General features: G+C 42.9%; 4 protein-coding genes and 1 pseudogene across 4 annotated transcripts; 3 read left to right on the forward strand and 2 right to left on the reverse strand.

The window, feature by feature from the left end:
* The first annotated feature begins 2,143 nt into the window (after positions 1–2,143).
* LOC135505521 (phosphoacetylglucosamine mutase-like) lies at positions 2,144–10,185 on the forward strand (annotated as a pseudogene).
* A 2,123-nt stretch (positions 10,186–12,308) lies between these two features.
* LOC135505551 (glial fibrillary acidic protein-like) lies at positions 12,309–16,328 on the reverse strand. Its single transcript, XM_064924619.1, has 12 exons — positions 16,022–16,328; positions 15,535–15,700; positions 15,241–15,390; positions 15,000–15,119; positions 14,729–14,824; positions 14,147–14,281; positions 13,933–14,043; positions 13,723–13,833; positions 13,426–13,550; positions 13,100–13,156; positions 12,876–13,064; positions 12,309–12,684 (listed from the first exon to the last, which is right to left on the reverse strand). Exons 1-12 carry the CDS (start codon positions 16,225–16,227, stop codon positions 12,594–12,596), a joined length of 1,557 nt encoding a protein of 518 aa, XP_064780691.1. The 5' UTR covers positions 16,228–16,328; the 3' UTR covers positions 12,309–12,593.
* A 5,656-nt stretch (positions 16,329–21,984) lies between these two features.
* On the forward strand, positions 21,985–32,085 carry LOC135505880 (cyclin-C-like). Its single transcript, XM_064925085.1, has 12 exons — positions 21,985–22,140; positions 22,554–22,660; positions 27,393–27,477; positions 27,921–27,990; positions 28,166–28,217; positions 28,369–28,424; positions 29,374–29,409; positions 29,509–29,600; positions 29,685–29,752; positions 29,853–29,932; positions 30,022–30,140; positions 30,250–32,085. The coding sequence occupies exons 1-12, from the start codon at positions 22,109–22,111 to the stop codon at positions 30,302–30,304; spliced, it is 852 nt and encodes a 283-aa protein (XP_064781157.1). The 5' UTR covers positions 21,985–22,108; the 3' UTR covers positions 30,305–32,085.
* A 458-nt stretch (positions 32,086–32,543) lies between these two features.
* LOC135505881 (failed axon connections homolog) lies at positions 32,544–39,908 on the forward strand. Its single transcript, XM_064925086.1, has 6 exons — positions 32,544–33,257; positions 35,381–35,516; positions 35,717–35,913; positions 36,162–36,379; positions 36,749–36,865; positions 39,609–39,908. The coding sequence occupies exons 1-6, from the start codon at positions 32,998–33,000 to the stop codon at positions 39,893–39,895; spliced, it is 1,215 nt and encodes a 404-aa protein (XP_064781158.1). The 5' UTR covers positions 32,544–32,997; the 3' UTR covers positions 39,896–39,908.
* An 8,189-nt stretch (positions 39,909–48,097) lies between these two features.
* Positions 48,098–52,223, reverse strand: LOC135505883 (POU domain, class 3, transcription factor 2-like). Its single transcript, XM_064925088.1, has one exon. The coding sequence runs from the start codon at positions 52,111–52,113 to the stop codon at positions 50,983–50,985; it is 1,131 nt and encodes a 376-aa protein (XP_064781160.1). The 5' UTR covers positions 52,114–52,223; the 3' UTR covers positions 48,098–50,982.
* Positions 52,224–71,926: the final 19,703 nt, after the last annotated feature.

A 71,926-nucleotide genomic window follows, 5' to 3' on the forward strand; every position in this document is an offset into this window, starting at 1 on the left:
CCTCTTCAAGGAATACCTAGGATAGGATAAAGCAATCCTTCTCACCCCCCCCTTAAATGATTCAGATGCACTATTGTAAAGTGGCTGTTCCACTGGTGTCAGAAGGTGAATTCACCAATTTGTAAGTCGCTCTGGATAAGAGCGTCTGCTAAATGACTTAAATGTAAATGTAAATGTTTGTTAATTATTTTATTTCAGTTTACTATATTGTTCTTTCATGATTCATTTTAGTTTACAACACCCGTTGCTGACAATGTATAACACTGTAAGTGCTGTTATTGTGAAGTGGAAACCTCTAGGAGCAACAACGGCTCAGCCACGAAGTGGTAGGCCACCAATAGGATGGTGTAACCTTAATTGGGGAGGACGGGTTTGTGGTAATGGTTGCAGCGGAATCATTGAATGGTATCAAAAGCATCAAACACATGGTTTCTGTCCCGGGTGCAACACTCACTACCAAGTTCCAAACTGCCTCTGGAAGCAAAGTCATCACAATAACTGTTCATCAGGAGCTTCATGAAATGGGTTTCCATGGCCGAGCATCTGCACACAACCTTAAGATCACCATGAACAATGCCAAGTGTTGGCTGGAGTGATGTAAAGCTCGCCACCATTGGACTCTGGAGCAGTGGAACCACAGTCTCTGGAGTGATGAATCACGCTTCAACATCTGGCAGTCCGATGGAGGAGTCTGTGTTTGGCTGATGCCAGGAGAACTCTACCTGTCCCAATGCATAGTGCCAACTGTAAAGTTTGATGGAGGAGGAATAATGGTCTGGGGCTGTTTTTCATGGTTCAGGCTCCTTACTTCCAGTGAAGGGAATATTAACTCTCCAGCATACAATGACATATAGATGATTCTGTGCTTCCAACTTTGTGGCAACAGTTGGGGCAGGCCCTTTTCTGTTTCAGCATGATAATGCCCTTGTGTACAAAGCGAGGTCCATACAGAAATGGTTAGTCAAGATCAGTGTGGAAGAACTTGACTGGCCTGCACAGAGCCCTGCACAGAGCCCTGCACTCAACCCCATCGATCACCTTTGGGATGAATTGGAACGCCGACTGCAAGCCAGGCCTAAACGCCCAACATCAGTGCCCGATCTCACTAATGCTCTTGTGGCTGAATGGAAGCAAGTCCCCGCAGCAATGTTCCAACATCTAGTGGAAAGCCTTCCCAGAAGAGTGGAGGCTGTTATACCAGCAAAGAGTGGACCATCTCCGTATTAATGCCCATGATTTTGGAATGAGATGTTCGAAAAGCAGGTGTCCACATACCTTTGGCCATGTAGTGTTCAATAGGCAAGAACTGCATTTTATATAGGCGCATTTATTCTGGGCACAGTCTTATGGTTAAATCAATATGTATATTGAATTGTCTTGAGTCAGTAAAAACATTGGGTAAAGCTTTTAGCCCACTAATTTTCCTTGGGGAAATCGTCCTCTAAAGCTGTGCCCACTGAATAAATGCATCAAAACATGTCTAATCTGGTGTAGCGGAGCATGACAGTTCAAGGGCGTGGTCAAGGGACGTACAAGGAACTGCAGCCACGTCGCAAGTAGAATCGAGAGGCTTTCTATTCACTCCTTCAACAACTGCAAGTAAGTGAAACTATTTATACGTTTAGTAAATATTTCGAAATGAATAGCCGGTATTCTATTTGTATTGTAACAAGTAAATTACCTTGCACGCATGTTGCAATATCAGTCTGTCAATAGAGAGGAAGAGGCTTAATCATGTTTCTGCATGAATTGATTTAGTTTACCTAGCTATCAATGATCAGCAGCAGCACAGATACACCTTTGAAATAAACTTTGCCCCGTAGAGTATGACCTGGTAGTGCCAAGGCTACATCATAGTGGATTTAGGACGAATGAGTGAATATGGTTTCTCAGTGCCCTCATTAAATTGACAGATCAAATATTGAAATTGTGTTGATAAACGGTTGTGGCTATCATTATTATTATTGTAAACTGTTCAAAATTAAGATATTATCACATCATTTTTATTATTTGGGGTATTTTAAACATGTTCAGCCCCTTGATTAATACAGGCTACATCTTATGAAGGAGATGAGCTGAAGAGAGGAACCCACTTCAAATTATTGAGACATCCCCTTTGTTTTTCTGTTTTGGTGTTTCAGGAATGGCCCAGTTTGAGGAAGTATCCAAAAGTCTGCTGTCCACCCTAAACCTGTAGGGTTGGTCCTACAGTATGGTACTGCTGGGTTCCGCACCAACTCTAAGCAGTTAGACCATGTCATGTCCTGAATGGGTTTACTGGCCACACTCCGCTCCAAGAAGACTAAGGCCACCATTGGAGTCATGGTCACTGCGTCACATTTATATAATATTATATGAATCTTGTAAATTAAGATGCCCAATTTGGGTGCTTAATTGCTCAAATCAAATTATATTTCTAACAACAGAAACCATTTCAGAACAATCTGAGATGGTGGGTGTCAATCCTCTTACTTGTGCTTTTTAAGGTGGAACGATCGGTCTTTGACCGATAGTCCCTGGTTCTATTCTGGTCTGCTCTGAGGGCCACAAATAAAGCTGCTGATATTATTAGAAAAAGGTTGTCTGGAATTGATTTGCTTTCATGGTAACTATTGCTTTTCTGACTTACACAATATCTCTATCTTTATCTCTCCCCTCCTCCCTCTCTCCATCTACCTCACCCCAATATCCACACTATACTAGAATCACCCCTTCCTGTTCCTTTCTTACCCCTTCCTTCCTTCTCTCCTCCTCTCCCTTCCCATCCACTATATCCCTCCACCCTCCCTCTCCAGGAGGATAACGGGGTTAAGCTGGTGGACACCATGGGGGAGATGGTGACCCCTGCGTGGGAGGGCTATGCCACCCAGCTGGCCAACGCAGAGCAGGAGGGGCTCCTCACCGCCCTGAAGGACGTAATCGAGAGAGAGGCCATCAGCATGGCCCAGGAGGCCAGTGTGTTTGTGAGTAAAGACACAAGGTACTGGGGTATTAACATTCTCTAGTCTAGAAACTAAACTATAATCTTGAATGTCAAGGGTTAGCAATATAACAGGGGGCAAGTTCATTTTGCATCACCCGGTGTCCCGGGTGGGTAAAAATGTCACTTTAGGACCAATGGAATGATCTAAAATACTTAAACTCACCCCATCTGGGGCACCAGGTGATGCAATAAGAACTCAACCAAGGTTACCTCAGATATTTAATGTGATTGGTTGTGTTTCATCAGGCCCAGTAGTGAGAGCCTATCACAGGCAGTACTGGATGGAGTCCACACCCTGGAAAGCCACAGTAAAGGTGCATTAACTCTTGGATTTAACTACACCTTGATATTTGATTGTTGGTTTGAATTACAAAAATTGGTCAGCAGTTATAAGCAAGTTTATTCATTTGCAAGAACTTATACTTGCTTGTTATAATTGCTTGCTTGTTATTATAAGGTTAAACCAAGTAGCAGTTCACTGCTAGTAGCAGTTCAGACGTCTTTGTCTTGTCGTGTCCCATGTATATATATTTTTTCCTTTGTATATATTTGTATATGTTTAACCTCAGTTTCAACATACTCTCCTGCAACCCGCCTCACCCAATGTGGTATGGATCTGCTATTTTCTATACTTATGAACCGGAACCCCCAACAGAAGCTAGCTAACTAGCTAGTAGCCAGTTATCCACTGCTAGCGGCCATCAGCTAACCTTAGCCCTCAACTCCTGTCAGTCTGCACAGCGCAATTCAACCCAGAGCATACCGGACTGCTTTTTCTCAACATCTCCAGAGACCTACCGCAAGCTCTGAACCTTTTCACCTGGATCTTCGCAGCTAGCTAGCTGCTATCCGAGTGGCTACCCCCTGGCTAACGCCTCTGTCCCGAAGCAAGCACCAGTGAGCCTGGAACTAGCCTCGTGCCAGGCCTATCTTCCAGCTAGCTGAAGAGATCCATTAGCCACTCCTTGGGCGACAATACCTTTTTTGCCAATTGGCCTGGACTCATTTTACTGCTGACACAAGCCCTGCTGTTCCATCACGACTGGTCTAGCGACGTAATCCACCCGAGGGGTTTCAACAGGCTCGTCCGTCGTGACGTCCCCTGAAGGCCCATCTGCTAGCCTGCTAGCCTCGGCCCGCTAGCTGTCTAGAGCATATCGGACTGTTAGCTGAAGAGGTTCATCAGCCAATTTCTTGAGATACAATACCTATTTTGCCAATTGGCCTGGACCCTTTTACTGCCAACACGGAGCCCTGCCGATCCAACACGACTGGACTTCCAACGTAACGTCTGAGGGGGCTACAACAGACTCTTCCTTCACGACGTCCCCCTAAGGCCCTTCTGCTAGCCCCGGCCCACTAGCTGTCTGAATCGTCGTGTCTCCAGCTCGCCTAGCTACCCACTGGTCCCTATGATCACTCAGCTACGCATGCCTCTCCCTAATATCAATCTGCCTTGTCCATATTGCTGTTTTGGTTAGTGATTGTCTTATTTCACTGTAGAGCCTCCAGACCTGCTCAATATTCCTTAACTAGCCCTTTTGTTTCACCTCCCACACATGCAGTGACCTCAACTGGTGGAAATAATGTCTCTAGAGACAAAACCTCTCTCGTCGTCACTCAATGCCTAGGTTTACCTCCACTGTAGTCACATCCTACCATACCCTTGTCTGTGCATTATGCCTTGAATCTATTCTTCCGCACCCAGAAACCTGCTCCTTTTATTCTCTGTTCCCGAATGCACTAGATGATCAGTTCTTATAGCCTTTAGTCGTACCCTTATCCCACACCTTTGTTCCTCTGGTGATGTAAAGGTTAATCCAGGCCCTTCAGCGCCTAGCTCCACTCCCAGTCCCGAGGCGCTCTCATTTGTTGACTTCTGGTTTCATGCATGTTTGTGTTTTTAATGTACAATGTTTTTGTTGTACTCTATGCGTGTTTATAGTTTTGTTTAATGTTGTGTTAGTGTATGTAAGTTGTTTTGTCTGAATTGTTGTTCCCTCTGCTGCTATTGGACCAGGTCTCTCTTGGAAAAGAGATGTTATCTCAATGAGAAAAAACCTGTAAAAATAAAGGTAACCTTTAAAAAATATATATATATTTTAACATTAGAATCCCCCGCCCTAAGTTTGTTTTATTCACTGCTTTAGCACACTCTGCCAACCCGGATGTCCTAGCCGTGTCTGAATCCTAGCTTAGGAAGGCCACCAAAAATCCTGAAATTTCCATCCCTAACTATAACATTTTCCAACAAGATAGAACTGCCAAAGGGGGCAGAGTTAGCCTGCAGAGTTCTGTCATACTATCCAGGTCTATGCCCAAACAATTTGAGTTTCTACTTCTAAAAATCCCCCTTTCCAGAAACAAATCTCTCACCGTTGCCGCTTGTTATAGACCACCTTCTGCCCCCAGCTGTGCCCTGGACACCATATGTGAATTGATTGCCCCCCATCTATCTCCAGAGCTCGTACTGTTAGGTGACCTAAACAGGGACATGCTTAACACTCCGGCCGTCCTACAAACCAAGCTAGATGCCCTCAATCTCACACAAATTATCTATGAACCTACCAGGTACAACCCCAAGGATATTGACCTCATTCTGTCAGTAGAGGATGCCTGGTAGTTTTTTAAAAGTGCTTTCCTCACCATCTTAAATAAGCATGCCCCATTCAGAAAATGTATAACCTGGAACAGATATAGCCCTCGGTACACTCCAGACACTTCAATAAGCATTTTTCTACAGCTAGCCATGCTTTCCACCTGGCTACCCCTACCCCAGTCAACAGCCCTGCACCCCCCCTCAGCAACTTGCCCAAGCCTCCCCCATTTCCCCTTCACCAAAATCCTGATAGCTGATGTTCTGAAAGTGTTGCAAAATCTGGACCCCTACAAATCAGCTGGGATAGACAATCTGGACCCTCTCTTTCTAAAATTATCCACCGCAATTGTTGCAACCCATATTACTAGCTTGTTCAACCTCTCTTTTGAATTGCCTGAGATCCCCAAAGATTGGAAAGCTGCCGCGGTCATCCCCCTCTTTAAAGGGGGAGACACTCTTGACCCAAACTCTTACAGATCTATAGCTATCCTACCCTGCCTTTCTAAGGTCTTCGAAAGCCAAGTTAACAAACAGATCACCGGCCATTTCGAATCCCACCATAATTTCTCCACTATGCAATCTGGTTTCCGAGCTGGTCATGGGTGCACCTCAGCCATGCTCAAGGTCCTAAATGATATCATAACCACCATCTATAAAAGACAATACTGTGCATCCATATTCATCAACCTGGCCAAAGCTTTCGACTCTGTCAATCACCACATTCTTATCGGCAGACTCAATGTGATTGTTTTTTTTTTTTTACATCAGGCCAAGTCGTGAGAGCCTATCACAGGCAGTACTTGATTTCTCAAATGACTGCCTCGCCTGGTTCACCAACTACTTCTCAGACAGAGTTCAAAATGTCAAATCGGAGGGCCTGTTGTCCGGCCTCTGGCAGTCTCTATGGGGGTGCCACAGGGTTCAATTCTCAGGCCAACTCTTTTCTCTGTATACATCAATGACATCACTCTTGCTGCTGGTGATTCTCTGATCCACCTCTACGCTGATGACACCATTCTGTATACTTCTGGCCCTTCTTTGGGCACTGTGTTAACTAACCTCCAGACGAGCTTCTTTGCCACACAATTCTCCTTCCGTGGCCTCCAACTGCTCTTAAATGCAAGTAAAACTAAATGCATGCTCTTCAACCGATCGCTGCCCGCACCTGCCCCCCGTCCAACATCACCACTCTGGACGGTTCTGACTTAGAATATGTGGACAATTACAAATACCTAGGTGTCTGGTTAAACTGTAAACTCTTCTTCCAGACTCACATTAAGCATCTCCAATCCAAAATTAAATCTAGAATTGGCTTCCTATTTCGCAGCATAGCATTCTTCACTCATGCTGCCAAACATACCCTCATAAAACTGACTATCCTACTGATCCTTGACTTTGGCGATGTCATTTACAAAATTGCCTCAGACTGCATCCAATATGCTGAGTGTTATCACAGTGCCATCCGTTTTGTCACCAAAGCCCCATATACTACCCACCACTGCGACCGGTATGCTCTCGTTGGCTGGCCCTCGCTTCATATTCGTCGCCAAACCCACTGGCTCCAGGTCATCTATAAGTCTTTGCTAGGTAAAGCCCCGCCTTATCTCAGCTCACTGGTCATCATAGCAGCACCCACCCATAGCAAGCGCTCCAGCAGGTGTATTTCACTGGTCACCCACAAAGCCGCCTTGCCTTCCAGTTCTCTGCTGCCAATGACAGGAACGAATTGCAAAAATCACTGAAGCTGGAGACTCATTTCTCCCTCACTAATTTTAAGCATCAGCTGTCAGAGCAGCTCACAGATCATTGCACCTGTACATAGCCCATCTGTAAATAGCCCATCCAACTTCCTCATCCCCATATTGTTATTTATTTTTTGCTCCTTTGCACACCAGTATCTCTACTTGCACATCTATCACGGCAGTGAAAAATTGTAATTACTTCGCCACTACGGCCTGTTTATTCCCTTACCTCCCTAATCTTACCTCAGTTGCACATACTGTATATAGGTTTTTTCTATTGTGTTATTGACTGTACATTTGTTTATTCCATGTGTAACTCTGTGTTTGTGTCGCACTGCTTTCCTTAACTTGGCCAGGTCGCAGTTGTAATTGAGAATTTGTTCTCAACTGTCCTACCTGGTTAAATGAAGGTAAAATAATTGTTAATTCAAATGAATGTTACCCATTCCACCCCTCTCTCCAGGTGCCTAACCATACAGATGATCAGAAGGCCCTGCTGGTGGATGGGGCTAATAGTATTGGTGCTCTGAAGGTGTGTGAGATGGAGACCTACCTAAAGAAAGAGCTGCAGCTGTCCCTCTTCAACGACGGCTCCAGTGGAAAACTCAACCACCTGTGTGGGGCCGACTTCGTCAAAGTACCACAGAAAGCTCCCATAGGAGCGAAAAGAGACGAGTTGACCTCAACTTGTCTCTTTTCTATCTATGTCTGCATCTCAATAGACCCCAAATAGCATCCTCTCCCAGTTTACTCTTTTTCATTTTTTTTGTCTGCACTACATCTGTATTGAGGTGTGTATATGTATATATATATATGTATATATGTATATATATATATATATTACTTTTTTTTAAAGCAAGCTGTGTGTAGGGAAAGTGAAACAAACTAGGAAAGGAAGCTATTTATGATTGAGACGCATCCTTGGCAGAGGCAGGTCTCAACTCTGGGTGTGTCCAAATCTATGGTGAGATCGTAACAGAACTTCGACCCATGGGTGTCTCTCTCAGGCTACAGGTGACTGATAAACTTTTTTTTAAATCTCGTAATGAAATACAGGACACTCGGGTTTGTTATATTATTATGCTGTTCCCATGTTTGTCCACCAGAGTGGAAGACATCTCAATGAATCCCATTACGTATACTGCTGGCTTCTGCCAAACTCTTTTAGAGAAGGGTCAGAGCCATCCACTCTCTGTCTGTCTGTATTGCTCTCTCCCTCGTTTTCCCATCCCAATCTTTCTCCTCTTTTGTCTCACATCTCTCTCTCTCTAGGTGTTGAGATGAGTGCAGGGGAGCGTTGCTGTTCGTATGATGGTGATGCTGATCGTGTTGTTTATTACTACTGCGACTCAGCAGGGAGATTTCACCTGCTAGACGGGAGACAAGATTGCCACCCTCATCAGCACATACCTCAATGAACTGCTTACACAGGTATACACCCACGCACTCGCTATACTCACCTGTGATGCTTAAACATGTCCCTACATAACACACCAACTCCTCCTCATTCAGCAGTGTGCACACACTGACATGTTCCCCTGTGTGTGTTTTGATTTGCGCAGGCTGGTCTTGACCTACAAATAGCCGTGGTACAGACCGCATACACTAACGACAGCTCTACACGCTACCTGGAAGACAACATGAAGGTGAGGACACACAAACACACACACACACCTTAGTCGCTCCAACACACATGCAATCAGTGCTGACCTCTCCTCCCTCCAGGTGATAGTGCGGTGTACCAAGACCGGAGTGAAACACCTTCACCATGCAGCCCATGAGTTTGACATTGGTGTTTACTTCGAGGCCAACGGCCACGGGACTGTGAGTAGGAAACCGACTTGCACATGCTTACACACTGATCTGTGATGGGTAGATTGCTTGAACGTGCCCGCTCAGTGACGGCCTGTCTGTATGATTGCGGTCCTGTCTCAGGTCTTGTTCAGTAAAGAAGCAGAAGAGAAGATGCAGCAGCTAGCCCGGGACTCCAACACCAACGACGAGAGGGAAAGCGCTGCACTGCTACTGCAGAACACGGGCAACCTCATCAACCAGGTATGACCACACACGGCCATGGCAACACAATCAACCGTTTTTAGCAATAGTGACTACACACGTTCGTTGCAATTTAAGGGTCCAATCCTGTATGCATAACTGACATTTTCTCTCGCTCTCACTGTAGACCGTAGGAGATGCTATCTCTGACATGCTACTGATTGAGGCGGTGTTAATCATCAGAGGGATGACCGTACAACAATGGGACGCCATCTACACAGACCTGCCCAACAAACAGCTCAAAGTCAAGGTGTGTGTTTGCGTGGGTGGTTGCATCGTATGTTACTTTAAATGCCTGTATAATGAGGAAATCGTGTATATATATTTTAACACTGTTTAGCCCAGTGCCTCAGTTGCAGTGTTGTTGTGTGGCCTGTAGGTGGCAGACCGGCGCGTGATTGACACTACAGATGCAGAGAGGAGAACAGTGAGTCCAGCAGGTCTGCAGGAGGCCTTAGACAGCCTGGTGAATAAGCACAGACAGGCACGCTCCCTCGTCCGCCCCTCAGGTACTGAGGATGTGGTCCGAGTGTACGCCAAGGCAGACACACAGGTGTGAATTAGACGCTGACACTCAAACCTACTTGAATGAAGAAAAAAAAACACTGAGAGATAGGGATTCACTCAATTCACATTTCTTTGTTCACTCACTCTGCCTTTATCTTTCTTCACTCTTTCTTTTTCTGTCGCTCACTGTCTGAGGGCGATGTGTGTTTCAGGAGAGTGCTGATGCCCTGGCACATGAAGTTAGCCTGGCAGTGTATTGCATCGCAGGAGGAGTGGGAGAGGAGCCCAAACCTTCATAAACAGGCAATATGCAATGTCTGTCGAGCACGATTTAAAATAAATGTGTATCTAATGACAACTTCCTCAACCCATGATTCTATGTCAAATTTGTAGTCTTTATCAGGTGCCAAATCATTTTATAATGTGCACTGCATTTAATACTGTGTTATCACTTTTCTATGAGTCTGAACAATTTGATTTGTCAATGTCAATGAAAGGGACTCACTGTATTGGACAATGAGTGGAAAATATGCTAAATAAGGTTAGACTTGTAATCCTCTTTTTTTTACCCAACCTTAATCCTCTGTCAATGTAGTGGTAATTATGTACATGTTTACATTAGCAGTTATTGTAGATTAATTTTGTATTACTGTTTTATAGTGGAGTAATTGCACTGCTTTGAACGGTCCTCAACTACAAAGACTGTGCTGCTATGACTGTCGGCGTTACTCTGGACCCTGATCTCTCTTTTGAAGAACATATCAAGAGTTTCAAGGACAGCTTTTTCCATCTACGTAACATTGCAAAAATCAGAAACTTTCTGTCCAAAAATGATGCAGTAAAATTATTCCATGCTTTTGTCACTTCTAGGTTAGACTACTGCAATGCTCTACTTTCCGGCTACCCGGATAAAACACTAAATAAACTTCAGTTAGTGCTAAATACGGCTGCTAGAATCCTGACTAGAACCAAAAATTTTGATCATATTACTCCAGTGCTAGCCTCCCTACACTGGCTTCCTGTCAAGGCAAGGGCTGTTTTCAAGGTTTTACTGCTAACCTACAAAGCATTACATGGGCTTGCTCCTACCTATCTCTCTGTTTTGGTCCTGCCGTACATACCTACATGTACGCTACGGTCACAAGACACAGGCCTCCTAATTGTCCCTAGAATTTCTAAGCAAACAGCTGGAGGCAGGGCTTTCTCCTATAGAGCTCCATTTTTATGGAACGGTCTGCCTACCCATGTGAGAGACGCAAACTCGGTCTCGACCTCAAGTCTTTACTGAAGACTCATCTCTTCAGTGGGTCATATGATTGAGTGTAGTCTGGCCCAGGAGTGGGAAGGTGAACGGAAAGGCTCTGGAGCAACGAACCGCCCTTGCTGTCTCTGCCTGGCTGGTTCCCCTCTTTCCACTGGGATTCTCTGCCTCTAACACTATTACAGGGGCTGAGTCACTGGCTTACTAGGGCTCTTTCATACCGTTCCTGGGAGGGGTGCGTCACTTGAGTGGGTTGAGTCACTGATGTGATCTTCCTGTCTGGGTTGGCGCCCCCCCCTTGGGTTGTGTCGTGGCGGAGATCTTTGTGGGCTATACTCGGCCTTGTCTCAGGATGGTAAGTTGGTGGTTGAAGATATCCCTCTAGTGGTGTGGAGGCTGTGCTTTGGCAAAGTGGGTGGGGTTATATCCTTCCTATTTAGCCCTGTCCGGGGGTGTCATCAGATGGGGCCACAGTGTCTCCTGACCCCCTCCTGTCTCAGCCTCCAGTATTTATGCTGCAGTAGTTTGTGTCGGGGGGCTAGGGTCAGTTTGTTATATCTGGAGTACTTCTCCTGTCCTATCTGGTGTCCTGTGTGAATTTAAGTATGCTCTTTCTAATTCTTTCTTTCTCTCTGAGGACCTGAGTCCTATGACCATGTCTCAGGACTACCTGACATGATGACTCCTTGCTGTCCCCAGTCCACCTGGCTGTGCTGCTGCTCCAGTTTCAACTGTTCTGCCTGTGATTATTATAATTTGACCATGCTGGTCATTTATGAACATTTGAACATCTCGGCCATGTTCTGTTATAATCTCCACCCGGCACAGCCAGAAGAGGATTGGCCACCCCACGTAGCCTGATTCCTCTCGAGGTTTCTTCCTAGGTTTTAGCCTTTCTAGGGAGTTTTTCCTAGCCACCGTGCTTCTACACCTGCATTGCTTGCTGTTTGGGGTTTTAGACTGGGTTTCTGTACAGCACTTTGCGATATCAGCTGATGTACGAAGGGCTGTATAAATACATTTGATTTGATGTAATTGTTGAACACCAGGAGTAAAAATAGGAAACTAGACATCAAATTTGTCCAACTATTTTTGTTTTTTGTTGTTGACCAAAATATGTTTGGAAATTACCACATCGAGAGAAAAATACTATAATTGCTTTGCTGTTTTTTTTTTATTTGTTGCTTGTAGAGCGATATGGTTCTCAGACACATACACAGGGAGTTAAAGGCTAACATAAAAGGCAATGTGAGGCTAAGAGGGAGTTTAGTGCAGACAGAGACACAGAGAAGAGGACCACAGGGGTCCTGATCCTGAAGACCACTATCCTAGGTGTTTGGTGTGGGTTACATTTTTGGGGGCAAGGGTGGAAGGGCTGGGGCTTAGGTCTCAAGGGGTCTAACATTCATTCGGTGGTGTAGAAGTTAGGAGCCTGGACTTCCATCTCTAGTCCTCGTCTGTGTCGTCAGCAGCTCCAGAAATGGTAATGGTGCATTCCTGTGTGTCGCTCTCATACATGTCATCTGTCTTAACTGTTCTGAGAGAAAATGGGAAAGGGCAGGGAAAAAGGGGGTTGAAAACAACACTGGGTGACGAATATATTTTATATAAAAATGTCCTCAATCACTTATTCTAATGACTAAACAGACTACCGGTATGCCATATTTTATCCACATAGGTAAGATTATCTCCCAGTATGGTTTAAATTATGACCCAGGCTTGCTCTACCTGATGAGAAGAGTCTTCCGCTCAGTCATCTCCACTGACTGTTCCTCGAAGCTCTCCGTCTGGCTCTCTGGTGATATCACCGCCCCGCCAGGGGCCTCTTTGGTGCCTCCATATCCAATACCAGGGGCTCTGCCCAGCCCGGCCCCGTATCCGCTGACAGAGGCGGCACTAACCGAGGCAGGGTGGAGCTAGCTCTGATGGCCACACCTCCTCTTCCTCCACCCAGGGACATGCTCTGTACCATGGTGCTGAGACGGGTGTCCTCGCCTTCGATCAGCGCCCTGCCAAATACACAACCACAGAGAAGACACGCAAAATCACAGATTTACACTTAGCAACCATAAAGTAGGCTGCATATCAAAAGAGTTGTGTTGCTGCATGCCTCCTCTTTTTCATCTCTACAGATTTGACAAACCCAGGATAGCTGAAAGCAATATGGAGGACACCTACTTGGTGCAATCTGCATTTACCTGTCCAGTTATTTTCTCTTCAATGGGAAATGAGGAGCAGAAAAGGCCTGTTTAGACTATAGGGGAGTTATGATTGTCACCTGTAGGTGGTGATCTCAATCTCCAGGGCCATCTTGACGTTGAGCAGCTCCTGGTACTCTCTCAGCAGCAGAGCTATCTTCTCCTTCATCACCATCAGCTCCAGCTTCAGCCCCTCAATACGCTCCTGTGGGAAACACACACAAGCTTTTAGGTCATAGGGAGCCAATTGGGACCGGCTGTTAGAGTCCATTTGAAAGTACTCTCACTTATTGCCCACTTTGTAGAGCAAATATCCATTCTGACCTCCCATGCTTCTTTCTACAGTAAAGGTGTGTCGTGAGAGTAGTACAACTCACACGCAGTGTCTCCTCTTCTTTCTTGTGTCTCGCCACTGCATCACGAATCTGAACCTCCAGAGACTCATTTCTCGTTTTCATAGACTCCAACTCACGCTCCAGGTTTAAGCTCTACACACAAGAGACAAACACACGCGTGTGTTTTCAATCTGTTGCCTACTGGTGTCAATAACAGTGTTATTGATTATAAGAAAAGAGGGTCCCACTTACATCTTTCTTGTAACTTGCGATTTCCTCCCTCACACTTCGAACACTTTGAACGTGTTTGGTTGTCACATTGTTCAGGTCCTGGAACTTTGACTTGTACCAAGTGTCCATCTCCTGAGGAAGACCAGAAACAAAATGGATTCAGTTTTCTGTGTAATTATGTAATCAAGTATGAAGTTATGTGTAATAAATCTGTAATAATATCTGCAATTGGTACCTGTAGGTTTCTGGCAGCGATGCTGTCGTACTGGGACTGGATTTGTTTGAGGGCGGAGGAGAGGTCAGGAAGGGCAAAGGTCATGTCCACCTTCGCTACCGCCACATAGATCTGCTGCATCAGTTCCTCAATTTCCTGACCGGGGCAAATAAAATGGAGACTACTCATTCCTTCTGTGAATTTCCCTTTCATTCTTATCTGTGGAAACCCTAACTTCCTAACTCAGCCCGCCATGCAGTTTTCACAGTTAGTCGATAAAGTTTGCATCACAAAACTGTCAATCACTAGGCCCATGATACAAACTCTCCCACTTTAACTCATATACTGTCATAAGTAATGTGTGAATCCAGCTGCATGCCTGTGATGGCCACAAATCATACTAAACAGATGCTGCTACAGACACATACAGTAGGTAAGATACAGTATGTTACACAGATAGAAAAGGACTACCTCAATCTGAAAATAGATACAAAGGTATGTCGCCCCTCTGTGAATCAAGACAGTGAAAGACACATATATCTGTGAATACAGCTACCTTCCCCGTTGGGAAAACAGACACAGATATAGACCCAGACGTGTTACCTCTTTGTGAACTCTGGTCAGGAAGGCCAGCTCCACCTCCAGGTTCTCCAGCTGTTTCTCCAGGCCGATACGGGCCGAGGTGGCTCTATCCACATCCTGCCAGACGGGTTAGAGGATGAATTATTATTGAGTTGATACACAGGAATAACTGAGAAGACAGTAAATTGTTTCATGACAGCCTGGTAAATGAGGTAGGTGATTCTGTGTGTCCACAATTTGAGTTCATGTTGACATTGTTTAATGCTTATGTCTGCATCTGTGTTTGACTCACGGGGCGGAAGGCTTCGATCTCTAACTCTGCATTCTTCCTGGCCTCCAGAGCCTCCTCATATTTGACCTTGAGCACCTCCACCTGTCCTGCCATGGCCCCCTTGGCCGCTACAGCCAGGTCCTTAGGGTGGAGGAAACACAGTCAAACCCAATACCTGTCTGTCTCATCCCAGTCCACCATTGTAAAAGTAAATATCATGCATAGGCTATAGGTGGGCCATATTGGTGGTCATAAAGCTCACCCTCTGTACTCTCATCTGCTCCGCGATCCGGTGGAGCTCTCTCAGCTGTCCCTCGTAGAGCTGTCTCAGCCCAGACGGCTTCATATAGCGGTTCTTCAGAGCATCAATCTCAGCCTCCAGCAGCTTGTTCTGCCCCTCCAGAGTACGCACCTGGGACAGAACACGGGTTTGTGAGTGAGAAAGAGCACAGAAAAGATAGGTTTGCATGAAAGTGTGACTGGGTGTGGCATAGAGTTTGAGTGAGAAAGAGGAGAGTATGAGTGACAGAATGTGTGAGATGAGGCGTGGTCTTGCCTTCTCGATGTAGATAGCCAGGCGGTCGTTGAGGGCCACCATCTCCTTCCTCTCGCCTGTGCGGGTGCTCATGAATTCTTGGTTCTCCGCTGCAGCTGCATCCAGGTCCAGGCTGGGCCCCAGGCCCTTGTTCATTCCGAAGCACAGGGCCCCCATACTCACACTGCTGTGGTAAGGACAGGAGTGGACAAGGCCAGTCATCAACTATCCACTATATTTGACTTCATTACATTTTTAATCTGCATTATTCAGGTAATGAAATAATCAGAATAGGTCTGATACTCAAAGTGAAATATATTTTATCAATAGAAAGTGTCCCATTAGGAATATATTCAGTGAGTATTAGGCTAAGCCTACAATTATAAATGAGGCAGTATTCCTGTGAAAGAACAAATGAATAGTTAATGCTGATATTGCATTAAAACCTAAACTGTAGCCTATAATGGTCCTATCCATAGAGAATACAACTTCAAGAGAGTTGTTTTACCTGGTCATGTGGGATTTACGGCTGCTGGAGGGGTTCCTCCTCCCCATGGTTCCACCGCTGCGACTGTAGCTGGCAGAGCGGTGACGTACATCCCTTCGGGTCGGTGAAGGGCTTGAAACCCGCACCTGGTAGGAAGCAGAGGAGGAGGCAAGGGCGCTCTCGAAGTGGCGGCGGTAAGAAGACATCCTTTCTGGGCTGCAACTCATGATGACGGCCTGTAACTTGTCTTTACCTTCACTCGATACTGGAAACTGTTCACACTTCGTTGGAATGGGATAGTGGTGCTTTTATACCTGGGCTCTCTTCTTCAGCCCTTCCCAGTTTCCACCTCCAGGGCAAGACGCACCAGCGGCGAGGAATTTAGAACCTCCCCATTCTGAAGGCTGACCGTCCCTGCAAAAATCTATCATGGTTCCGTGAAGAGACTACAGTGGTAAAAATAGAGGGTTGAATGAGTCTTAATACAATGACTGTTATTACACTGGAATGTTTACTGTAGCCTACAGAGCAGAATAATCTACTCCTCGATGCAGGCTATATCACAACCGGCCGTGATTGGGAGTCCCGTAGTGTCGGCGCACAATTGGCCCAGCGTCGTCCGGGTTTGGCCGGTGTAGGCCTTCATTGTAAGTAAGAATTTGTTCTTAACTGACTTGCCTAGTTAAATAAAGGTTAAATAAAAATGTTGTTTCTGTCTTATTATTTTAGTGTGGCCTATCCACAGCTTGGTTATTTATCCATGAGGATGAATAACAATTATTGTATTATAAAAACATAGACGTGACAAATATTTAACCTCATTTGCATTACTCATTTACCAACCTATTCATGGATAAGGTCGTAAAAAGAAGGGGTGTGGACGGCTTCCTGATACTGTCATCTCTCCAAGACTGGAATCATATGATCACTGTGAGGCTGCATAGCGCCATTCTTTCGGGCTTGCATGCATGTGGCAGGTGCACAAAGTCATAGTCTATTGGAGGTGTGAACAGAAACAAAGTAATTGTGCTTGAACCCTGGGCTTCCCAGGCAGTAGCCCATTGTCCTTGCCTTACCGTGTGTGTCTTAGGGTAGACATGGAATTATAATTCCTTAGTAATAGTTTATATACAGTGCATTTGGAAAGTATTCAGACCCCTTGACTTTTCCACATTTTGTTACGTTACAGCCTTATTCTAGAATGGATTAAAAAAAAAAATGTCCTCATCAATCTACACATAATACCCCATAATGACAAAGTGAAAACAGGTTTTTAGATAAAAACATGTTTAAACTAATTGCAGCACCAACTAACCCTACACTTGTTTACCACTATTTAAAAATATTAATATCTCTAAACATCTTATAACTTTACTGCAGTAAAATCTCGTACACACAGGTACTGCTCTGCAGCTGCCACCTACAATCATTAAAAACCGACTACCTCATTCCACTACTTTGACCCTATCTGTTCCTGCACCATGCCAACAGCCTGGGAGAACAGGACACCACCCCGTCAACACACCCTGTAACCATGTAATGTGCCATTCGGTACAAACATAGCAAATGTTGGGTTGGGGTCATTTCGGAATTTAATACAATTTAAACAATGAATCTGAATTGGTCACCCAAGAAGGCAAAGGCCCTCCCCCGCACTCCTTTCGGCAAGTCTGACATGACTCCATCTAGCTCCTCCCTTCATATAGGCCAGTGGTTCTCAAGCCTGGTCCTGGGGACCCAAAAGGGTGCACATTTTTGTTTTTGCCATAGCACTACACACCTGATTCAAATAAACAACTCCCTGACGAAGGCTATGCTGCTGAAACGCATCGGTTTAAAAAAAACTTTGTTTCTATTGAACATGCCATACTAATAAAGGCATTTAAATTAATTATATGAAGAGTGCCTTGGTCCTCCTTTCTTTTTGATGACCAATTTACCCCTTTTACCAAAGAGCAGCTTCTATCTACCAAAATGTACTATTGTGTACCTTAGTAGCGCTTCCCTTCCTCCTCTTTAAACTCCTCATCAGGCTTTGATGTTTTGAATCAGGAGTGTAATGCAAGGACAAAAACAAAAATGTCCACCCCTTTGGGTCCCCAGGACCAGGATTGAGAACCACTGCTATAGTCAGAAACTCAAACAGGAAGTACCCATGCTAAGAACTATACAACGCTTGTCTGACTAATCGGAATCCAAGCTTCAGGATTGTTTTGATCACGTAGACTGGGATATGTTCCGGCTATCTTGCGAAAATAATCTTGACGCATGCACGGATACGGCGACTGAGTTTATAAGGACGTGTATAGGAGGTGTAGTACCCACTGTGACTATTAAAATCTACTAAAATCTACCCTAACCAGGAACCGTGGATAGATGGTAGCATTCGCGCAAAACTGAAAGCATGAACCACCACATTTTCACTCCACAAGGCAATCAAACAAGCTAAATGTCAGTATAGAGAGTCACCATTCAACGGCACAAGACCTATGTGGCAGGGACTACAGACAATCACCGGAGTACAAAAGGAAAACCAGTCACAACGCCGAGACTGACTTGCTTCCGGACAGGCTAAACATATTTTTCGCAACCTTTGAAGGACTGTGGGTTCTCAGTGGCCGATGAGAGTTAAACATTTAAACATTTTAACCCTTGCAAGGCTGCCGGCCCAGACATCATCCCTAGCCGTGTTCTCAGAACATGCGCAGACCAGCTGGCTGGTGTGTTTATGGGCATATTCAATCTCTACCTATCCCAGTCTACCTTCCCCACATGCTTCAAGATGTCCACCATTTTTCCTGTACCCAAGAAGCCAAAGGTAACTGAACTTGATGACTATCGCCGCGTAGCACTCACTTCTGTCATTATAAAGTACTTTGAGAGACTAGTCAAGGATCATATCACATCTACCTTACCTGTCACCCTAGACACACTTCAATTTGCTTACCTCACCAATAGATCCACAGATGATGCAATTGCCATCACTGCCCTTTCCCATCTGGACAAGAGGAATACCTATGTAAGAATGCTGTTTATTGACTATAGCTCAGCATTCAACACCAAAGTACCCTCCAAGTTCATTATTAAGCTCGAGGCTCTGGATCTGAACACCGCCCTGTGCAACTAGGTCCTGGACTTCCTGACGGGCCACCCCCAGGTGGTGAAGGTAGGAAATATCACCTCCACTCCACTAATCCTCAACACTGGGCCCCACAAGGGTGCATGCTCAGCCCCGTCCTGTACTCCCTGTTCATCCATGACTGCGTGGCCAATCATGCCCCCAACTCAATCATCAAGTTTGCAGACGACGCAACAGTAGTAGACTTGAATACCAATGATGACAAGACCACCTACAGGGAGGAGGTGAGGAATCTGGGAGTATGGTGTCTGGAAAACAACCTGTCACTCAACGTCACAAAACAAAGGAGATTTTCGTGGATGTTCGTGGACAATACTCTATCTACATCGACGGGACCACAGTCCCGTAGATAGAGGGTTGTCCACGAACAAGTTCCTTGCTGTACATATCACTGACAAACTGAAACACAGTGTGGTGAAGAAGGCCCAACAGAGCATCCTCAACCTCAGGAGGTTGAAGAAATTTGGCAAAATTTAAAGCATCCTGTTGGTTCTGTATCACCGCCTGGTACGGCAACTGCAGCGCCCGTAACCGCAAGGCTCTCCAGAGAGTGGTGCGTCTGCTCAACGCATTACCGGGAGCAAACTACCCGCCCTCCACAACACCTACAGCACCCAATGTCACAGGAAGGCCAAAAAGATCATCAAGGACATCAACCACCTGAGCCACTGCCTGTTCACCCCGCTATCATCCAGAAGGCGAGGTCAGTACAGGTGCGTCAAAGCTGGGACCGAGAGACTGAAAAACAGCTTCTATCTCAAGGCCATCAAACTGTTAAACAGCCATCACTAGCGCATTAGAGGCTGCTGCCTATAAGCACAGACTCACTGTGATTCACTGGCCACTATAAGGAATGGAACACTAGTCACTTGTCTGGCATTACTCATCTCATATGTACAGTTGAAGTCGGAAGTTTACATACACCTTAGTCAAATACATATAAACTCAGTTTTCACCATTTCTGACATTTAATCCTAATAATAATTCCCCGTCTTAGGTCAGTTAGGATCACAACTTTATTCAAGAATGTGAAATGTCAGAATAATAGTAGAGAGAATTATTTACTTTACAGCTTTTATTTCTTTCATCACATTCCCAGTGGGTCAGAAGTTTACATACACTCAATTAGTATTTGGTAGCATTGCCTTTAAATTGTTCATCTTGGGTCAAACGTTTCAGGTAGCTTCCCACAAGCTTCCCACAATAAGTTGGAGGAATTCTGGCCCATTCCTCCTGACGGAGCTGGTGTACCTGAGTCAGGTTTGTAGGCCTCCTCTCTCACACACACCTTTTCAGTTTTGCCCACACATTTTCTATAGGATTGAGGCCAGGGCTTTGTGATGGCTACTCCAATACCTTGACTTTGTTGTCCTTAAGCCATTTTGCCACAACTTTGGAAGTATACTTGGGGTCATTGTCCATTTGGAAGACCCATTTGAGACCAAGCTTTAACTTCCTGACTGATGTCTTGAGATGTTGCTTCAATATATCCACATAATTTTCCTTCCTCATGACGCCATCTATTTTGTGATGTGCACCAGTCCCTCCTGCAGCAAAACACCCCCACAACAGGATGCTGCCACCCCGTGCTTTATGTTTGGGATGGTATTCTTCGGCTTGCAAGCATCCACCTTTTCCCTCCAAACATAATGATGGTCATTATGGCCAAACAGTTCTATTTTTGTTTCATCAGATCAGAGGACATTTCTCCAAAAAGTATGATCTTGTCCACATGTGCAGTTGCAAATCGTAGTCTGGCTTTTTTATGGCTGTTTTGGAGAAGTGGCTTCTTCCTAGCTGAGCGGCTTTTCAGGTTATGTCGATATAGGACTTGTTTTACTGTGGATATAGATACTTTTGTACCTGTTTCCTTCAGCATCTTCACAAGGTCCTTTGCTGTTATTCTGGGATTGATTTGCACTTTTCGCACCAAATACGTTAATCTCTAGGAGACAGAACGCATCTCCTTCCTGAGCGGTATGACGGCTGCGTGATCCCATGGTGTGCATACTTGCGTACCAATGTTTGTACAGATGAACGTGGTACCTTCAGGCGTTTGGAAATTGCTCTCAAGGATGGACCAGACTTGTGGAGGTCTGCAATTTTTTTTCTGAGGTCTTAGCTGATTTCTTTTGGTTTTCCCATGATATCAAGCAAAGAGGCACAGAGTTTGAAGGTAGGCCTTGAAATACATCCACAGGTACACCTCCAATTGACTAAAATTATGTTAATTAGAGTATCAGAATCTTCTAAAGCCATGATATTATTTTCTGGAATTTTCCAAGCTGTTAAAGGCACAGTCAACTTAGTGTATGTAAACTTCAGACCCACTTGAATTGTGATACTGTGAATTATAAGTGATATAATCTGTCTGTAAGCGATTGTTGGAAAAATTACCCTTCATGCACAAAGTAGATGTCCTAACCGACTTATCTATAGTTTGTTACCAAAAATGTGTGAAGTGGTTGAAAAACGAGTTTTAATGATTTGATTTTAATAGTATTTTTGTCATGAGATGCTGGATTGTTCCCTTCCATACTGCAGTGTTTGATCTAATTCATTCCGGGATTTTCTTTCTTCTTCTTGAATTAAAATTCAATTAAAATTCTTCTTTCTGTGGAGTGTGAATTCAAATTTAATTCAAATGTAAGAATTGAATTGGAATCAAAGAGCAAGTTGCAACTCAATTCATAATCGACCCCAACCCTGATGGTTAGGCAACATCGATACTGTAACAATTGTATATTTACACGCAAAATTAGACAACAAGAGATGTGCGTTTCCCACCCATTTAGCAACCCAGACCCAGCTAAGTGGAACCCAAGCACATCACGCCCCGGTCGCCGTCAGAACAGCATTGAGTGTTGCACTGCAAATTTATTAGCTGACCACTTTCTTCTCTATGTCCCGTATCATCTTTAAAAATAAAGACACTTTAAAATAACATTTTCTACCTCAACTCATAAGCCATGGCTGGGAACTTCTGGCAGAGCTCGCATTAGTAAGTATTCTGTCCGAACGTGAATTATTAGGACTATGTATGGGAAATAAACTCTTGATTGATTTGGGGCCTAGCTAGAGTTAGCATGCTAGCTTGCTACCTAACTTCAGCTTGTCCGCCCACTCTAGTCTTATATTATGTCAGTATTAGTGTACCGAACGAACATTTAGTGGTAATTTTTCTTAGTGATAATTAGCTAGATATGAATGCTGAGATTTATTTGTAGAGCCAGCTAAGTATTTTTGTGCCTCTAGCGTAGCCACACTGACATTAACTTTGTGCGCAGGTCATCAAGGCATTTTTGTGTTATTGTTTATTTCTGACGCACCGCTCTCAGATTTCCTATCAGCAGTTTTGTTGTTATGATACTATGTGTGTGAGAGGGCTCGTTGTGGTCTCCTCTATTTCACTAGTCTGCAGTGGGTCCTGGACAAGCAGGACCTGATGAAGGAGCGTCAGAAGGACATCAAGTTCATGTCTGAGGAAGACTACTGGAAACTGCAGATCTTCTTTGCCAATGGTATTTCATCAGACTCATATGCTATGATAAATCTGTGTGGTGGGTATGGTTTTACTGTTAGGGAAATGATACAATGTCGCAACATTAATTACCCTCAAATCTCATTTGACACTACTCCTAGCAATAACCGTCAACAATGACCTATATTTACATTTGAGTCATTTATAGCAGGAGCAATTAGGGTTAAGTGCCTTACTCAAGGGCACATGAACAGATTTTTCATCTAGTCTGCTCAATTATTAGAACCAGCAACCTTTCAATTATGGGCCCAACGCTCTTAACCGCTAGACTACCTCTTCATACACTACATGACCAAAAGCTTGTTGAACATCTCATTCCAAATTATGGGCATTAATATGGCGTTGGTCCCCACTTTGCTGCTATAACAGCTTCCACTCTTCTGGGAAGGCTTTCCACTAGATGTTGGAACTAGAGGTAGACTGATTAATCGGAATGGCCGATTTAATTAGGTCCGTTCAAGTTTTTATAACAATCGAAAATCTGTATTTTTGGACATCGTTTTTAAAAAAAGTATTATTATTTACACATTTATTTAATCTTTATTTAACGAGGCAAGTCAGTTAAGAACACATTCTTATTTTCAATGATGCCCTAGGAACGGTGGGTTAACTGCCTCGTTCAGGGGCAGAACGACAGATTTTCACCTTGTCAGCTCGGGGGATTCAATCTTGCAACCTTACAGTTAAATAGTCCAACGCTCTAACCACCTGATTACATTGCTCTCCACGAGGAGCCTGCCTGTTACGCGAATGCAGTAAGCCAAGGTAAGTTGCTAGCTAGCATTAAACTTATCTTATAAAAACAATCAATCAATCAATCATAATCACTAGTTAACTACACATGGTTGATGATATTACTATTTTATTTTGCGTGTTCTTCGTTGCATATAATCGATGCGGTGCGTATCGTAGCTCCAATGTGTACCTAACCATAAACACCAATGCCTTTCTTAAAATCAATACACAGAAGTATATATTTTTAAACCTGCATATTTAGCTAAAAGAATTCCAGGTTAGCAGGCAATATTAACCAGGGGAAATTGTGTCACTTCTCTTGCGTTCATTGCACGCAGAGTCAGTGTATATGCAACAGTTTGGACTGCCTAATTTGCCAGAATTGTACGTAATTATGACATAACATTGAAGGTTGTGCAATGTAACAGGAATATTTAGACTAATGGATGCCACCCCTTAGATAAAATATGGAACTGTTCCATATTTCACTGAAAGAATAAACGTCTTGTTTTTGAGATGATAGTTTCCGGATTCAACCATATTAATGACCTAAGGCTCGTATTTCTGTGTGTTATGTTATAACTAAGTATACGATTTGATAGAGCAGTCTGACTGAGCGGTGGTAGGCAGCAGCAGGCTCGTAAGCATTCATTCAAATAGCACCTTTGTGCGTTTTGCCAGCAGGTCTTCGTTGTGCGTCAAGCATTGCGCTGTTTATGACTTCAAGCCTATCAACTCCCGAGATTAGGCTCGTGTAACTGATGTGAAATGGCTAGCTAGTTAGCGGGGTGCGCGTTAATAGCGTTTCAAATGTCACTCGCTCTGAGTCCTGGAGTGGTTGTTCCCCTTGCTCTGCATAGGTAACGCTGCTTCAAGGGTGGCTGTTGTCGTGGTGTTCCTGGTTCGAGCCCAGGGAGGAGCGAGGAGAGTGATGGAAGCTATACTGTTACACTGGCAATACTAAAGTGCCTATAAGAACATCTAATTGTCAAAGTTTAATGAAATACAAATGCTATAGAGAGAAATAGTCCTATAATTCCTCTAATAACTACAACCTAATACTTCCTACCTGGGAATATTGAAGACTCATGTTAAAAGGAACCACCAGCTTTCATATGTTCTCATGTTCTGAGAAAGGAACTTAAACGTTAGCTTTCTTACATGGAACATATTGCACTTTTACTTTCTTCTCCAACACTTTGTTTTTGCATTATTTAAACCAAATTGAACATGTTTCATTATTTATTTGAGGCCAAATTGATTTTATTGATTTATTATATTAAGTTAAAATAAGTGTTCATTCAGTATTGTTGTCGTGTCATTATTACAAATAAATTAAAAAATCGTCCGATTAATCTGTATAGGCTTTTTTTTGGTCCTCCAATAATTGGTATAGGTGTTGAAAAATCATAATCGGTCGACCTCGAGTTGGAACATTGCTGCGGGGACTCGCTTACATGCTTTCACAACAGCATTAGTGAGGTTGGGTACTGATGTTTGGTACTGATTAGGCCTGGCTAGCAGTCGGCGTTCCTATTCATCCCAAAGGTGTTCTATGGGGTTGAGGTCAGGGCTCTGTGCAGGCCAGTCAAGTTCTTCCACACTGATCTCGACAAACCATTTATTATATGGATCTCGCTTTGTGCATGGGGGCATTGTCATGCTGAAGCAAAATTTGAAGCACAGAATCATCTAGAATGTCATTGTGTGCTGTAACATTAAGATTTCCCTTCACTGGAACTAAGGTTCCTAGCCCGAACCATGAAAAACAGCCCCAGACCATTATTCCTCCTCCACCAAACTTTACAGTTTGCACTGTGCTTTCGTTGGACTGCCAAATGGTGAAATGTGATTCATCACTCCAGAGAACAAGTTTCCTCTGCTCCAGAGTGTAATGGTGGCAAGCTTTGCACCACTCCAGCCAGCGCTTGGCATTGCGCATGGTGATCTTTAGGCTTGTGTGCGGCTGCTCGGCCATGGCAACTCATTTCATGAAGCTCCTGACAAACAGTACTGACGTTGCTTCCAGAGGCAGTTTGGACCTCGGTAGTGAGTGTTGCAATTGAAGACAGACAATTTTTACGAGCTTCAGCACTCAGAGGTCGTGTACTGTGAGGTTTTGTGGCCTACCACTTTGTTGCTCCTGAAGGTTTCCACTTCACAATAACAGCACTTAAAGTTGTGGGCAGCTCTAGCAGGGCAGAAATTTGACAAACTGACTTGTTGGAAAGGTGTCATCTTATGATGGTGCCGCGTTGAATGTCACTGAGCTCTTCAGTATGGCCATCCTACTGCCAATGTTTGTCTATGGAGATTGCATGGCTGTGTGCTCGATTTTATACACCTGTCAGAAACGGGTGTGGCTGAAATAGCCGAATTCACTAATTTGAAGGAATGTCAACTTACTTTTGTGTATACATTGCATTCAGAAAGTATAAAGACCCCTTCACTTTTTACACATTTTGTTACGTTACAGCCTTATTCTAAAATGTATTAAATTGTTCTACATACAATACCACATAATGTCTAAGCAAAAACAGGTTTTCGGAAATGTTTGCCAGTTTTTATAAAAAATTTAAAAAACTGATGTCACATTGGCAGCGATTACAGCCTCAAGTCTTCTTGGGATGATGCTACAAGCTTGGGAGTTTTCTCCCATTCTTCTCTGCAGATCCTCTCAAGCTCTGTCCAGTTGGATGGGGAGTGTCGTTGCCCAGCTATTTTCAGGTCTCTCCAGAGATGTTTGATCAGGTTCAAGTCTGTGCTTTGCCTGGGCCACTCAAGGACATTGAGTGAATTGTCCTGAGGCCTGCATTGTCTTGGCTGTGTGTTTAGGGTCATTGTCCTGTTGGAAGGTGAACCTTCACCCCAGTCTGAGGTCCTGAGCGCTCTGGAGTAGGTTTTCATCAAGGATCTCTCTGTACTTTGCTTCGTTCATCTTTCTCTCAATCCTGACTAGTCTCCCAGTCCCTGCCGCTGAAAAACATCCCCACAGCATGATGCTGCCACCACCATGTTTCACCATAGGGATGGTGCCAGGTTTCCTCCAGACGTGATGCTTTGCATTCAGGACAATTAGTTAAATCTTGGCTTCATCAGACCAGAGAATCTTGCTTCTCCTGGTCTGAGGTGCCTTTTGGCAAACTCCAAGCGGGCTGTCATGTGCCTTTGAGTGGCTTCAGTCTTGCGACTCTACCATAAAGGCCTGAGTGCTGCAGAGATGGTTGTCCTTCTGGAAGGTTCACCCATCTCCATGGAGGAACTCTGGAGCACTGTCAGAGTGACCATCGAGATCTTGGTCACCTCCCTGACCAAGGCCCTTCTCCCCCAATTGCTCAGTTTGGCCAGCTCTAGGAAATCTTGGTGGTTCCAAACTTATTTAATTTAAGAATGATGGAGACCACTGTGTTCTTGGGGACCTTCAGTGCAGCAGACATTTTTTGGTACCATTCACCAAATCTGTACCTTGACACAATCCTGTCTTGGAGTTCTATGGACAAATCTTTTGACCTAATGGCTTGGTTTTTGCTCTAATATGCACTCTCAACTGTGGGAACCTATATAGACAGGTGTGTGCCTTTCAAATCATGTCCAATCAATTGAATTTACCACAGATGGACTCCAATCAAGTTGTAGAAATGGCTCAAGGATTATCAATGGAAACAGGATGCACCTGAGCTCATAGCAAAGGGTCTGAATACCTATATAAATAAGGTATTTTTTTATTATTATACATTTGCTAAATAAATCTTAACCTGTTTTTGCTTTGTCATTGTGGGGTATTGTGTGTAGATTGATGAGGGAAATGTTTTATTTAATCTATTTTATAATAAGGCAGTAATGTAACAATGTGGATAAAGTCGAGGGGTCTGAATACTTTCCGAGTGCACTGTACAGTGTTGTTTGTCTTGTAAGGATGCTGTTTGACGCAATTGAGGTTAGATGTGCTTTGTGTTCAACGTATTGTTCTGTTCCAGTGATCCAGGCACTGGGGGAACACCTGAAGCTCCGCCAGCAGGTCATTGCTACAGCAACCGTCTACTTCAAACGTTTCTATGCCAGGTGCTTATGCCATTTTCATAACAACAACACTGTGTTCTATTCATCAGCTAATTATAAATGGCACTAGGGGAGCATTGTATAATATCTACAGTGCCACCACATGCGCCTAACTATTTTGCTGTATGACCTGGAATTGTAATTTAGGAAAAAATTACACAGATGATAATTGTTGGAATTATTATTTCACTGTACCGCACCCCCTGAGTACCATGGAGAATACACTGAGCTCAGTTTTTCACCATCATGCTTTCCCCATTACTACAAAGAAAACGACTTGTTACTTCAAATATTTTTAATTGTGCTCCTACATTTTCAAACTTAGGCGCATACAGTTGTTTTGTTTTTTTAAACGGTCTCTGGAGCCCTGAGCTTTGGGCCTCTTCCAAATCTCTTTCTATCTCTCCCCCTCTTTCTCTCTCTCTTTCTTATTTCTTCCTCTGCAGGTACTCCCTGAAGAGTATAGACCCAGTGCTCATGGCTCCTACATGTGTGTTCCTTGCCTCCAAAGTGGAGGTATATATGGCCTGATATCCCACTGCCTTTCCAGTTTTCATAGTCTGTGTGGGAGTAGGGATAGGGTAAACTGGTAGGGTTAATTGCTCTGTAACATAGTCTTTGATAGTGCAATTCACCCCCATCCTACTCCATGACAGCATCCTCAAAGCCCTTCTGTTACTGTCTCTTCCAGGAATTCGGTGTTGTTTCAAACACTCGTCTGATCTCTGCAGCTACGTCTGTGTGTAAGTAAGGAGACACAAAGCGTTTCCATTTAGATATGATCTTATATTTAAGATGACAAATACACTCTTGCTGTGGTACAAAGACTACATTCATTCTGATGGGTTGCGTTCATTTGATGTCAAATCTAACAAGTGTTTTTGTTTTGTACAGTAAAAACAAGATTTTCCTATGCCTTCCCAAAGGAGTTCCCTTACAGAATGAACCATGTACGTCTGACCTAACCTTGCTGTTGAAATCATTTAGGGTGTGCTGTATGAACAGTTCTTAGGCTAAACAATGTAGTATTTATTATGAAGTTAAATGATTGAAATATAATTTATTATTGTAGCTAGATGTTACGATCATGTTGCATTGTGGTGGGACCTATCTCTGAGGCAACACACTCACTATATTGTGGAATATTTATACTTAAGCAATAAGGTGGTGTGGTATATGGCCAAAAAGGCTGTTCTTAAGCATGACACAACGCGGAGTGCCTGGATACAGCCCTTAGCCGTGGTTTATTGGCCATATACCACAAACCCTGGAGGTGCCTTACTGCTATTATAAACTGGTTACCAATGTAATTAGAACAGTAAAAAGTAATGTTTAGTTATACCCGTGTTATACGGTCTGATATACCACGTCTTTCAGCCAAACAGCATTGAGTGCTCAAACCACCCAGTTTATATACCAGTAAGAGTCCTTTACGTTGTGCGTTGTAGTTAGGTATCAGTATGTTGGCGTCTACGGAGACGCCACATTCCACAACTAGTGTTCGCAAGCCTATGGCAAAACTCCCATCGCCATGGGAGGTGATTTTGACCGTGGTCGGTTGCGTCTCCTCACCGGGGCGTATCTATCGCTGTGGCGCTAAGTGGAATACGATTGCAGCGCCGGTTATTTATCTACCTATTCCACGGAGTTGCCAGGACCACGTTGGGGCTGTCCTAACACCTTGTAGACAATTATTGATTCTCTGGTGGTGTGGCGCAATGAAGGAGGTGATTATTCACACTGTAGGGGTTCAGTTAGCAGAATGTTGTTATTCCCAGATACTGGAAATATTCCCAGATACTTCCCAGATAATAGAGAGAAAAGGGATACAAGTTGAGACTATGACACTGATATATTTACTAAACTGAGTTTGCACTTCATTTGCTTTCCTCATTACAGGTATTAGAATGTGAGTTCTACCTACTAGAGCTCATGGTAAGTATAGAAGGTTTTTGTCTCTGTCACAATACACTCAATGCTAGATGTCATCCATTTGTTGGATGGATTCATTAACTGATTTCATACGTGTTCCAGGACTGCTGTTTGATAGTATACCACCCCTACAGACCCCTGCTGCAGTATGTGCAGGACATGGGGCAGGAGGACATGCTACTGCCATTGGCCTGGTATGTGTTTTTTTTTTCTTTGTTTGCGGGAGCATGTATTGATTTGATATGAAAATATTGAAACACTGTCTTATTTCTCTACAGGAGAGTAGTGAATGACACGTATAGGACAGACCTCTGTTTGCTCTACCCTCCCTTCATGATCGCACTAGGTAAGACACCCCGTCAGGCCTCTCACATTTCCTACTAGTAGGTTCAGCTCAATAAAATATAAGTGAGGTGTTACACACATTCTACCCCCTGCATCCACAGCATGTCTGCATGTTGCCTGTGTGGTGCAGCAGAAAGACGCCAGGCAGTGGTTTGCTGAGCTCTCTGTCGACATGGAGAAGGTACGGCCACACAAAACCAATGGCATATTAATACATCAGTCGGAGGGGAAAGCTGATTGTCTGTGCGGTAACGTATTTGCTCTGCTCAGATCCTGGAGATCATCCGAGTCATCCTGAAGCTGTACGACCAGTGGAAGAATTTTGACGACAGGAAGGAAATGGCTGCAGTGCTCAACAAGATGCCTAAACCCAAGCCGCCTCCCAACAGGTACAGAGATCTATCCTAATCTCACCTTAGTGTTCCACCTATATACTGTTAACATGACCCATTCACTTCCTGTCTCAACTAACTGTTTTTTGTTTTGTTTGTGTACCAGTGAGAATGACCAGAGTTCCAGTGGAAACCAGAATAACTCTTACATCCTGTCATAGGCAATGGGACGTCCACCTCGGCTCATGTATGATAACTCATCAGATGGCCACAGGAATGCTGGCATTAGCCAATTGGTGGCAGCAGTCCTGTGTTTCCATCTCTCAACAGTTAAAGGGCGCGTTCCTGTGCCCAGATGTTGCTAACGCATGGCAGATCTTAAAACACCTGGATAGGTATTTTATGTATCAGCTAACCACATGTTATAGCAATATAGTGCCCGACCGGCACAGTTGATGACTTCGCTCGCAACCATTGGTTGATGCATTCAACGTCTGAGCAGGGGAACGCGACCAAAACCTTATGGACCTAACTGTGAGAAACAGGAGGATGTAGTGAGGGAGGGGGGGGACTATGAGTTGTGTTGATCCTGACTTCCTTGAAACACTCTCGGGGAACAATCATATAATATGGAGCTCCGTGGGGCCAGAGAACTTGATCATTAGTGATTGTGATGTGTGAGTGGCCCATTTGGCAGTGTCTTCATTCCTCAGGGAGAATAGTAGTCCTTTTTACTGGTATCGCTAAGTTGATTGGACCCTGTACTGTTTGAGATGCGTTCTGAAAGGATGTAAGTCTGTTCGATTGTGTGACCCGATTGGATGTCCTGTTATCTAAGGTCTACATTGATTGGTTACAGAGCTTAGCAGGTGAAGTCATGGGGGAGAATGGAATTTCTGGGGGTATACCCGCTAGATTCAAGTGTCTTCATTACCTGTTACATCTCCAGCCTTTGTAAATAGCTTTACTCATGTCTTTCATTTCATCGTTTGTGTTTTACTTGATTGGGCAAATTTGCTTGGGTAGAAATCATGAAATGTATTTGCTGTCTGCTTCAAGTAAAACTGCTCAAATGTGTTTACTATCATGATGTAATTAGCCTGCAACAAAAACGTTTTATTTTTTATTCTGCTTTTTTTATGTGGAGAATTGTTAGGACCACATTTTTGGTGGGGAAGGCAGGTGAATTTTTAGCTGTGTGTTCTTGATTGCATATTGAATCAGTCCTACACAAGCCAGGGTCCAATGTTTTCTGTCTGCATGTACCACGTATTTAATCAAATTGAAGTGTCGCAATACCTTTGTGCATATTTACTTGTAGATATTGATTTATTTTCTGTACAGTAATACAGTGTGAGTTGTGTGTGAGAGGTTGTTTCTCTTGGTTTCTGTGATATGTACGTGTTCATCTATGTCCAGAACCGGGTGCTTGAATGCCTTACAAAATATCAAGGTATCAAGGTAATAAGACTTATGAGCACACTGTCCTATTGCAGGGAAGTGATGTTTTTTGTTTGTTTTCGGGGGGGGGTGATATTTTAGTGGTCCCTTTTGGGTGCATCCCAATAGTCTGAAGTGAATTCCTCTCCTTGTTATCGGTTGCTTCATATACACTGATGCGAAGTAAATCTAGATGAAATCAGGCTGTTGGTGGTTGTGCTCCATATTACTTTCACATACCGGCTTTTTGAAAGCCATGAAAGATAAAGGAGAGCGAGGATCCAGCTTTTAGACTATTGAGATACAGCCTTTTGCCTCAGAGTTCCTTTCCCCTTTACAGGCTCCATCATTTATCATATGTGTTTACTTGACTGACTGGGATTAGCCTACTAAGGTTTTCCCCCTGTCTCTATAGAAACACAACATGAAAATATGTGGTTTATCAAGTATTGGCTATTACTTGGACTGTATTTCTTTTTGAAAATCTATTGTGGTAATAAAATTAATAAATAAATAAATAAAATTAATGCAGTAACCAAATGGGTTGATGCAGCTATAGCTCCTTCTTTGCACGACTGTGTTATATTATTTGTGTTTCAGGCATTCAGCTGTTGTCTGACGCATGACCATCCTGACCGACCCGTTCTCGTTTCGCTTCACTTCACTCAAAATATTAAAATCAAAGTGTATTGGTCGGTACAGATATTTGCAGATATTATCGTGGGTGCAGCGTAATGCTTGTGTTTCTAGCTCCAAAAGTGAAGTAATGCAAAACAATACAGACATAACCGAAAAATAAATACATTCATTAATCGGTAAATCGAAACCGACTATAAACTCGCGAGACTTCAGGATGGTTCTCGGCCTACGATACGAGGCTAACTCAGTTGTATAGGCTACCACGTATAGCCCTACATTCTAGTGTTGCCTGGATTTAATTTTGTAATGGTCTAAAAGTTTCTAGAACTACTGATCATCTTGCAACAAATAAAAGTCATAGGCTACACCACCATACAATAGTTAGGCCTATATGACTTTAGTGCGATGTATAGTGCAAAGGAGAGTTAATGTAGAGTCGTTACGTATTAGTGTTACCAAAGCTGCAAAGCAGACATGTATATGATAAAGTTTATGGAACGGTTATTTTTTTTAAGTAGCCTATGCAATTGGCCTACATTGAAGATGCCAGGAAATTGAGTAGCCTGCGCTTTTACCCAACTGATCGCAAAAACAGAGTTCCAAAGGTACAGCTATCGTGACGTCACTTATCCGCGGCAGAGTGAGAGAGCGGCGACGATCGGCTGCGGAGGATACCGACCCCGCAGCGGGGACGGGACAACCGCCAGGCGAGATGGCCCCTATCCCTTTCTTCCTTGCATCCCGCATCACAACGACCCCTTTGCACGCATGAAGCCCCCGTTGATGAAGCCAAAACCGGCCAAAGCAAGGCAGAAAAAGGCCACTGAGAGAGAGAATGTACTGGCGCGTCGGGTTCGCCTGGACGCGCTCGTTTGTGGTTGATCTTGGACGGAACCAGAGCTTCTCCTTCGGCTTATGCGGCTCCAATGAGCAGCTCTCGTTGTATGGGTACATCATCGCCTACCCTCTGCAGGACTACGGCGGGATCATGCCGCTCCTTGGGTCGGACTCGTGGTGGCGGAAAACGCTCTATCTGACCGGGGGCGCTCTGCTTGCCGCCGCTGCCTATCTACTGCACGAGCTGCTCGCCATCAGGTAGGCTTCCAAAATTAATGCAGCCTAACGGCCCGTACCGCTTGAAGGAGATTCCATGTTTGTCGTGTAATGGAAAGAAAATAAATTAACCAATGAATCACGCAAATGTTATGCCTCTTCGTATTCCAGTGATTGTGGCTATTAGGACTGGATGTCAAATTAAAACCATCCATTGATTTGTTCATATGTAGCGTGAAGCCTGGTATTTGAGATATTTGTGTGTAAATACAATAAGATCATTTTCATTGCTGCAAAGGTTGACTCTTTTATTTATTTACGATTTATCAAGGGCATGGGATGACAGGGCATGTGATATTGGTTAGATGGCTGTACCCAAGCCAAACATGTCTGCTCGTTTTCTGTCGAGTCGAGTCTTGCAGTATAGAAAAACATTGCGGTTGTGATAGAATGACCTTTACTAACCTCGCACTTGAGAGAAGTATACAGCGAAAAGCCAGGCCTGGATATGTATTAGCTAACAGGAATTGACCATCTGTGACCGAAAACTGCAGCTTCACAATAGAATCCCTAGAATTTAGCTGAAATAATGTCTGGGGGAATTGAGTTTGGTTGCTGCGGTCCTTAAAAAAACATCTCGGGTTACCTGCAACGATAACCCCAAGGCCAACTCAGCTAGATAAACACACTCTTACAGAGATGGATGCGGGATTCGAGTTGAATTGACTTCACACTACACCAATAGGAATCATTGTGGCCTAAAGCTTGTTGTTGTATACACAGAAGGGCATTTTGATTGACTGTCTTGTTTTTTTCTTTTTTAATTATTATTATTATTTTACATGTGGCTAGCACTGTGTGTGTTTTCTCATAGCTCTTCTTTTTGCTCCGCCTGTACTCTATCTTAGAGACCCATTTTAAATCGATCTCTAAGTAGTTACTGTCTCATTTACTTTCCCTATATGTCATTACACCGAAGTGCTTTGCATTCTCTAGACAACTGGATCAATACGTTTGTTTTTTGATGTTTGTGGGCATTTCAGCACCACTGCTAAATGGACAGCTCCTCAGTATTTCAGAACATGCGGTCCTAGTGTTTCAGCGCCTTCAAAGTAGTAGGCTACCTGTAAACAACTCCCTTTCAACTTTTTTCATTTAATAAGGCCCCTATTTGTGACTATGTTGGTCAGTACGAACGTGTAATAGGATCAGCTACAGTGATCATGATAATGTATTGCAATATTTCACTTGGTTGTGTCCTACTCGTTTTGACATTGTAGTGCCCCGGTGGCAATGGCGCCCTTGCCCGAGGAAAGTTTCAGCATGGGTATTGTGCAAAGCTCTCTATGATAGACAGCTGTAAAACGGGATCTACTGTAGCACCTGATATTGTTGTGTAAGATCTAAGAACATTTCCTTGATTATTTTTCAAAGTACAATTTGATCATTAGCCTATAATCGACTCCATATATATGTAAAAGCGTGGAAGTGTCATGGGTGCACTATAGCCTACTAGGGGATCCAGATATCCAGAGATTTTAAAATAATGTACAGTGTGTTTGAATTGGGACATAATTTGCACTAATTTAATATGAGGATGGCCTTGCTACTTCGGAGTTGAGGGTTTGATTCCCACACATTTATTTTTTGATTTCCAATTGATAGTTGCAGTCTTGAACTATCTCCCGTATGGACTCGGGAGAGGTGAAGTTCGAGAGCCATGTGTCCTCCAAAACACGACCCGCCAAGCCGCACTGCTTCTTGAGACACTGCTCGCTTAACCCGGAAGCCAGCCGCACCAATGTGTTGTAGGAACTACCATACAGCTGGCGACCAAAGTCAGCGTGTATGCGCCCAGGCTGCCACAAGGAGTTGCGCGATGGGACAAGGACATCCCAGCTGGCCAAACCCTCCCCTAACCCAGACGACGCTGGGCCAGTTGCCTCATGGGTGTCGCAGTAGCGACACATCCCGGGATCGAACCCGGGTCTGTAGTGTCGCCTCTAGCCCTGTGATGTAGTGCCTTTGACCGCTGAGACACTCGGGAGACCTGCACACATATTTAATGAATATATGCACTAACCGTAAGTTGCTTTCAATAAAATGTATAAGAATGAGTGATTAGAATGTGGAGCTCAAACTGCCTTGCTCTGGCTGGTTCATAGGAAAGAACAGGAGCTGAACTCTAAAGATACCATCATCCTCCACCAGTTCTCCAGGCCAAAGAGTGGTGTCCCATCTCTCTCCCCCTTCTGCCTCAAGATAGAGACCTACCTGCGCATGGTGGACCTGCCCTACCAGGTGTGTGTGTGTTTGTGTGTGTGTTTGTGTGTGAGAGAGAGATGGGGAGGGAGAGAGAGACAGAGAAAGAGAGTGATGTTTGGGTTGGTGCTTAGTTGAATTATTTGATGTAACTAACATTGTCATTTTCTATTGAAGAGTAACTGACCATTGAAATTCCTTCTTCCTCTTTCCTTTCTCTCTCTCCCTCTGTCATGCAGAACTACTTTGATGGGAAGCTGTCTCCCCAGGGGAAGATGCCATGGATAGAGTACAACCAGGAGCAGGTGTCTGGTACAGAGTTTATCATCGACTTCCTGGAGGAGAAGCTGGGCGTGAGCCTCAACAAGAACCTCAGTCCCCCGGAGAAGGCTGTGTCCCAGGCTGTCACCAAGATGGTGGAGGAACACTTCTACTGGTGAGACACTTCCTGACACTACAGCAAGACATCCACTAGATGCTGCTCTGTTGGAAGACCTAATTTATTTGATACTGAGGGCTAGGATGATAAACTAGTGAATGTGATTGGGTCGCAAACCATTACATCTGTCCCTTGAAACTCACTACCCTGTGCCAACCAACTGTGCCATCGGGACCACACTTTATCAGCGTATGGATTTGAGATACTGTTGACCTAACGAGCATCACGTCTGTGTGTGATGACAGGACCATAGCGTACTGTCAGTGGGTGGACAACCTGGAGGAGACCCAGAAGATGCTGGCAGTGAGTGGGCCACTGAGTGACCTACTCAAGTGGATCCTGAGTCGCCTGACTGGCAGCATCGTGAAGAAGGAGATGTACGGCCATGGGATTGGACGATTCACCAGGGAGGAGGTCTACGCTCTAATGGAGAAGGACATGCGGACGCTGGCCACCCTACTCGGTAGGGTGAGGGTATACTGTAGATAATCATTAAAATCACAATCCTACAGATCATCATCCCCATCTCATTTCACAAGGTACAGTCTGCAGCCTTACACGCCTTGTAAATCTCATAACTAGGGCGAAGGCCAGCTGTAGGTTCCATTGTGGTTTAATTAACTTACTTGGGTTTACAGTACTATGGCCAGTTTCAAGTGCTTAAAGGAGCATCCCTTTTATAACAAGGTACATTGTACAATTCTGTCCTCTTCTGGAGAAAGTAGGATACTACACCATGAGGACTAATTTCCAGTCAAAATTTTACCTCCATGTCCCTTGTTTCCATACAACATTCTTCTCGCCCCCTGATTCTTGGTGTTTTTCTGGGTAGGTGATAAGAAGTACCTGATGGGTCCTAAACTGTCTATGGTGGATGCCACTGTGTTCAGCCATCTAGCCCCTGCCATGTGGACCCTGCCGGGCACAAGGCCAGAGCAACTCATCAAAGGTGAGTTTCACCAACAAGCCACATTGCGTGTCATGGTTAACATTACGCCCCAGAAAGGGCCTACATGGGTTCCAAAACAAATAAAAAAATAGCAAGTTAGGGCAACAGTGAGGGGAAATCACCTACTTAAAAAGAAAGATAAAGGAACCATTGTCATGCAGATCTTACCGTCCAATATTCCTCTTGAATGTGGATTACAAAATCAGTGCTAAAGTATTGGCTTTCCGCATACAAACAGTAATACAAAAGTTGATTCACTCAGATCAAACAATCTCTGCAATTTTTTTCAATATAATCCGTCATACTAAAAACTTGGATGCTCCAAAAGTGTCAGTATCATTAGATGCTGAAAAAGCATTAGATAGGGTGGGATGGGCAGTCCGTATCATTAGATGCTGAAAAAGCATTAGATGGGGTGGGATGGGCAGTCAGTATCATTAGATGCTGAAAAAGCATTAGATAGGGTGGGATGGGCAGTCAGTATCATTAGATGCTGAAAAAGCATTAGATGGGGTGGGATGGACAGTCAGTATCATTAGATGCTGAAAAAGCATTAGATAGGGTGGGATGGGCAGTCAGTATCATTAGATGCTGAAAAAGCATTAGATGGGGTGGGATGGACAGTCAGTATCATTAGATGCTGAAAAAGCATTAGATAGGGTGGGATGGGCAGTCAGTATCATTAGATGCTGAAAAAGCATTAGATGGGGTGGGATGGGCATATTTGGTGGCTGTCTTTAAAGTGTTTTGTTTTGATCCGGTATTTATCTCCTGGACTAAGCTATTATACAAATCCCCCAAAGCAGCGTGACAGGGATGACCTTTGTCTAGTTATTTATTTTCTTTAGCCACAGAACCCCTAGCATGAGTTTGAACTCATGGCTCAATCCGGGGAATAGAGATCGGTGGAGATCAACAGGTGATATCATTGTATGCAGATGACATTTTACTTTATTTATCTAAACCACAACATTCTCTGTCATTTATTTGACTTCTGTTAGACACATGTGGTGCTGTATCAGGATTCAAAGTGAATTTGGGAGAAAATTGAAATAATGCCCATTTCAAATAATGATTTCTCAAGCTTAGAAAGTACATTTTTTAAATTAACAAAGATGCATATGACATATCTAGGTGTACTGATACCATGCAATCAGGAGGAGGCATATAAAATCAAATAGTTTATTTTACTAGATAAGATTGAGTCCAATGTTCAGAGACTGAGATCTCTCTCTATTTCTATGTTAGGTAGGGTCAACATAATCCAAAATGAATATATTACCAAGGTTGATGTATTTCAGGTCCTGACATTTTCAATTCCATCCAACTTTTTAAATAAAATACATGGCCTGCTCTCCAACTTTATTTAAAATGGAAAGACCTCAAGAGTGCAATTGACTGTTTTACACTTACCCTATGCAGCTGGAGGTCTTGGACTACCCCATACGAAAATGCATTACTGGGCTGCACACCTGCGTTCACTTAACAATGGACAGCAGACTATCTCGTGCATGGAGGAGTATCAAAGCCACAAATGTAATACCTTAGGATCTAAAATATATTCACTACTTCAGGTCCAAGAAAAAAACAGACAATCCAATGATTCACCATTCAAAGACTCCAATATTGCCAGGCGCCTTTATTTGGAACAGCCTCCCGTGTTTAATGACAACATCTTTAAGTCCTGGTTCCAAAGTGGCATCATGCATTTTGAACCTGTGTACTATAATGGATCTCTACTGTCTTTCAATCAACTGCAAGACCGATTTGGATTATCCAAGGCCGATTTCTTTAACTTCGTACAGAATAAATCGTATTCTGAAATCGTATTCAATTGCGTCAACAGAATCTGGATGTATCTAAGGCATCTAGCATAGACAAAATACTGAAAGAAGCTGATATGCCAAATAAGTTGATTTGCCACGTTATGTGAAGGGTTGATTTGAAACTCTATATCTAAAGGACGAAATTGAGGAGAACCCTTGGTCACAGATATGTGCACATGCTAAAACCTGCTCCAACAACCTAAGACATAAACTACTGCAAGTTAAGATAATTCATAGGACTTACTACACTCCTGCCATAATGAATATAATGCACCCAGAAATGTCACATCTCTGTTGGATATGGAAAAAGCACAAAGGAACCATATTACCTATGTTGTGGTCTTCTGATAAAGTGATACCATTTTGGGATAATGTATGTTCTATCATTTCATTGTGTCTATGAATGTATATCCATCTATCTCTACGATTATGTCTGTTAGGAAATGTAAATATTGATGATCAATATCAGAGAAAGTTTTGTGATCTATGTCTAATTGCTGCAAAAAAGTGGAACCATCAATTGGAAGGCCTCATATTTACCCTCAATAACAAAGTGGAGGACTGAACAATCTAGCTTCATAACATTGGATTTTGTATATTATAAAATAAAATAAAAAAACAGTAGTGTTTAAGGAAATTTGGAAATCATATGTTGATCACCTTGGGGAATGTGTTGTATAGTGGATTTTTGTTTTTGTGTTGTTTGTGCGGTGATGTGGAAACACAAAATAACAAATTGTCAAATGTTTAAAAAAAAATGGGGGAAAAACTGTGATGAGGAAGAAACCTTGACAGCAATCAGACTGGAATAGACTCCATCTTTATTGAATATAACACACCACATTTTGACCCATTCTCAGCTGAGCTTGTTGACCTTTGCCTTTGTGTTGACCTTTGACCCACCCTATCCGCTCCAGGCGAGCTGATTAACCTGGCCATTTACTGTGAGAGGATCCGCCGGCGCTTCTGGCCCGAGTGGTTCGTTGATCTGGAGGATTTCTGTTACGATGACACCACAGAGGACGACGACTCCCCGTCCAAACTCCAGGACCTGGGGCTCTACTCCCGTACAGACACCTTCCAGGACGAGGCCAGCCCTCCTCACACACACACAATCTCACCAGACAGTGACCTCACGGGCCACTCGCTCTGCGACTCGGACATGGACACAGAGTGCTCTGAGATGGAGCAGCTCAAGTGTTGACTGCCCTATGACACACACACACCGCCTGGATGGGTCTTGTAGCCCCCAAACACAACGCCCTGTACCTGTTGAGCAGGGAATTACTACTGGGGTGCATTTCTGTTGCCAGAGGCTGTTGTTTGTGTTAATGAGTGATGGATTCAGAGATTCTACACACACAATGGACTGCAGGAAATGAAAGACTGAATATAGATAAAGGAATAGAGATAGAGAAGTAGAGAAAAAAACGGAGTGAAATAGGAATAGAGAGAAAAACAGCCAAAGAGTGATAGAAAGAGGTAAAGATAAACCGATGGAGAAAAGAGTTGAGAAAAAGAAAGATCAGGAGTTAATGACGCCATCGCTGAGAAACTCCTCTATCTGGGTGACATCAACGCCTGTTGCCCAGTTTTGCATTGTCGGCAACAACGTGGTGTGTGTTACCTGTGTCCCCCAATTTGAGATGCATTGTGTGTTTGACGTACTGACCCCGTGACTTGCGTCCTTGCTAAATATGAATCATTCTATTGATATTATATTGATATATCAGACACTGTTCAGACAAGATGCAGATGAGTGCAGTTCCATATAAATATGTAATCAGATCCCAAATCTGGTTTAATATGAGTATATATAGTATAGATAGCCTGCTAATTACATATATGATCCCAATGTCATATAATGCAAATATGTGGTTCTCCCATACAACATCTCAGTGCTTGTTAAATATGACCAAACTACCTGGTGACCCCTAACTGACACTTTTCATCTGCAGTCAGGCCATTGAATATTTCCTCAATCCTTTTTAGAATAGTCTGATGTTATGGAGGAGTTGCAGATACTGTAGATTGGGGACATCTCAAAAGTCTAAAGTGGCTTCCTTTCCTCATCTCCTCTCTATAATCTGCACAGATCTGAAAACATTGGATAGGTGAAAGCAATATGGTGGATGCCTACTTGTCCAATTCTTCTTCCACTTGTCCAATTCTTTCATAGTAGATGAAGAAAAGAAGAGGAGGAGAGGAAACTACTGGAGATCCTTAGTTGTGTGTACTTTTAGCCATTGATGGCGGATGAAACAATCATGTAGAAATAGACTAGATAGACATGGAGTTGCATGGCTGATAGGTGCCAATGAAAATCACACTTTATCCTGCTGGTTATCTGTTATCTACGTTTCTACGCTGGCCTGTCTTAATGTTTACTGTGATGCAGTGTGTCTGTGCATATGTGTGTACCTCAGGCCAGAGAAAGAGCACAAATATGCAATAGATGAAAAGAACACTTAGGCTTTTGCTCAGCATCTCAGTTTTCATCACATATAGCTGGTCTGTCCACCCCCCTTTAAGAATGAATCTTATCTAGAAATAGAAGAAAGAGAATGGTCATTGTTGCTTTAAGCATCAATTCACTCTGTGCTAATTATGAAACCACTACTATAATCCGCAGTTTGGGTTCCTAGTCTTACTTAATAGTAGGCTGTGTGGAACAGTGAAACAGTCTATTCTAATTAGCCTATTTCTGGTGTGTGTGTGTGTGTGTGTGTGCGTGCGTGCGTGCATGCGGGCGTAGAGTCATCGTACGTCGTGTTGATTTCGAGGCGTACAACGTTCAGGCATTCAGGCTGGGTGTTCACAGCTGAGCGTGCACAGTAGTGTACATATATGGATACAGATACATATATAGATACAGATAAAGATACACATAGTTACAGATACATATATAGACAAAGACACAGATACAGATACGGACACAGATACAGATATAGACAAAGACACAGATATAGACAAAGACACAGATACAGATATAGACACAGTTACAGATACGTACACAGATACAGATATAGACACAGATACAGATACGGACACAGATACAGATATAGACACAGTTACAGATACGTACACAGATACAGATATAGACACAGATACAGATATAGACACAGTTACAGATATAGACACAGTTACAGATACGTACACAGATACAGATATAGACACAGATACAGATATAGACACAGTTACAGATACAGATAAAGATACAGATAGTTACGGACACAGATACATATATAGACAAAGACACAGACACAGATAAGGACACAGATACAGACACAGATATCGATACAGATACAAATATAGGCACAGACAGAGATACTGATAGACACAGATACATATATAGACAAAGACACAGATACAGATATGGACACAGATTAAAGATATAGACACAGATACAGATACTGATAGATACAGATACAGCCACAAACATAGAGACAGATACTGATACAAATACAAATATAGACACAGACACAGATACTGATAGATACATATACAGCCACAGTTACAGATAGATACAGTAACAAACACAGATACATGTACATATACAGATACTGATAGATACATATACAGCCACAGTTACATATAGATACAGTAACAAACACAGATACATGTACATGTACAGATACTGATAGATACATATACAGCCACAGTTACATATAGATACAGTAACAAACACAGATACATGTACATATACAGATACTGATAGATACATATACAGCCACAGTTACAGATAGATACAGTAACAAACACAGATACATGTACAGATACTGATAGATACATATACAGCCACAGTTACATATAGATACAGTAACAAACACAGATACATGTACATATACACATTAGACGTTACAGGGATCTCAACTTGGCAGGGCTCTCAACTTGTCTAATGGCAGCAGAGAATAGTAGTGAAGTAGTGTGGCTAGATTGGGTTCTCTAAGGAGGGAGGAGCGGTTAGTCAAGCAAAGATGATAATACTGATTGTAATGGTAACGATGGTGATGCTGATGATGGTTAAGATCCTCTACAAACCTTATTGCAACTTTAATTCTCCTGCACAGTGAAAGTGCTCAAACCACATGTCGACCACATCTGAGTACAAAACAGAGCCCGCCTCCATATGGGGGTACCATGGTGTGAATTTACACAGAGGTACATAAGCCTTTGTGTATAGATGATGTATACCAGTCTGTCACTATCTGTGTCACTCCCTATACTCTGTCTGCATGTTTCTTGCCTTCACTTATAAGAGCCAGGGGAGAGACACAGCCTTGGCGTTGGCCGCTTAAGCCAGTGCCAGCATATTATTTATGTATTTATATGTAGTCTACATTATTTATTTTCTATTTATTTGTTTTCTATTTGTTTTGTGTATTTATGGAGGGTAGGGGATGTTATGAGGCATTATTTTTGCACTAATGTAATGTAGCTATTTATTTTCTTATATATTTTTGTACGTTTGTTCTAATACTGCCAATTAGGTTTTTTTTTTTTTTTGTTCAGATTCTCTCCTATTTGTACGCGGTCACGCGTTGTGTGTCGTTGTACGTCTATGTTGTGTGCCGTTGTACGTCTATGTTGTGTGCAGTTGTCTTATTCTGCTGGAACTGGGTTGCCATTGGTTTGTCAAAACTATGACGTAATCTCAAATTCAACCGTGGAATCGTGACATGTTAAAGTAATGTTTGATGACTATGATTTGTTCCAGTAGACGTATCAAACCCCTATTACCAATGGGCATGCTTGTCCCTTATCTAGTACACATCTATTCTCAAAACAAACCAAAAAAACGATTGTGTCATCCTCATCCTACCATACCTCATCGCTTCGCTTTGTGCCAAGTGGAACGTTACCATTGACATAGGCTTCCCAGGGTCCTCTTTAGGATACGAGATAGAAGTTGCCCATGGTCACATATCTTGGATCAGCTGTCCCTCCTCTAATCTATACCTTAACCACGAGGGCCATGCAAAACTGACCTTAGATCAGTGTCTATGGCCAACTTTGTTCTACTCCGTTACAGATGGCAAAGGTCAAGGGTCAGAGTTCAGTCCTATTGTTTCACTTCCTTGTTGAGATCTGTGCTATTAGACTACTAGAGCCATATTACATAGTCAGTCTGTGTTGTGTGTGCTGAAACATGTGTGGACTCTCATAGTGTATACTGGATATCGGTGAGCAAAAAAAGAACATGCGTATGTATATGAGCTAAAAGAAAAACTCTGTAACATAATAGATAAGAACTTCCTATGAATGTATTACCACTAGAGATGAGTGGCTGTATGAAAAAGAATTACTCCTCATATTTCATTAAATATAGCTGTGTTCATTGTACCATGTGTGATTTTGAAAAGAAAATGGCATTGGATTTGACCTGTTTTTAATTTTTTATTATTGTTTTTTTTATGGGGGTAACCTGTGTTTTGTTTTCTATTGTGTTTTACCTGTTTTTTTGTGTGTTTTTTTACTGTGGTTACCTGTGTTTTAGTTTTTATTGTGTTTTTGTTTCTATTGTGTTTTACCTCTGCATGATAGACAGAGTTAGCAATCCTAGATCTGCTATCAGTACTATACTGTCTGACTTTCTTTCTCTCTGTTGGTATCTCTCCCTCTCTCTCTTTCTCTCTGTCCCTCTCCCTCTCTCTCTTTCTCTCTCTGTCCCTCTCCCCCTCTCTCTTTCTCTCTCTCTGTCCCTCTCTGTCTCCCTCTGTCCCTCTCTGTTGGTATCTCTCCCTCTCTCTCTTTCTCTCTCTGTCCCTCTCCCTCTCTCTCTTTCTCTCTCTGTCCCTCTCTCTCTTTCTCTCTCTCTGTCCCTCTCTGTCTCTCTCTGTCCCTCTCTGTCTCTCTCTGTCCCTCTCTGTTGGTATCTCTCTCTCTCTCTCTCTCTGTCCCTCCCTCTCTGTCTCTCTCTCTCTGTTGGTATCTCTCCCTCTCTTTCTCTCTCTCTGTCCCTCTCTCTCTGTCCCTCTCTGTCTCTCTCTCTCTCTGTTGGTATCTCTCCCTCTCTTTCTCTCTCTCTGTCCCTCTCTTTCTCTGTCCCTCTCTCTCTGTCCCTCTCTCTGTCCCTCTCTGTCTCTCTCTATCTCTGTTGGTATCTCTCCCCCTCTCTCTCTTTCTCTCTCTGTCCCTCTCTCTCTTTCTCTCTCTCCCTCCCTCTCTGTTGGTATCTCACCCTCTCTCTTTCTCTCTCTCTGTCCCTCTCTCTCTGTCCCTCTCTCTCTGTCCCTCTCTGTCTCTCTCTATATCTGTTGGTATCTCTCCCTCTCTCTCTTTCTCTCTCTGTCCCTCTCCCTCTCCCCCCTCCCTCTCTGTTGGTATCTCTCCCTCTCTCTTTCTCTCTCTCCCTCCCTCCCTCTCTGTTGGTATCTCTCCCTCTCTCTTTCTCTCTCTCTCTCCCTCCCTCTCTGTTGGTATCTCTCCCTCTCTCTCTTTCTCTCTCTGTCCCTCTCCCTCTCTCTCTTTCTCTCTCTCCCTCCCTCTCTGTTGGTATCTATCCCTCTCTCTTTCTCTCTCTCTGTCCCTCTCTCTCTGTCTCTCTCTCTCTCTCTGTCCCTCTCTCTCTCTCTTTCTCTCTCTCTGTCCCTCTCCCTCTCTCTCTCCCTCCCTCTCTGTCCCTCTCCCTCTCTCTCTCTCTCTGTCCCTCTCTGTCCCTCTCTGTTGGTATCTCTCCCTCGCTCTTTCTCTCTCTCTGTCCCTCTCTCTCTCTTTCTCTCCCCCTCTCTCTCTGTCCCTCTCTCTCTGTCTCTTTCTCTCTCTCTCTCCCTCTCTCTCTCTCTCTGTCCCTCTCCCTCTCTCTTTCTCTCTCTCTCTCTCTGTCCCTCTCCCTCTCTCTCTTTCTCTCTCGCTGTCCCTCTCTGTCTCTCTCTCTCTGTCCCTCTCTCTCTCTCTCTTCCCCTCTCTCTCTCTCTCTGTCTCTCTCTCTCTCTCTGTCCCTCTCCCTCTCTCTCTTTCTCTATCTCTGTCTCTCTCTCTCTCTGTCCCTCTCCCTCCTCTCTCTTTCTCTCACTCTGTCTCTCTCTCTCTCCCTCCCTCTCTGTTGGTATCTCTCCCTTTTCTCTTTCTCTCTCTCTGTCCCCCCCTCTCTCTCTCTCTCTCTGTCCCTCTCCCTCTCTCTCTGTCTCTCTTTCTCTGTCCCTCTCCCTCTCTCTCTGTCTCTCTCTCTCTCCCTCCCTCTCTGTTGGTATCTCTCCCTCTCTCTTTCTCTCTCTCTGCCTCTCTCTCTCTCTCTCCCCCCCCTCTCTCTCTCTGTCCCCTCCCTCTCCCCTCTCTCTCTCTCTCTCTGTCCCTCTCCCTCTGTCTTTCTCTCTCTCCCTCCCTCTCTGTTGGTATCTCTCCCTCTCTCTTTCGTATCATCACTTACTGTGATATCTCTGCCTCTCTCTCTCCCCCCTCTCTCTCTCTCTCTCTGTCCCTCTCTCTCTCTGTCTCTCTCTCTGTCTCTCCCCCCCTCTCTCTCTCTCTCTCTCTCTCTCTGTCCCTCTCTCTCTCTTTCTCTCTCTCTGTCTCCCTCCCTCTCTGTCTCTCTCTCTCTCCCCCTCCCTCTCTGTCTCTCTCTCCCCCTCCCTCTCTGTCTCTCTCTCCCCCTCCCTCTCTGTCTATCTCTCTCTCTCTCCCTCCCTCGCTGTTGGTCTCTCTCTCTCTTTCTCTCTCTCTGTCTCTCTCTGTCTCTCCCTCCCTCTCTGTTGGTCTCTCTCTGTCTCTCAACGCTCAACGTCATACAACTCCATAGGGCCCTAGACATATCGTATCATCACTTACTGTGATATACTGTGAGTATATCAATTTGTGTTATCACCCGCACATCTGTCTCAGTGTCCCTCTTAGTGTGCTAAGACAATACTAAGCCAAGCCAACAATATGAGAGGATTAGCCTTGTTGCCCATTTCTTTGTGTATGTATCTGTGAGGAGAGGGGGGTGCATGAGAGAGGGGTCTAAAACGGTGTGGGGAAATACTGGGGGATGATGGGAAAGACCGAGATAGACAGGAGGAAAGGTAAAGACAGAGAGACGGACAAACAGAAAGGTAAAGACAGAGAATAAGAGCTAAAGAATACGATTTGGAGGACTTTGGCTCATTTTCAGTCTGTGGCCGTATTGTGATTGAAATCCGTTAAGGGTCTCTCCACACAGACAGTGGGTAGCTCTCCTCTCTCATGTCTTGCCTCACTCTGTTTTGAAATGGGAAATCCAGTTCAGACAATGGCACTGGAGCAGCATCCTATTATTATAAAGCTCTGGTGAGTCAGAGATGGCAGACTACAGTGCTGGAGCCGGCGGCAGAGGACTCAGAGTGTGTGTGTGTGTGTGTGTGTGTGTGTGTGTGTGTGTGTGTGTGTGTGTGTGTGTGTGTGTGTGTGTGTGTGTGTGTGTGTGTGTGTGTGTGTGTGTGTGTGTGTGTGTGTGTGTGTGTGTGTGTGTGTGTGTGTGTGTGTGTGTGTAATGACATGAATAATGCAGAGAGTGCCTGTAGGAGCTTGAGGGCCGGGAGCAGGGCAGATGGTCGCCTGCTGATAGGACAGAATCGAGGCAGCAGGGTCCTCCAGAGAGCTGGGTTTACACACACACTCTCGCTCTCTCATTCCCCCTCTCTCTCCCACACACATAAATGGTGTTTTCTCTCTTTTTGTTTTAAATTTCCCTTTCTGTCTATTTCCTTTAAACACACACACACACACTTCTCTTTTCACTCTCTTTCTTGTGAACGCATGCATACAAACAGTATGGCCATATTCTGCACAACTGAAATACTGTATATTTCTTACATTTCATAATGAACTATGCTGTGTGTGAAGACATGAGGCTGCATTGCCCTTACTGTAACTTTAGTGTAGAGATCCCACAAACTGACATATATGTCCTATTGCCAATATCAAGGATCTGTTTATCCTCGCTGTGCAGTCTGTCTCTCTCTCTCTCGCTCTCTCTCTCTCTGTTCGATACAGGGTTTCTTCGACTGCAGATGACTTTGTATTAGATTATTACAAGGATATAAAAAGGAGAGTGAGCCAGAAGATGAGATCATCTCTTACAGAGATGTAAGTGCTCAGTGATAAAAACAGCAGCAATAGGCTGTTTGAACCACAAGCCAAACCTGAAGCGATACACAGTACAGTCCACTAGATGGCACTCTGAGGCTGTTACAGAGGTTGACGGAGCAGCACCCCACCGTGTTTTCCTCCGAGGCAGTAGGACCACATAGACTGCAAAAGGACAGGACACCCTGAAGCAGAAATGGTAAGCTATTATACAGAAATCTGGAATGTTTTCGACGATAAACACTCCTATACAACCAGTAACTATCCTACATCACAACATAATAATTTGCTGTTCAGACATTCTCAAAATTTGGAATTAGCTTTAATTTATAGGCCCAAATAATAAAATCCCACCGATGTTCCCGGTAAGCCTGTCTATAGCCACTTATAATGTCTTTCTCCTTTTCCAAAAAAGATGTCATTGGCATTTTGAAAGTGAAAGGTACCAAAAGTGATAATTTACCAGTTTAAATATTTATTCAATAGCGCATTCATGTATTGGTGGTCGAGAATGTTGATTTTTTTTTATTGACAATTTGAGAAATTATTAGTACTGGGCCTATATGTTCAAACATGACTGCTAGTTTAGGGTACGCTATCTGACCGTGTGTTGAGTCCTGGTCACAAAGTTTGGTGCGTTTGTCTACACATAATAACCTGTAATAGCATATCGTTTTTCTGCGATTTTATTGCATTTCAGGTAAGAAATGTGGGTCTTTTTAGAAACATTGTAATCATATGTTCTCCATAAAGACGTCTAAAAGCAAATTGTTTTTATAACTGTCGCAATTGTTTTATTTTGTAGGCCTACACCTTTGCAACATGTAGAAAACGGTGACTCCAATAGTGGACACAGAAATAACGTCGAAGTAAGAACAATATAATTTTTTTGTGTAACTGTTATTAACAGGCTACTTCTGTAACGACACGATTTCTTTTCCCAAGACAATATCTGTGCAAATCAGCGGTAATATACAGTTATCGGAAACCGCTGAAGGACATTGTGTGCAAGCAACCAAGACAGATTGATAAAATCCATAATTATAACGCAGGTTCGTGCGCTCAAGCCTGTTGCGACAGCGTTGTGCGTGACAGCCGTGATCCATTCGTCAGGCTCAAATAATATGAACAGAATACAAAAGAATTATAAAAAACAAATACATTTTAATGACAAAAAGCATAATATAGAAATTGTGCAATTTTTATTTTATTTTCCCCTTCTGTTGATCAGTCACAGGATCGGGGTCAATTCAGAATACGTATGAACTCACATCCAATCCAACATTTTGAGTTTGAATTTGAATTGTCAAGAAAATATATTTACATTTGAATGTGAATGACAGGAAATACAATTGAATTAAATTCCACCAATTCTTTGTATTGACTGTGTGGGCCTACTCAATTTGTATTTTCCTAGGGAGCCGTTTCACTAATTCAAGGCCTACTTGTGTCATAAAATAAGCCTATGTTACATTTTATTATGTAATTGTCAGTGAAATATTAGACTAGTTTGACTGGTGTGTGTGTGTGTGTGGGGGGGGGTATAGATTTGCTCTACCAATGTAATCCATTTTTTGTCAGTAGCCTATGTGGAGAATTTCCCATGAATTTAATTCAATTTTCTGTCTTTCAATTTCAAATCCCGAATCAGCCTCCTCCTGACACCATTCAAATTCAAATCCAAGTTCTAGAAATAGCTTTACACATTTGGACTATTGTCATTGGTTTTGAATTTAGTCCAGGAATTGCCAAAGTTGACCCCGACCCTGCATGCTGTCAGATAGCCTACATATCACAAGTTGAGTGGCACAAGAGCAAGTGCACGTGTTTGTGCTTTGGCACTGGTCTACAAGAGGAAATTCAACAAACAAACAAACATACAAAGCCATACAAAAACAAATAAAGTTACATCCCACGAATAATTCTTCTTAGTGAATTAATCATTGTATAGATTAATTAGAGCCACTGAAGACAAGAGCTGGTACATATATATTCCGTTATTTTCTTCTTACGAAACGAAGGCAAATGGCAGGCTTCAGTGATATGGTATGGGTCTTTACAGTCTCGGTCTTTCTGGTCACAGCATTTTGGAAACACATAAATAAATGTACTAATACAACACATAGCCTACTGTAAAAAGTCGCGCAGAACGGTCAAATGTACACGATGATGGACACGTCACGAAGTGTCAAGGGAAAATACAATGAATTAATTTTCATGGTTATTTTGACCCCGTGGTGTGTGCCTTGCCAAGGCATACACAAGCCACAATTATTATTACTGTATTATTATTGGTATTGTTATTATGATTATTATTTAGGCCTATTATATGACAGTTGAATTTTTCTGAAGAAAATAGGTTTAGATTATTTGGATACAATCTGACCACATATATAACTGAGATATTGTCCCTTGGTAAATATGTTGTTGACAGTGTATTATCTACTGTGTTTACTATTTTGATGGTCATTAACCAACTGCAATTCAAATATAGGCTAGTTAGTCAAACTGAAACTAATTATGACAAATGTTTGATTAAAATTAACTTGATTAAATATTGATCATATTGATTTATTGATTAAATACATCTCAAAATACATCTCAATATATCCCTTGTCCCTTTTCCCATGTATGCATGCCTTATGACTCTGGAAATACACAGTATAACCATGGTATATGCTTTGCCTTTGTGGTAGAAACATAATAATAATTATACATTGATAATAACAATACAAATAGGTTAAATAATAATACGCTGGTGCTGGCACTGGCTAGTATTAAATGGTTCAGCAGGTGTATTGAGCTTCGACCGTGTTAAACCCCTGTTGCTTTTGTTATGACTGAAAATGGCGTTTATTTACCGACTGTCGGCTGCAACTTGTATGCCTGTTTCCCGCGGGTAGGCTCGTGCACACAGCCTATACTGTCTTTCTTTTTTTTACACGTCTTGACCATAACATTGATTTGATGTCAATGATATTTAACCTTTTTTTTGGTTAGCACACACACCAAACACGCTCCATGTAGCCGTTATTGCGCGTAGCATCTCCACTGCATGAAAACTCCACATAGCTCTCGCTGTGTCCGGGGTGTAGTGCTTTAGTTCCAACACTCGGTATTCCCACTGTGTTCCATAGGTCCAAAATTAGCACTGGCGACAGTCCAATGCTAACTGTCCCGGCAGAGAAACATAAAGGTCATTCATATCCTTTAGGGATCCGTGTGTTTACTATAACGGGTTTCAGATCATTGTACAGGGGTTTGAGCGCCGTGGTGAGGTGGTGTGTCCCCATACATGTCCTCGGTTCCAGGTAGCTGTCCTCCAATGGGCGTCATCCTCTTCTCTTTCTGCCGTCTGTTACAAAACCAAACCCTCACAACTTCTTTCTCCAGCTGCAGGCTGTCCGCTATGGAGGTGATCTCTGCGCCGCCGGGTTTGGGACTTTTGAGAAAATGGCTCTCCAAAGCCCCCTTGACGCCCACCTCGATGGAGGTTCTCTTTTTCCTCTTCCTCCCCTGCGCCGCGATCTTATCTAGGCTGGTGGGGCTCCCGGAGGTGGAATCCGCCTCCTCCAGCCACTTGTTAAGCAGTGGTTTGAGTTTACACATGTTTTTGAAGCTTAGTTGAAGCGCCTCGAACCTGCAGATAGTGGTCTGGGAAAATACATTTCCATACAGGGTGCCGAGCGCTAGCCCCACGTCAGCTTGGGTAAAGCCCAGTTTGATGCGCCGCTGCTTGAACTGCTTGGCAAACTGCTCCAGGTCGTCTGAAGTTGGCGTGTCCTCGTCCGAGTGGTCGGGGTGTCCCCCGTGCTGGTGGTGCGAGAGAGACGACTGGCCCCCACCCCCATGCTCGCTCAGGTGCGGGCTGTGGCTGTGGTGGTCTTCGTCCCGCAAGGAGTGGTGGTGCATCTGCTCTGCTCCCCCCAGGCCGAACCCAGACTGGGAATACACCAGGCTCTGGCCGTCAGACGTCGCCATACCGGGGATGTGCGTGGTGGCCGTGCTCGTTCGCCATGCCCTGGCGTCGTGATGCGCCTGGTGCGCTAGGTGAGGATGTCGCTGCTGCTGCTGTTGCTGTAGACTAGCGGAATTCTGCTGCTCCTCCCGGTCGCTCTGTAGAATTGGCTTCACGTCCTGCTCTCCGAGGGGACTCGACGGCCACGGAGCCCCGTCCCCGTGCGAAAGAGCCGTTATCCACTGGTGCGCGTGGCTGAGGGGATGACCGCTGCCGGGTAGCGTGTAGTCGTTCTGGAGCAGGGTGTGCGCGTCCCTGTACGCCGCTGCCTGCTGCATGCTCCCGGACTCCGAGTGCGGCGGCGGCGCGCTGCTGGGGGTAGTCAGGACGCTGTAGTGGTTGGACGCTGCGGTCGCCATAACTCTCGGAGCCGAAGTGATAGCTCTCTTGTTAAAGAAGCTGCCTTTGACAGTTACTCTTTTCCGCCACGGGGCAGCTAGGATTCTCTCTCGTTCTCCCTGGCGCCGTGCCAAGGGGACGCAGAGGCGCGCACCTGAGGTCCGCCTCGCTCCGCTCTTTATTGGCCAAGAACGGTTGACAGATGTGGTTACCCCTGACAGCACCACGCTCATTGGTCACGGGAGGTTCTATAGAAGCCCCTATCACTCGCCCCAACAATACTGGCAGTCCTGCTGCAAACTACAAGGCAGAGTGAAAAGCTGGGGTTGACTGAGAAACACTGGATATACTCTTATCTCAGTGGAAAAAACGAGTCATTAAACTTTACCTTCGGATAAACTTTTATTAGTATGTTCGATTAATGTAATGTATCCTGAATAAATAGGCTAATAATAGTTTTTGTGAGAAACATCCACAAACTGAATGCGTAAAAATTCATAAGAACCATGGGCTATATCATTTGTGCAAATGTTTATAATTTTTTGCTCAAATATTTTTTATTTATTTCACCTTTATTTAACCAGGTAGGCTAGCTGAGAACAAGTTCTCATTTACAACTGCGACCTGGCATAAATATAGCCTAGACCTATTCACCAAACAGTATAATCTTTTTACATTTTCGTTTTTTTATAGAGTTGCATTTTGAGAAAATCCTTGTTTTGTGTAGACCTATATTTATGGAGGCTTGCGCTCAGAGCAGTGGGATATTAACTGTCACGGAGCCTCCAGCTGCCTCTCGCGATGCTGTCCAAAGAGAAGGGGCGCATTTTTCCCGGCCCTCTGCCCCGTTGCCATAGCGAGCGCATTGAATGGAACAACAACGCCCACGTCACAGCTGCATTTGCCTCTTCTTTTCGTTCCATTCCAAAGGGCCCATTCGAGCAGCTTGCTCGGCCGACACAGCAAATAAAAGGAGGCAAGCGAAGAGGGCACCTCGGGGCCAAGGAGAGAGTGGTGAATAAATATCCTCTCTAACCCACTGGCGCCCACAGTGCCCCTATATTCTGTGCCTGTTTGGTAAACTTCGCAATTCATGCACCCTCACTGGAACCCGGTACCAATACACGCCCCATACACAGTAGCCTACTAGGTAGTTCAATAGCTAGTTTGTATTATTGTAGCTAGTTTGTTTGTATAATTTTTTGTTGTTGTATTGTTTTTATATTATTGTATTTGACATTTGTGTGACTTTCGTTGTCTATCAGTGTTTTGTTGTTGTCTGTCAATGTTTAATTACTTGTCAGGTCATTCGTTTTTTTGTGGACCCCAGAAAGAGTAGCTGCTGCTTCTGCAAAAGCTAATGTGGATCCAAATACGTGGTGGGCCATATCAAGCTAGCGACCTGCTTTAGTTTTGGAGATGATCATCTCTGTCTATGGAGGAGCTGGTTTTGACATATTGTGTATATGCATTTATTCTGAACACATTTCTGTTTGTTGACAATGTCAATTCTTGCAATTTTCTAAGTACTAATTTTTATGTTCTCTAGCTGGACAGGCAAACGCTGCCTAGTCCTAAACTGTAAACCAATCAAAACGTGTGTACTATCTGTGGTACTTTCTCTGCTCAACACCTCTGCTCGTCAATGTATCAGTACCTAAGGCAGGAGACAGCTGGTGACAGCTCAAGAGAGATCTCTCTGACACACTATTATCAGGTAAAGTATTTATTTATTTGTAATCTAACTATTTAGCAAGCTGTAAAATTTCACCCAATTTTACAACCCAGCAACCATAGTAATGTAGCAGCTTTCTAGTTAGCGAGCGAGTTACAACAAGTAGATCTGTTGCTAGCTAGCAGGATTAGATAGCTTTATCACTAGCTAGCATTTCATTTCTGGACACGGATTGTTTTAGCTTTTCGTTTATTCCAAGTAATAATTTAAGACTACAAAAATCTATTGGACAAGTAGTGTAAATATAACAGAGTCATAAAGGCAGGATCCACTAATTTCATTCATACTCACAAATAAGAAATGCCACATTATCCCTGTCTATAGTTGGAGTAGGATGACTGCAGAGCTCACAAAATACATTCCTTTACTGTGATGATTTATTGTATTCATTCTTGTCTCTCACTTTTTTGTGTGTCAGATGATCTATTCAGCTCTCTTGTGTCCCTCTCCCAGAGATCAACCAAGTGCTATTCACCAAGCATGGGCCGATTCACTCACCTGTGAGGAGAACCATTCTACTGCAGTTTAAACTAGCCCTGCCGTCACTATTTAGACATTGGGACCACATATTCATTTGAATGTTGTCATTTGAATGTTGTCAGTTTACAGACAGATTATTTTACTATTGTAAAATGCAGTGGGGAGAATTGTATTGTCCCAATCAGGAGCTCAGACTTTTGCCATAGATGGTCGAGTTCTCGTCTCTGGACCACACACATGCTAAAGCACGTGTCTCTCTCAACATCGGTCAGCTCCATTGGTGACCAGGGTGGGCTTCTTTTGATATGCCTAACGGGCCTGGGCACACAAATGCTCCTAGAGAGAAGGGAGGGGTACTGAAGCATGTGTTGTTGACAGTTCTACAGTCTACATCAGAGGCCCAGGCGTTTGGCAGATGGTAAAGCTCTCATTTCTGGACTGCAACATTGTAAGATTGTGCCTTCCATGGCACCTGATATACATTGATTGGTTACACTATATTTAGATACTTCAAATACTGCCTGAGACACCTTTACTATTTGTCTCCGTACCCAATAAATGGTGAAACACTATTTGGGATGGTGTTCTTTGTTCCAATGTATATGCATGAAACTAGGGCCGGCTCTAGCCATTTGGGGGCCCTAAGAGAGATTTGGTTGAGGGGCCCCCCAAGTTGCAGCAAAACATTTTAGTGGCCCCGGGAGAGAACATTTTAATTTTTAAAAGTTCATTTCCTGCAATCCTATACATTTTTCCATGGTGTGGAGAGAAAATGTTGCAATTTTATAAAAAAATTGAATGCAATTCTAAAAAATTTGCCATGGGGCAGATACATTTTTTTTGTTCAGTTTTACAGCTAATTTCCTGCAATTCTACACATTTTCCATTGGTTGGAAATACATCTTTGCAGTTTTAAACACCCACAGGAGTGGAATTATTATTTTTTCCAGCTGAAAGATGATGCCCATATCATACCCATAACGTTGCACAATGATTTAAGTCAATGAGTAATTGTTTTAGTCAAAGTATGATATATTTGGGGTTGAAGTGGGAAGTCCAGTGGTAACTGGATATTTTCTGTGTCAATGCCATATGTTTCACCTATGATATGACATGCTAATACTTTTCACTCTATGTTTCCTTTCAGGGCTATTTAAAGAAAAATGTTACCACCCACCATCATGGCATTGTTTATTAATCAGAAACACCTGCAATGTTTTTCCTCTTTACAAGTCGTGACTAAGCTGAGCAATATAATAGATCATCTTTGGCTTTTTGCCGTAGCCTACACTTGGCCATTTGAGCCATGCAGAAAATGAAACTTGCATTTTTGCACCTCCACTTTTAACCAGCAAAGTATTATACTCTATTGGATAATTTGTACATTTTCACTTATTTTTCAGCTAGTCTGTATTTAAAAAATGCTATTTTATAAATGGTAAAATTATGTGTGATATGATATCATTTTGGAACCTCGCTCCCCCCATCGCCACAAGATGAATGGTTTTGATTGGTGCAGCAAGAAATAACAAGTGTCTACTTGTTGTTAATTCTTGAATCCACGTGGAAATCACCACAACGTTCCCCACCCTAATTTGTGAATATGCATTAGCAGCTTGCGTCATTCTTTGGAGGCGGATCCTAAATAATTTATTTCCGCTATCGGACAGGAATTATGTAGAAATAGTGGCGGCATTGCCCTCTGGTGGGAGACTATTAATGCTAAATTCCTGCAATTCTACACATTTTGCCATGACTTATGCCATGTTAATATGATATCTGAATGAGAATGAACAACAAAATCAATGGGGGCCCCCTGGAAGTCAGGGCTCCTGGGCATGTGCCCTGTGTGCCCAGTCAGTATTCGGCCATGATTACAACAAGTTTAGATAGTTAATCTAGCTATCAGTCAAACAATTGACATGGCCAATTGTCAGCTAATTGAGTGACTGACATAACAAGAGAAAAACTGCTGATGCATAGCCAAATATATAAATTGCACTTGGTGTATTTTACTAGTCTTATTCTCAATAATACATTTGTGTGTGTGTGTGTGTGTGTGTGTGTGTGTGTGTGTGTGTGTGTGTGTGTGTGTGTGTGTGTGTGTGTGTGTGTGTGTGTGTGTGTGTGTGTGTGTGTGTGTGGGGGGAGGTATTTTGATTCAGAGAGTTTGTTAGTCACATGGACAGGGGTGCAGATGTAAATGCAGGGTACAGTGGCAATCTTAAGTGCCAAGCTCCAGCAGTGTAGGTCAAAGGGAATGAAACACTTCCCCTTTGTGGACGGTTGGAGACTTTGAAGAGAAATCCATAGCTCGTAGTTAGTAGAATGATGGATGGATTGGCCAGATTTTGGCATCATCAACTTTTAGAAAGTTAGTAGGAAAGTTAATAATTTGAACCACCTAAATATAGGTGAACTCACTGAACTCAAACAGTCATTTCCCTACTGCTTTTTCTATAATCCTACAGTCTCTATCATTCTCCATACCTTATATTCCAATGCATCCAACTCTATGCAGGCCCACCATGGTATTGGGCAGCAGCTATTTGAGAACTCATCTGGTTTAGAAATCAAACTCTGGTTATCTTATTGCAGAGTACATTGTACAACTGTTTTTAGAGAAGATTGTATTACAATTTACAAAGTGGGCTATATGTGTAGGCTATGTCATATGTATTGGCTAATATGCATATGCAGCTGTCTAGCGTTCATGACACCTCTGCATGCTTTTATTCGGGTTTCTATGCAAAGTATATGATTGAATGATTCTTTAAGCCCGCAGCTAGTTACTTCAAATGAGACATAATCATGACAAAACATGATAAACCATTTTTAATTCACAGACATATAGCTAATGAAACACAAATGGACATTTACAATAGCTGGCTAGGCTAGTCAAAACTGTAACATTGGCTAACTTTCAATAAATTGGCTAAAAATTCAACAGAGATACCTCTTCATACGAAAACAGATATTTCTCTTAATTCAGTTTGGGAGCTAGCTAGCTATATCTGGTCCACTTTATCAGACAACAGCTGGCGTTTTTACATAGCTGCGTTTACATGGTAAATAGAAACAGGCCATTGGCTGCCTTCATCATGAGGGATATGTACGGGAGTTCTGATTGGTACCAAGTTTAGCAGTTCTGCATATTTTCTTGAGCAGACAGTGTGTTGAAATATACTTTTTATGAGAAAATGTGCAGGAATTGAAGGTGCCAACAAATGTTATAGTCATCATATGAATGTTTTATTGTAATTTACAAAATAAATAATCTCTTCCCTCATCAGAGATTGATCAACTTCACGTTTTTTGGCTTTGGCCCACCACCTAAAATAAATAAATAAAGATGAACATGAATAATTACAAATAATCAAAGGCAAATACACCTGTGCTCCATAGTTTTCATGAACACAGCAGGGGATAATGTAGTCTAGAACACAGGATGAAGGGCATTTGTTTTGCGATAATATTTAGGACTGATAATAAATATAGTTTTCTATGCATAACATGAGAGAGAAGGCAAAACAGTGTTGGATATTATGTGACACTTATTATAAACTGTATAGGTGCCAACTATATAAATCATTTCAAATATTGAAATAAAGCCTACACTATTGTTTTGGGGAGATTTGTGAAATAATTTTGTAGTTACTTTCCACCAAAACTGAATTATTTGCAGGGATGTTAAATTTAATTTGTTCTATTTTTTTCAATGTTTGTTCTACCTCCAAGAACCAGAACTAGCAGGGAATCAGAAAGATGGTGCTGTTTGTAAGCTGAAAATGATGTCTGTCCTACCTACCACTATGTGGCAATAGATTAAACAAGAAACTTGATAGGGATGCCATTAAAAAAACGATCAAGGAATTGTATTCCGTCATTTATTTGCCTATTACAGACTCGTCATTGACAGGAATATTTGATTGTGGAAAGTTTACGGAATGCAACTTTAAGATCATTTTGAGATCAAGTTACTTCAATGCAAGTTGCATACCATAAGCTTAAAGAATTGGTTAAAAAGTCATGCACTTTTCCATACATAACATATCAATCAATGAATTGAAGAATCAAATAAAGTAGACGATCTGGGCATCAATCAAGCCTATAATGAATCACCCAGATCGAAAGAACATTTGTGATGATTAGGTCATAATTCCGAGAATTACCGAACTTGTCACCGGGGGCCTCCAACGGTCATGGGCAGAGAGAAGCAAAACATATTACCCTAATGGTGTAATATGCAAACTACTGACCGCCCAATTACAATACTTAATAACGCATAAACGATGTGTGTCCTGTTTTTAAGACGGACAGGCTACAGTATGTGTTAATTCAGTCAAAGGACTGCCGCGGCTGTCAACACAGGCCAGTTAGATAGGCTTTGTCTCTCTGTTTCAGGAGCCTCAGCTGACTATATATTCAAAAGACTGAGAGTTAATGACAGAGAATCTGAGTGTTAAATTAACAGTAATTATATGGCCTTCATGCTGTAAAGATTCAATTTCTCCAACTCTAATGGGGTAAGTGTCCCCACGCGCAGTGAGTTTCCGCTTTATGATATTTATAATACAGATAGTACACACTCTTGGCAAGGAGCAGGCTAATTGTGTGTATGTGTGTACAACGGGGTGACCACAGCATGGCCCTCCCCCTGTGGGAACCCTAAAGCAGGGGTGAGTGAGGCTGGGGGGTTTCCTTTATGCTGCTGGATACAGGGAGATAATGGCCATTCCTCCACAGCTGGCCCACATAATCAAAGGGAGAGGGGCTCGGAGGATTCCAGCTTTAACCAGGCCTTTGTGTCGACTAATTACATCTGAATGCAAGACCCCAAGAACCCACCTCCCCCATCTCGACCTGTGCAGAACACACCAAACAGCCCTTTAGACAGAGCGAGACGCACGCACACACACACACACACGCACGCACGCACGCACGCACCCACCCCCAGTGAGTTTCTCTTCAAAGTTCCCCGTCTCCAACACATGTGGCACTCGGCATTAGATCAGGTCTCAGTGGGCTGGCTGCACTCAGGAGAGAAGAGGTTTGGAGGACTGCAGGAGAATGGAAAAGACTGAAGAGCCTTGGCCCTATTCCCCAACCTCAACCTCAATCTCTATACCTCAACCTCAATCTCTATACCCCAACCCCCACTCCTATCACCATAGCTCTCCTATGAAGACTTGTATGCTCCAGCTTACACTTACACAAGCTTACGCGTCGTATTCGTATTTCCAATGTGAAAACAAATGTGTAATAGCATAATGTTTGAGATTGTAAAATTGTTTTGGGTGGGCTATTTAATAATGTATACTCTGTTTTATGTACAGGATATGATGTGTGTGTGCATGCGTGTTTGAGTCTTCCTTTTCCCAGTGCAAATACACCCAGTCCTGGTCGTATTGTTCTCCCTATAGTGCAGTGTGTTTGAGTCAGGGTTATGAGGTCTCTCTCTCTCTCCCTCTTCGTCCCTCCTTTTCTCTTTTCCTTCCTCCCTCCCTCCCTTCCTTCTCTCTGGATATAATGTGCCTGTGTGTGTGTGCGCCTGTGTGTGAGTCAGGGTTAGGAGGTCTCGCTGGCGCTCAGTTTAGCATTGATTTATTCTCTTTCTCCAATTTATTTCCCCTCCGCCTGATCTGCCTCTGGGAGGACGAATGGAGGAGAAACGCCAAGCACACTCTCCATCTCCCACACTACGTTCAGCACCCCACACACACACACACACACACACACACACACACACACACACACACACACACACACACACACACACACACACACACACACACACACACACACACACACACACACACACACACACACACACACACACACAGTATAATAAACTCATATTCTGCCAATCACACACACAGAGACAGCACGAATATCAGGATGTGTGCAAATTCACACACAGCCGCATGCACACACACACACGGATGGAACCACAGAATGTAGCATATGACCATCTAAAATGGACCCATAAAGAAACAAGGGAACATCTCCCACCACTCAGTGAGTGGTCATATTTCACTGGGGAGCATTCTAACAGTGACATATATTAATGAATCTTGTGTTACGCTGTATAATGTCCTGAACAAACCCAGGATAGAAGAGCTGTACATATGGTCATCTTTAACAGTTTTACTGGAGGAGCACTGTAACGGTGTGTAATGTCCTGGTGAGAGGTATGTCTGTCACATCTGCTTCTGTACATGATAGTGAATCCCTTTTAGCCCCTCTCCTCCACTCTTCTTCTCCTCCACTTCTCCACTCGGATGAGTAACGAAAGAAGAGCAAGAAAGAAAGAGCGTAGAAACAGAGGAGAGGGGAAGAGGGTGTTAAACCCACTTGAAAGCTCCCCCCGATCGATAGTGACGGGCCAAGCACGGATTAAACCCAGGCTAAGTCCACTCTAATCAATACTGATGGCCAACTCAGGGGTTAAAACACAAGTCAATCTCAGTAGATCTATACAGACAATATAGCGCTGTGGCCCATAGCACGGATGCAACTACAGCCATCCATACAAATGGACGCACCACGGGGTAACATTTACACATATTCAGTATGGATGACTCCCACTATGGGCTGGAACAGTGGTAAATCTAGATGTATGGATGGGTCCGTTGTGGACTGTCAATCTTCACTTGTTATTGGAGATGGGCAGGTAAATCTATCCTAAATGCATTTGATGGAAGTGCTTGAGATATGATGCATTTGTGTGTGAGCGTGTGTGTGTATGTGTGGTTTTGTCTGTTTCTGATATTGTAAGACAGAAAGGGAGAGAAAGAGAGAGGAGGGAAGGGAGAAGGAGAGAAAGCAATTGGATTCTCACTCATGATTGACTTTGTCAGACCATGCACAAGAGATGTACGCTGGACTGCAGGACTGACCAAATTGATCCAGCAATCACACGCCAAAGTATCAATGACCAATAATGATCAATAAAGCCATTGATGGGTGACGATCCAAACTTCAAATCAAGGAAGCTTATGTGATAGTCTATAGTGGTCATCCTGGAAAGCTATGACAGGTGCAGGTTTGAGTTCCAGCCCAGCAGTAACACACCTGATTTCACTAACCAATTATCAAGCTTGCTGGGTTGGAACAAAAGCCTGCACGCCCTGTAGCTCTCCGGGACTAGGGTTGATGATCACTAAGACTTCATCATGTTGATCCTACACAAAATACTTTCTCCCTCTTTTCTCTAAAATTATTCAATGTACGGGCTCCAGCTGTCTCTTCACTGTTCCCTCTTTCCCCATTTCTTGATCTCTCTTTCTGTGGCTTTAAAGATGGGAACGTGTATGGAGGACGACCATTCAGGGACCCTCTTATTTTTGTCCCCCCTTAAGGTAAATCTACACACTATGGAGACGGAAGGTACGGAGCGTAACGCTGTGTCGCAATGTCGTTTTTCGTCACAAAATGGGCGGCCCCTTGTATTCAACGTACTGTATATTATGAAGATCAGTCCTTTTGGGGGCCCAGATCATTTATTTATAAATCCCATCATTGGATGGTTTGGTAGTTGGGTTTCCCAAGGGACTCCATATGCCATCATATAACTGACCTAAGTTGTACATTTTGAAAAAAGGAGTTGCCTGGTAATGTGTATGTCTTTCAAATCTTGGAATGTTCTCAAACCATTATCGTCCATGATATCGGCAAGGGTACATATTTCACATTTTGGACCATTGAGGGGATACAAAAGTCCGCTCTTCAGATCGCAAGGCATTATTGTGAAATATTGGAGTATGTTGAATGCCATTTTGATTCCCAGTAACATTGTTTTTCAATTTTGAGACAAATAAAGATTTTTTAGCAATAATAGGACCTAAGCTTAGTTTACATTGTCTAAGGGGTATATCAGTGAAAACCACCTCTTCTAGGGCAATAGGATACCATATTTCTCAATACTCAGCCAGGGTGTGAAAGAATCATGTCTAAACCAATTTAGGATGGGACAAAATACAAGTGTCTGTAAATACAATTTAAAGTTTGGTATGGATAGTCCTCCTACATCTTTCCCTCTTTGTAAGTATGTTCATTTTATCCGGGATCGCTTACCTTGCCATGTGGAAACCACACTATGGACTTTATCACAATAGTCAGAAGGGGGAGACAAGGGAAGAATTGACCTACAGAAATTCAGTCTTGGCGATATATTCATTTTGACAATAGATATTCTGCTGGTTCCTGGTCACAATTTGTTTTATATAATTCACTTAATTTCTGTTTATGTGACAAAATAAGCATGTATAGTGTAGAGAATCATTGTACCATCTAAAAGGCTGTGAAATGTATTTTCCATAACGAAAAATATTGTATTTTCTACTTTTTGAAGCTGGTGTACAAAACCAAAAGTAAAAGACTGGGAAGCATAGAAATATGCACATAGAACAGATCTACTGCTTCTTAGAATTGCTTTCAATAAGAATGACATCCATAATTTACAAATGTGAATTTGATTAGTCCCCAAAAAGTTACATATTGAAGCTTTAAGATTTAAAGCAGCTGGGATGTTAGTCCATCTAGTTGAGGTCGGATTAACTTAATTTGAGTGTTCTATTAAAGTTTCTGGCAATCGTTTTATCGAAGGAAGGAAATAATATATATTCCCAAATATGAATGGGAAATGATTGTGATTCCATAAGTAGATATGGAGTCCTCCATCAGGGTCTTGAGAGGCAGTAGGGCAGATTTGGGGTGATTTATTTTATAACTTGAGATGGAGCTGAATTTGTCTATGATCTTCAAAGCGTTTGGGAGGGATATAGATACATCGCCTAGATAAAGTAAGATATCATCAGCATATAATGAGATGATCTGTAGAATTGAGAGATAATTAGGGTTGATTTCCTTCAATTGTCTAATTACCTGGGCCAATGGCTTCATAGACAATAAAAATAGCGGAGGTGAGATGGGATCACCTTGTCTGCTACTTGTAGTTATTCTGAATGGAACAGAGCAGGTATTGCCTGTTATAACTTTGGCTGAGGGATTGGCATATAGTATTTTAATCATATTAATGAAATTGGAGCCATGCCCCATAAGTTTCAAAATCGACCAAAGATATGACCATTCTATTCTATCAAAAGCTTTATCTGTGTCGAGAGATAGAACTGCCCAATAAGCTTTAGTTTCTGATGAAGCATGTAAGATATGTAAAACAAATAAAATATAATGTATTGGTCGGGTACACATATTTTGCAGATGTCATCAAAGGAATTAAAAAATATCAGAACGAGCAATGTCAGAGTCCGGAATATAGATTACAGTGCCTTCATAAAGTATTCATACCCCTTAACTTTTTCCACATTTTGTTGTGTTTCAGTTTGAATTCAAAATGGATTAAATTGTTTTTTTTTTTTATCTCACCCATCCACACACAATACCCCATAATGACAAAGTGAAAACATGGTTTTAGTAATGTTTGCTAATTTATTGAAAATGAAATACAGAAACATCTTATTTACATAAGTATTCATACCCCTGAGTCAATATGTTAGAATCACCTATGGCAGCGATTACACCTTCCTGGGAAAGTCTCTAAAAGCGTAGCACACCTGGATTGTACAATATTTGCACGTTATTATTTTTAAAACTCTTCAAGCTCTGTCAAGTTGGTTGTTGATCATTGATAGACAGCCATTTTCAAGTCTTGCCATAGATTTTCAAGACAATTGTATTAAAACCTGCAACTTTCAATGTCGTCTTGGTAAGCAACTCATGTATATTTGGTCTCGTGTTTTAGGTTATTGTCCTGCTGAAAGGTTAATTTGTTTCCCAGAGTCTGTTGGAAAGCAGACTGAACCAGGTTTTCCTCTAGGATTTTGCCTGTGCTTAGTTTTATTCCGTTTATCTTTATCCTAAAAAACTCCATAGTCCTTGCCGATGAAAAACATACCCATAACAGGATGCAGCCAACACAATGTTTGAAAATTTGAAGAGTGATACTCGGTGATTTTTTTTTGTGTTGGATTTGCCCCAATGTTAATTTCTTTGCCACATGTTTTGTTTTGTTTGTTTTACTTTAGAGCCTTATTGCTAACAGGATACATGCTTTGTTTTTGTTTGTTTTACTTTAGAGCCTTATTGCTAACAGGATACATGCTTTGTTTTTGTTTGTTTTACTTTAGAGCCTTATTGCTAACAGGATACATGTTTTGTTTTTGTTTGTTTTACTTTAGAGCCTTATTGCTAACAGGATACATGCTTTGTTTTTGTTTGTTTTACTTTAGAGCCTTATTGCTAACAGGATACATGCTTTGTTTTTGTTTGTTTTACTTTAGAGCCTTATTGCTAACAGGATACATGCTTTGTTTTTGTTTGTTTTACTTTAGAGCCTTATTGCTAACAGGATACATGTTTTGTTTTTGTTTGTTTTACTTTAGAGCCTTATTGCTAACAGGATACATGCTTTGTTTTTGTTTGTTTTACTTTAGAGCCTTATTGCTAACAGGATACATGCTTTGTTTTTGTTTGTTTTACTTTAGAGCCTTATTGCTAACAGGATACATGTTTTGTAATATTTATATTATGTACAGGATATATTATTTTTACTCTGTCATTTAAGTTAGTATTGTGGAATAACTACAATGTTATTGATCCATACTCAGTTTTCTCCTATGACAGCCCTTAAACTCTGTAAATGTTTTAAAGTCCCCATTGGCCTTATGGTGAAATCCCTGAGCAGTTTCCTTTCTCTCCAGCAAATGAGTTTGGAAGGATGCCTGTATCTTTGTAGTGACTAGGTGTATTGATGCACCATCCAAAGTGTAATCAATAACTTCACCATGTCTGCTATTCTCTCTTTTGACCCATCTACCAATATGTGCCCTTCTTTGTGAGGCATTGGAAAACCTCCCTGGGACCTTACAGATAATTGTATGTGTGGGGTACAGATATGAGCTAGTCATTCGAAAATCATGTTAAACACTATTTTTGAAAACAGAGCGAGTCCATGCAACTCATTATGTGACTTGTTAAGCACATTTTTACTCCTGAACCTATTTAGTCTTGTCATAACAAAGGGTTTGAATGCTTATTGACTCAAGACATTTCAGCTTTTCATTTTTTATTAATTTGTAAGAATTTCTAAAAACACATTTCCACTTTTACATTATAATGGTGTGTATGGACACTATGTGAATAGAAAAGGTGTGCACAGCAGTAGTTATACAGGATGAGCCTTGACTAGAATACAGTATATACATATAAAGTCGGTAAAACAGTATGTAAACATTATTAAAGTGACCAGTGTTCAATGAGGCGGCAGGTAGCCTAGTGGTTAGAGTGTTGGACTAGTAACCAGAAGGTTGCAAGATTGAATCCCTGAGCCGACAAGGTAAACATCTGTTGTTCTGCCCCTGAACAAGGCAGTTAACCCACGGTTTCTGGGCTGTTACTGAAAATAAGAATTTATTCTTAACTGACTTGCCTAGTTAAATAAAGGTACCAAAACAACAACAGAAATGACTCTAACATGTAGGGTTGAGTACTGGGTGGTAGCTGGCTAGTAACAGCAACTAAGTTCAGGACAGGAGCCTGGCTAGTGGTGACTATTTAACAGTCGGATAGCCTCAGTTTCTCGGTCCCAGCTTTGATGCACCTTTACTGTCTCCACCTTCTAGATGGTAGCAGGGTGAACAGGTCATCAAGGACCTCAGGTGGCTGAGGTCTTCATGGCCTTCCTCTGACTCCAGGTGCTGAAAGACGTCCTGGAGGACAGGCAGTGTGCCCCCAGTGATGGATTGGGCTGAGCTCACCCACCTCTCGAGACCCCTGTGGTTGTGGATGGTGCAATTGCCGTACCTTTTAAAAATATATAATTTTTATTTTATATACAGTCAGTGCATTCGGAAACTATTCACAACCCTTGACTTTTTCCACATTGTTACGTTTAAAATTGAGTAAATAGTTTTTTTCCCTCACCAATTTGCACACAATTTCATCAGGCCAGAGAATTTTGTTTCTTAAGGTTTGAGAGTCTTTAGGTACCTTTTGTGGTTTTCCACTCTACCATAAAGGGCTGTGTAACGAGTGCGCTGAGAGTTTGGAAGCAAGTTCAGGGAGTGAGTGTTTTAATAAATGAAAGAAACAATGAACACGAAACACAAACAACGTATCGACATGAACACAGAGTCAGAAACAATAAAACCTGGGGAAGGAACCAAAGGGAGTGACATATCTAGGGAAGGTAATCAGGGAAGTGATGGAGTCCAGGTGAGTCTGATGATGTGCAGGTACGTGTAACCATGGTGACAGGTGTGCACCATAATGAGCAGCCTGGTGACCTAGAGGCTGGAGATGGAGCACCTGTGACAACCTGATTGGTGGAGTGCTGCAGAGATGGTTGTCCTTCTGGAAGGTTCTCCCATCTCCACAGAGGAACTCCAGAGCTCTGTCAGAGTGACCATCGGGATCTTGGTCACCTCACTGACCAAGGCCCTTCTCCCCCGATTGCTCAGTTGGCCGAGCGACCAGCTCTAGGAAGAGTATTGGTGGTTCCACACTTCTTCCCTTTAAGAATGATGGAGGCCACAGTGTTCTTGTGGACCTTCAATGGTGCAGACATTTTGTGGTATCCTCCCCCAGATATGTGCCTCGGCACAGTCCTGTCTCAGGGCTCTATGGACAATTCCTTCAACCTCATGTTTTGGTGTTTTTTCTGACATGCACTGTCAACTGTGGGACCTTATATAGACAGGTGTGTGCCTTTCCAAATCATGTCCAATCAATAGAATTTTCCACAGGTGGACTCCAATCAAGAAACATTTCAAGGATTATCAATGGAAACAGGATGCACCTTAGATAATTTCAAGCCTCATAGCAAAGGGTCTGAATGCTTATGTAAATAAGGTATTTCTGTTTTCGCTTTGTCATTATGGGGTATAGCGTGTAGATTGCAGAGGACTTTTGACATGTTTAAAAATCCATTTTAGAATAAAGCAGTAACGTAAAAAAAAAAGTGGAAAAAATCAAAGGGTCTGAATAGTTCCGAAGGCAATGCACATAGAAAAAACAATAAACTTAACTTAACATTTACGTACATTTCCACAAAAATGTATGACGTCACACTTGCTCAGACCCACATGTTCCCACCGCATCCACACCCAATGTTGTTTCTAATGCTTGTAAGACTTTATATTGTGTTATGTTGTTTCTGTCTGTAGCCAGATTTTTTTTCAATATTTAAATGACAAAGCATTTGATTATTCTATTGTCCTAACGTTGGGGGGGGTATCGTTTGACTTCCAGTATTTAAGTAATGAGGAGAAATGAAAGAAAATGAAAAGAAAGATATGACAGATATGCAAGCCTCGTGCTTAAACCGTCAGAAATAGGATAGCTGTAGAACCAATAGCACTTAATCCATTATCTTAATTTATTAAAAATGACCTTAAACCTACATTTGCCCTCTTTCAAGTGCTCTATGCTATGTACAAAAAAAGAAGAGGGTGTGAGTAACAAGTGGAGTCTTTACTCTAGATCTTCTATAATAATCCATCATTGTCTGTAGGGCAAGTCCTCCCTGGGAGATACATTCTGTAACCTAACCAGCTGGGGACCGGAGGGGACAGGAATCAACAGGAAGAAAATACTCAAATCAATTGTGAGGTAGTATCTCATACGGGACTGGCCATCTCTCCTTGCCAGTAGCAAAAAAAATGAATACAAAATGAAAGAAAAATTAGTATGGGGATAGCTATCAACTTATATGGTCATATTTAGTCTAAATTGATTCAATGCGCTGTACCCACTCAAGAAACAGTCACAGTACTAATGACACAGCCGTATATTGTCCATTGTTCATTAATTGGTGTGGTGTCATCACTGTGTAAATGTCCTGGAACATAGGCAATATAATTACGACAAGTTCAATGCTCAGCAATAATAGCAACATCGTTCCTTGTAACCAAACATGATGGGTGTCCTCATCATTTTCTTATGCTGAGGGCAGCATCATAGCCATAGGCTAGGCTGTGTGATTGTGCATGGACAGCATACCTGAATAATGAGCCAGTTATGGGGTTCCATCTGTCGGCTTGTCCCCTTGTGTGTTGGGTTTGATGTGCTTTGCGAAGAAGTCTTGAGCCTCCATGGCAGTGAAAAACGTGTTGTGTTGTGAAAGGTCAGTATGAGTTTTGCCAGGTAGATGAAGCTACATCTCAGGCTTAGCTTTCGTAGCTGTAATCTCACTTTGTTGTAGGTCTCCCTCGGTTTTAGCAGTTTGTCACTTAGGTCTGGGTAGATGCCGATCCTCTTACCTGCATAGGTCAGAGCCCCGGATTCCGCTGCATGGTGAACAATTCGCTGCTTGACTTCGAAGCTGTGGATCCCTACAATCATACAACGAGAGCCGTTGTCGAGTTGATCCGTGTGGCGCACAATGTTAATGAGTGGTATGGGACCCAGCTTCTCCTGCTGAACAGAAGGAAGGAAGTTGTGTTGCCCGCTTCCACTCTAGTTTCAAGTCCTGTGACCCCGCACATTACATTTTCGAGAATGATTTTCAAGTGATTTAATTTTCTCTTTTTGGAGTTGGATTATCCCTTCCAACTTAGCTTGTTGTTTCCAGGTCATGAAGTCTTCAGATTTCCCATTTTGTTGAATAGGTATCTCTTTTAGCAATGAACACTGCCATTGGTTAATTTAACGATTTTAATTGCCGAGGGCAGAGGTGATCTTCTCACAAACAATCTCCCGTATAGTAGCCCCCCCCGGCTACTAATAAAATCACCCGTGGGCCAAATTCCTAATAGTTGGGGAAACCTGCTCTAGTGTGACTCCAGTAATTGATTACTGTGGTGTTCAAGCTGTCTTTAATCATTTCTACGGTCACATTTCCCTGGTGGCCATTTGTCGTGGTCATGTTTAGGATACCGGTCAGTTGTCTTTGACCCTTCCCCTATTCACTCATATGTACACCACAGTAAGTGTTGTGTCTAATGGGCCGGCTGGGAGGGTGGACTATACTACTACTGCATCTAAAGATCACATTCTGACACAGAGCCAAAATGGAGACCCAGATGGACCCGGAATGGATGAAGCCAAGACCTCAGGGAGCAATAACGGTTGTTCTCAATACAGCAAGAACAAAACTCTGTCTTGTTCTCTCTCTCTCTCTGCGTCTACACATACGGACACAACATTGTGTAAGTATTTGTTGTTGTCTTTTAATATGTCTCACCAGGCAGTGTTGACATAATGATTCTCTCCTTTACTTCCTATAGTAGTTACTTCTGTTCTGACACTTTCCTAGGTTCTAACCCAGCTTTCAGCTCACTACTATCTCCATACTTCCTGATTATGGTTACCCCTGGTTACCCCGGGGCACAGAGATAAGGTCAATAAGAGCTTAAGAGCTCAATAAGGTATCCCTAAGCATTGGGAATTTGAGAGTTTTAACGGGCAAGTAGAAAGACAGACTGCCAGAGCGACATAGTGTGTGTGTGTGTGTGTGTGTGTGTGTGTGTGTGTGTGTGTGTGTGTGTGTGTGTGTGTGTGTGTGTGTGTGTGTGTGTGTGTGTGTGTGTGTGTGTGTGTGTGTGTGTGTGTGTGTGTGTGTGTGTGTGTGTGTGTGTAGGAATGGGGTTGTAGTGTGTTGTGTTCTGTACACTCTTATAAAAAAGGGTTCCAAATGGGGTTTGCGGCTGTCTCCATAGGAGAAACCTTTTTCTAGATAGCACCTTTTTTTCTAATAGTGTAGGAATGTATGTGTTCAGGAGCACATTTTTATGTACCAACACTAGCAAACATTTTCCCTCCACAAGAGAATGGCTGAGCCACAGAAAGAAAGAAAGAAAGAAAGAAAGACAGATTGCTTTTGTCAAGGCACAATAGCAAATATGTTCTTTCCATGCATATCAAGTGAGCTTTTGGAGGACGGATAAAAAATTATTCCGTAAGAATAAAACGAAACTCCAGCAACCTAGCCAATTAATTTGGTCCTGTGATCTCAAAGGGTTAGAAGAGAATTGCTTGGCTACATAGCGCTAAGCTAATTCATGTAGCATATCCCATCTCTATGCATGAGACTAAATCCGTTAGTGGTAGCCCTGTAGCATGAATTTGTGGGGAGCTAGTTCCCATTAGCGATAATCCGCCTCCAGTGGAATCAGGCTGGTTGAGGCCAACACTGCTTTTTTGCATAAAGCAAACAAAATTTAATTTGCTTTGCTAAATCAAAGCGTGCCACTCCAGATTCTGGATCCTGCCTCTCCCTCTGTTTCTTTATTTCTTTCTTTCTCTCTCTTTCTCCCTCCCCCTCTTCCTCTCGCTCTTTCTTTCTTTCTTTCTTTCTTTCTTTCTTTCTTTCTTTCTTTCTTTCTTTCTTTCTTTCTTTCTCTCTCTCTCTCTCTCCCTCCCTCTCTCCTCTCACCATCTCTCTGCATCAATCTTTCATGTCCTACTTCCTCTCTCTTCTCTCTATCTTTTTCTACCCCTTTACCCATCTCTCTTTTTCCTCATCCTCTCTCTCCCTCTTTATTTCTCAATTTTTCTCAGTCTCTCCATTGCCCCCCCCCTCCTTTCTGAATCTCCTTCTTTTTCCTTCTCTCTCAGTGGGATAAATTACTCCAGAATCATAACAGAATAAAAATTACAGAGCGAGGGAAGAGACACTTTTAGCAGAGTGGGATCCCCCCACCAACCCCCACCTTCCTTCACATACACACAACCTCACCCTGAGATTTAATTATGTGTGTGCGCACACACAAATGGATGTGCACACACACAGTTACAGAAATGGTGTGATGGTGTGTAGTGAAATAAAAAACACGAGGTTCTGATTTGGTTGATGTTTTATGTGTATCTCAGAGGTACATGGCGTGTGTTTTGGGTGGTTTCCAGGTCAGGGCCGGAGCCTATGAGACACAGATGTGTTATGGAGTGTGTGGATGAGTGTGCATGCCTGCATGACTATGTGTCTATTGCTCTGTGTGTGCGTGCAAAATAGTGAACGTGTGTGTGTGAGCTCCTTGCGGTGCACTGCAGAACCATGCACTGCAGAACAATCTGAAAAAAAGAGCAGTTTGGCTGTTCCTATTGAACTTGACCTGCGGGCCAGATCAATGTGTGTGTGTGTGTGTGTGTGTGTGTGTGTGTGTGTGTGTGTGTGTGTGTGTGTGCGTGAACCAGATCAATGTGTGTCCGTGTGCCACGGAATGAGGGAGCACCCTGATTACCCAGGGGTATGTGGGGGAGGGGAGAGCGAGGGAGGGAGGGAGGGAATGAAGGATGAGCGAGAGAGGGAGGTAGGGAGGGATGGGTTGAGATTGAGCGGAGGAAAGGGCTGAGACCAGGATCAGAGAGAAGAGCATCTCATTTAATTTTATTTTCATTTCATTTCACTCTATCTGGGGAAGCAGGAATGCAGAGCGTTCTCCCCTGCTGGAGTTACAATCACATCCAAATCCAAATATATCAGATATTCTCTGAATAACAATAAAACGTGGACAAACTGGCTTTTGTAACAAGTCCTTTCCCAGCTTAATCTCTAGAAACAGACTTTGATTTCGGACGTTTGAAACGGTCCTAAGAATGTCGATACACATTGAATTCGGAAAGTATTCAGACACCTTGACTTTTTCCACATTTTGTTACGT

The sequence above is a fragment of the Oncorhynchus masou genome, chromosome 19, assembly GCF_036934945.1.
Source record: "Oncorhynchus masou masou isolate Uvic2021 chromosome 19, UVic_Omas_1.1, whole genome shotgun sequence".
In the NCBI taxonomy this organism is placed as follows: Eukaryota; Metazoa; Chordata; class Actinopteri; order Salmoniformes; family Salmonidae; genus Oncorhynchus; species Oncorhynchus masou.

Coding starts and splice junctions, on each gene's coding strand:
- LOC135505883 (XM_064925088.1), bottom strand. CDS start 52,113: ATGGCGACCGCAGCGTCCAACCACTACAGCGTCCTGACTACCCCCAGC.
- LOC135505881 (XM_064925086.1), top strand. CDS start 32,998: ATGTACTGGCGCGTCGGGTTCGCCTGGACGCGCTCGTTTGTGGTTGAT. Junction 35,517..35,716: donor TGGTGGACCTGCCCTACCAG/GTGTGTGTGTGT, acceptor TCTGTCATGCAG/AACTACTTTGATGGGAAGCT. Junction 35,914..36,161: donor GTGGAGGAACACTTCTACTG/GTGAGACACTTC, acceptor GTGTGATGACAG/GACCATAGCGTACTGTCAGT.
- LOC135505551 (XM_064924619.1), bottom strand. CDS start 16,227: ATGAGTTGCAGCCCAGAAAGGATGTCTTCTTACCGCCGCCACTTCGAG. Junction 14,282..14,728: donor TGACCAGAGTTCACAAAGAG/GTAACACGTCTG, acceptor TGCCCCGGTCAG/GAAATTGAGGAACTGATGCA. Junction 14,044..14,146: donor TCGCTGCCAGAAACCTACAG/GTACCAATTGCA, acceptor GGTCTTCCTCAG/GAGATGGACACTTGGTACAA.
- LOC135505880 (XM_064925085.1), top strand. CDS start 22,109: ATGGCTGGGAACTTCTGGCAGAGCTCGCATTA. Junction 29,933..30,021: donor TCTCTGTCGACATGGAGAAG/GTACGGCCACAC, acceptor TGCTCTGCTCAG/ATCCTGGAGATCATCCGAGT. Junction 30,141..30,249: donor CCCAAGCCGCCTCCCAACAG/GTACAGAGATCT, acceptor TTTGTGTACCAG/TGAGAATGACCAGAGTTCCA.